The sequence below is a fragment of the Myxine glutinosa genome, chromosome 10 (genome assembly GCF_964187855.1).
Source record: "Myxine glutinosa chromosome 10, kmMyxGlut1.1, whole genome shotgun sequence".
In the NCBI taxonomy this organism is placed as follows: domain Eukaryota; kingdom Metazoa; phylum Chordata; class Myxini; order Myxiniformes; family Myxinidae; genus Myxine; species Myxine glutinosa.
The window spans coordinates 118518139-118584995 of record NC_136270.1 but is presented as its reverse complement, the minus strand read 5'-3'; the positions used below and the strand labels follow the sequence as shown (position 1 = coordinate 118584995).

General features: G+C 45.8%; 2 protein-coding genes across 2 annotated transcripts; both read left to right on the top strand.

The window, feature by feature from the left end:
- Positions 1–16347: 16347 nt before the first annotated feature.
- GTF2A2 (general transcription factor IIA subunit 2) lies at positions 16348–19813 on the top strand. Its single transcript, XM_068126223.2, has 3 exons — positions 16348–16685; positions 18877–18981; positions 19059–19813. The coding sequence occupies exons 1-3, from the start codon at positions 16614–16616 to the stop codon at positions 19191–19193; spliced, it is 312 nt and encodes a 103-aa protein (XP_067982324.1). The 5' UTR covers positions 16348–16613; the 3' UTR covers positions 19194–19813.
- Positions 19814–33842: 14029 nt separating this feature from the next.
- On the top strand, positions 33843–63740 carry SNRPA1 (small nuclear ribonucleoprotein polypeptide A'). The gene is made up of 9 exons (XM_068126224.2): positions 33843–34052; positions 41380–41527; positions 42216–42294; positions 49780–49826; positions 49998–50100; positions 60092–60171; positions 60525–60597; positions 60698–60797; positions 63192–63740. The coding sequence occupies exons 1-9, from the start codon at positions 33971–33973 to the stop codon at positions 63272–63274; spliced, it is 795 nt and encodes a 264-aa protein (XP_067982325.1). The 5' UTR covers positions 33843–33970; the 3' UTR covers positions 63275–63740.
- Positions 63741–66857: the final 3117 nt, after the last annotated feature.

Sequence of the window (66857 nt, the reverse complement as noted above, 5' to 3'; positions counted from 1 at the left end):
GAGAAATAGTGTTCAACAGTCGAGGGTGCCGATTGACTCGATCGGTCCAAACGTCCTGCTACCTCCTTTATTTTCAATCATATGGTTAAATAAAATACGTCCCTCTATACCAGGGGAAAGGTGACCCTATGGACTGTGGCTCGTATCGAGCGATAAAGTTATTGGAGCATGGAATGAAGGTATTGGAAAGGGTGTTGGAGAAGAGGATAAGGAAGAAAGTGAAGATCGACGAAATGCAGTTTGGATTTATGCCAGGAAGAGGAACGACAGACGCGCTTTTTATTGTAAGGCAGTTGCAGGAGAAGTACATGGAGAAGAGGAAGAACTTGTTTCTTGAGTTTGTTGATCTGGAGAAAGCATTTGATAGGGTTCCACGTGAAGTCGTGACATGGGCATTGAGGAAGTTAGGAGTGGAGGAATGGTTGATCAGTGTAGTGATGGCAATGTACAAAAGAGCACGCACAGCTGTAAGGACGAAGGACGGGAACCATGGTGAGTTTGAGGTGAAGGTGGGAGTGCATCAGGGGTCGGTACCAAGGCCGCTACTATTTGTAGCTGTGATGGAGGTGCTAGCTCAGAACGTAAAGGAGGGTTTACCGTGGGAGTTGTTGTATGCAGATGATCTGGTGTTGATTGCGGAAAGTATGGATGGACTGAAGGAGAAGATGAACAAGTGGAAGGAATGTATGGAGACAAAAGGTCTGAAGGTGAATATCGGAAAGACGGAGGTGATGGCAAGTGGTAAAGCATGTGGTGAGGTGGAAAGAACTGGGAAGTGGCCGTGTGCTGTGTGCAGGAAGGGTGTCGGAGTGAACTCCATTCAATGTACAAAGTGCGCTGAGTGGGTTCATCGAAAATGTAGTGGTTTGAGAGGGTCATTAACCAGTGTGGCAGCTACATTCAAGTGTAAGATGTGCACAGAGGGAGCTGCAGATGGAGGAAATGTTGAGTTGGATCTTGGAGACGGCGTGAAGCTGGAAGGTGTGAAAACATTTTGCTACCAAGGAGACATGCTGAATCGAGAAGGTGGATCAGACTCGGCAACGGTTGCGAGAGTGAGATGTGCATGGAAGAAGTTTCGGGAACTGAGTGGCGTGCTGATGAGGAGGGGAGTGTCGTTGAAGCTGAAGGGAAAGGTGTATGCTGTGTGTGTGAGAAGTGTTATGATTTATGGGAGTGAGACATGGGTAATGAACGTAGAGCAGCAACAAAGGCTGGAAAGGGTGGAAATGCGTATGGTTCGGTGGATGTGTGGAGTATCGTTGAGAGAGAGGAGGACAAATGATGAATTGCGAAAGATGATGGGAATAGAGCCTGTGATGGATGCTGTGAAGAGGAACAGGTTGAGATGGTTTGGTCATGTGTTGAGGAAGGATGAAAGTGACTGGTTGAGAAGAGTGATGGAAATGAATGTAGAAGGAAGTAGAGGACGGGGAAGACCGAGAAAGACTTAGCTAAATATGGTGGAAGAAGAAATGCGGGCAAGGGGGTTAACAAGGGGAGATGTAGAAAATAGGGCAAAATGGAGAAGATTGTCATGGGGCCCGCAAGGCTATCCCCCGCTGTAGCAGGGAAAATGACCTTAAAATGGCCTGTTGGTGTTGTTGTATATGGCTAAATAAAAGTGACCATTTGTTTTAAAAAAGTTTTTGCTTTTTCATTAAAGAAAGTTCCTTAAAAAGTTATAAAAGAAAGCGTGGGGGCTCCGAGGTTGTTTGCTTCGGGGCCTGTGCCGGCTCTCGGCGCCCCTGTATATACTACGAGAGAGCCATTTGTCTGTCTGTCTGTCACAATTTTTCGTAGATTTTCGCAGAGTGATACGTTCAGAGATTCATCCATGAGTACCGGGGAGTGTTTTAGGCAAAAAAAAAAAAAAATTTGAAAAAACAATCACTTTTTTTTATTTTATTTTAAAAAAATCCCTTTATAGTGCCTGAGCCTTTGTATCTGTATGAAAGGTAATATGAAATTATCCCCGGTTTGTGTGTGTGTGTGTGTGTGTGTGTGATATCATATTAAGTATAAATTTTCCTTATTGGGTGTAGATAGGGTAGTATTTTAGGCACCCACAAAGAATAGAAGAAAGAACAAAAATAGATTTCTACAAAATGCCAACAGGATTAGAACATCGCCAGGTACTCCTGCTCGTAAAGCAATAAACATGTGCCCCATAACAAATGATGAGAGATGGCTCACCAGAAAGTGATTCAGATCATCAGAAAGCGATTCAGAAATCATCATCAGAAATCAGAAAGAAAATCATCAGAAAGTGATTTTTGAAGAAACAAGTGTAGGTTGGAAGATGCATCATGTTCAGACTACGCTGCTTGCTAACCGTCACATTAAACCAAATACAGTACATGGTCAAAAGTATGTGGACACCCGAACACCACACCCGTATGTGCTCGTCGAAAATCTCAATTCCAAAAATATGGGCATTAATATGGAGCTGGTCCCCCCTTTGCTGCTATAACAGCCTCCACTTTTCTGCGAAGGCTTTCCACTACTGCTGCGGGGATTTGCTTCCATTCAGCCACAAGAGCATTCGTGAGGTCGGGCACTGATGTTGGGCGATTAGGCCTGGCTCACAGCCGGGGTTCACATTCATCCAAAAGGTGTTCGATGGGGTTGAGGTCAGTGCTTTGTGCAGGCCAGTCAAGTTCTTCCACCCCGATCTCGACAAACCATTTCTGTATGGACTTCACTTTGTGTGCGGGGGCATTGTCATGCAGAAACCGGAAAGGAGGAAAGGGCCTTCCCAAAACTGTTGCCACAAAGTTGGAAGCACACAATCGTCTAGAATGTCATTGTATGCTGTAGCGTTAAGATTTCCCTTCACTGGAACTAAGGGGCCTAGCCCGAACCATGAAAACAGCCCCAGACCATTATTCCTCCTCCACCAAACTTTACAATTGGCACTATGGATTCGGGCAGGTAGTGTTCTCATGGCATCCGCCAAACCCAGATTCATCCGTCGGACGGCCAGATGGTGAAGCGTGATTCATCACTCCAGAGAACGCGTTTCCACTGCTCCAGAGTCCAATGGTGGTGAGCTTTACACCACTCCAGCAGACGCTTGGCATTGCGCATGGTGATCTTAGGCTTGTGTTTGGCTGCTCGGCCATGGAAACCCATTTTCTGAAGCTCCCGACGAACAGTTGTACTGACGTTGCTTCCAAAGGCAGTTTTGAATTCGGTAGTGAGTGTTGCAACCGAGGACATGCTTCAGCACTCGGCGGTCCCTTTCTGTGAGCTTGTGTGGCCTACCACTTGGCGGCTGAGCTGTTGTTGCTCCTAGACATTTCCACTTCATAATAACAGCACTTACAGTTGACCGGGGCAGTTCTAGCAGGGCAGAAATATGACGAACTGACTTGTTGGAAAGGTGGCATCCGATAACGGTGCCACGTTGAAAGTCACTGAGCTCATTAGTACGGCCCATTCTATTGCCAATGTTTGTCTATAGAGATTGAATGGCTGTGCTGAATCTACTAATTAGAAGGGGTGTCCGCATACTTTTGGCCATGTAGTGTAAATTATATTGATGAGACTGTCTCAACATTCTGGTCACCAAGTGACCTTCAACAGCTATTTATGCGACTGTGGGTCTAGGTGAGCTGGCAAGGTGGCCTAGAGGTACGCACTCTCGCCTCTAAGCTATCCCTCCTGGGTTTCAATCTCGGCCCAGCTATAAACTGTCATCCTGGTGTTTCGCAGGCAGGCTGATTCATCAATGTGTGTCTCTCGGATGGATGTTAAACTGGGTGTCCCGTCTAGTGGCATTAGTTGGTGGCCGTTAAAGATCTCGGGTGTCCTTTGTGAAAAGAAGGCAAACTATCACCGACATCAAGGGCAAAAAATTCCAAAATTCCTACCCGACCCATGCGTTCACTTTGTCCCAAGAGAACGAAGTGCAAAAGCATCAACCTCTAAGGGGTCGCTACGTCCCTTTGTTGGACATGTGGATTCTTAGTAGTAGTGGGTCTGAGTGTGAATGCATCCATACACTGAGGAAGGAGTGGGTGGTTGGGATTAAAGGGATAGAATGTGGAACCCCATGTCTGCTGCAGGCCACAAGTCCATCGTGGCGAATGTCTGCCAGCATTAGTTGGTGGATGTTAACGATCCTTCACGAAGAGTAGGTGAGCTATCGCCGCCTCCTTGGCCAAGTTCCAATATTATTCCTGCTCTAACCCACAAGGAGGAATGCATCAGCAGCGAAGCTGTGCCCCCAGCAAATCATACTGTCCGCAGCTGTCAGCAATTACAGATGGTCATCAATGTATAATTTGCTTGCAAACAGACAGGTACCAGCAGCAGTGATTGAGATGATCAAATGCTGGTTGGTATATCACGATTGAGGCTCGTTTGGGAATGTTCATTGAACTCGATAGTTTGTACCTGATGGATCCAATTAGTTTAAGAGCGATTCTTTTTTGGTATACAGAGTCGAGGCTCGTGGAAGAGGCAGAAGACTGAACAGATCAGGATGCGCAACAGAACAAAGGGAACAGGTACACAAACAGCAGGTTGAAAGACAAAATAGAGGGAGACTTGGGTAAATAATGAGTGTGGCGAGGAAAGACTGGTATGGGAGGATGCATGGAGTGGACAAGATGAATTTCGAAGCAAGCTCTCAGGAAGGAAAATCTGGAAATTGGGAAGATGGAAAGGATCATGGTTTTGGATGGGGGTGGGGGGGGGGGGGCGGCAGGGGTGTTCTGAGAAGGTGTTGAACAGGTGTTTTAAACACCTGGAGGGAATAATGCCATTGAATAAAATGTGGAAGTTGGTTCCACAGGCAGGAAAAAAGAGGAATGAATAAGTGGAGGTGAGTAATGGTCCTGGATTTAGGTAGTTTCACCAGAAGGGGGTTGATGGTGGATTGTGTGTGCCCTGCAGAGTACAGAAAGAGCAGAGGGTGCAAGACCAGAAAGGAGGGGGCTAGTAGACAGAGAGACCACCGACCTGTCTGCGATGGTGAAGTGATAGGCACATAGACTCAGCTTCATCATGGGAGATTCCAATAATCTTGAAGGCCTTGGTTTTCATTCCATGGTGTCAAGCTGAGCAGGGTGGAGCCCAGAGTGGAGATCAGCATTCCATCAAGCTGTGGATGAAGGCGTTGTAGGTGGATGGGAGTTCAGGTGTGCCAACAAAGGACTTTGGACGATGAATGATGCCCAATCGTCGACTCTCTTTGGAGGTCAATTTAGATATGGGGTTTGCCCAAGAAAGATCATGGCTGATAGTGAGATCCAAAAGTTTGAGTGACCGAACTTCCTCAATAGGATTGTTAAGAAAGTAAATGGGAGGTTTGCCATGCAGTCCCCTTTCGGAGAGAGTGAGAGTGCGATATTTGTTAGGATCAGAGACGATACAGCAGCATTTTTCTTTACAGACATGCTTGGGATGTAGGATTATGACAACTTGGTGAACGAGTTGGTTATGCGAGGAGAACAATCCGATTACATTTTGGTTCAGGTCCGGATACAGATCTGCCCTGCCAGTGCCAGTGGATACAGAATGTAAACTGTTCAGCCTGTTGGAGATATGTGCTCTACCAGGTGCCCCTCTAGTATTCCACTCTATTGTCAAAATAAATAAAACAAGTACAGATACATTCAAAGTACACCGCCACATGCCAAATAAATAAATAACACACTCTCCAGCCTTCAGTGCCCGGCGATGCCCCGTGCAACTTTTTTTTGTGTACAAGATCGAGGCTCGTGTAAGAGCTAACATTAATCACAAACAAAAACAAACGGACACACAAAACATACAATAAAGGGAGTGGGAAGCACACTAGTACAACAGCAGAGAACAGGGACATCGTGAGATCTGTGGGAGGGAGGGGGCTTGGGGGAAGAGGCATGGGAAGGGGGTTGAATTAACGGGGGTAGAAAAGATCAAGGTTTTGGATGGGGGAAGATAAGAGATGGTGGTGAACAGTTGTTTTAAAGACCTGGAGGGAAGAGTGGGATTGAAGAGAGTGAGGGAATTTGTTCCAGAGGCGGGAGAAAAGAGGAAAGAAGGAGTGAAGGTGAGCAGAGAGTCTTGATTTTGGCAATTTCACCAGAAGAGGGTTGCAGGCAGATCTTGTGCGACCTGTAGGAATATTTGGGGGACAGCGCACAGATAGAGCTGGGGTAGCTCGGTCGGATAGGAGTCGGTAGAAGACAGAAAGACCACCAACCTGCCTGCGGTGAGTGAGTGAAAGGCCCTCGGAGTTAGCTTTATCGCGGGAGATTCCAATGATTCTGAAAGCTTTGGTTTCAACAGCGTGAAGCCGAGCTTGGCGTGAGGCAGGAGCACCAGCCCAGAGGGTAGAACAGTATTACATTGAGCTGCGGATGAAAACCTTGTGTGTGGTGAGAAGCTCAGGTGTGCCAAGAAAGGACTTCACATGACGGAGGATGTCCAGTTGGCGACTGGTTTTGGAGGCCAGCTTGGAAATGTAGTTTTCCCAGGAAAGATCATGGCAGATAGTGAGACCCAAACTCTTGAGTGACAGAACTTCTTGGAGAGGGTTGTCCAGTCGGTCTTTTCTGAGAGACATAGTGAGAGTGTGAGGTTTGTCAGGATTGAAAGACATGTTCCACTTGTTTGACCAGTCCATGATTTTGTCCAGGTCTGCAGAGAGTAAGGAGGTTGCAGACTGCCGATCTGAGGGATGAGGAATGGAGCGGCAGAGAGTGGAGTCGTCAGCAAAGAAATAGAGAGGATTTTCAAGAGAGTCAGAGAGAATCATTGATGAAGACCAGAAAAAGCACAGGGCCCAGAACACTGCCTTGGGGAACTCCAGCCTGAACAGGAAGAGGAGATGAGAGAAACCCATTCAGGGCTACACGTTGACTATGACCAAAGAGGAAGTCCACAAGCCATGCGTGGAAATTTCCATGGATACCAAAGGAGGAGAGTTTGGTGAGCAGAGTGGGGTGCCAGACCGTATCGAAGGCACGTGATATGTCGAGGGAGACAGCTCTGATTTCCTGTTTGGCATTGAGGACCTCCATCCATTGTTGAGACAGCAGAAGCAACATGTCCAGAGTAGAATGACCTGGTCTGAATCCAAATTGATGATCAGAGATCAAGCCATTGGAGAAGAGGAAGGATTTGATATCCGAAGCAATGATGGATTCCATGACTTTGCTGATAATTTGGAGAAGGCTGATTGGTCTGTAGTTGCAAGGATCTGTTTTTGCACCTTTTTGTGAAAAGCGGTAAAGTTAGCTGATTTCCAAGCTGATGGCAAATGACCTTGAGCAAAAGAGAGGGTGAAGAGAACAGAGAGAGGGTGTGAAAGAGCGGCAGAGCAGGATTTTAGGACCTGTGGGCTGATGCCGTCTGGTGCAGTTGCAGAATCAGTCGAGGATTGACAGAAACCTCTCCACCTTGTCAGGAGAGAAGGACACATAGTCCAGGAGTAGCTGGGTATGACTGGGTACTGTGGGTACAGAGAGGGATGGGTTTGGGACACAAGATTTTGAGGCAAACACAGAGTTGAGGCATTCAGCTTTTTCACGTGCGGTGTTCGTTGTGTAGCCATTTGAGGTAAGGGGGGGGGGGGGGGGGGGGTGTGGAAGGGGACCAAACACCAGAAACAGATTTGATCAGATGCCACCAGGATTTGGAAGAGGGAGACAGGTTTGAGGGTTCAGGCTTGAGAGTGGAGAGATATTGTTTCCTGGCTCTCCTGAGGGTAGACACACACTTGCTACGAGCTTTGTGAAAGGAAATGAGATTTCCTTCCGTTGGATTTGCCTTCCAGGAGGCGAAGGCAAGTTGTTTCATGGCAACTGCCTCACCACAAGATTCCGTGTACCATGGGTGGGAGGAAGGGTATGACAACTGAAGACGAGATGGGATAAATCTGTGCATGAGAGACAGAGAGCAATTTACTTTGGAAGAATTCCCAGGATGAGTTGATGTCAGAGGCGGTATAGATGGGAGACCAGTCCAGATGATTGATGGCTGCTTGAAGACCGTGCCAGTTGGCCTGAGTGAAATGCCAGACTCGTCGACGCTGAGGTGGCTCTCTGCGAATGGCTAGAGAGATGTCCACTTTAACAAGAGAGAGAGAGAGAGAGTGGGAATGAGACACACATGTCATGAGAGAGAGAGAGAGAGAGAGAAAGAAAGAAAGAAAAAGAATGAGAATTGGACACGGAATTGGGAGGGAACGGTGTACAATAATTGATTGATTAATTGTGTCATTAAAATAAATAAATCATAATCGTAAAGTAATTAATTTATTAATCAATTGGCTAATAGCACACTTAAACAACTAGTAACTTTTTGAAAATTAATGAAATAATTGAAAAAATTAAATAATTATTTTTGATAAAGAATTTTGAGAAAGGAAATAAATAAGTGATTAATAATGAAAATAAAGAAATAATATCCATAAAATAATTAATCTATTAATTAATTGGCTAATAGCATCCCTGAACTACCACCGTTTCATCCGAATCTAACTTTTTGAAAATTAATTAATTAATCGATAAATCAAATAAAAAATACCGTTTACAGCCAAAAGCACTTGGTCACTGCCATGTCCAAATATCAGCTTCTTAGCTCAAGAGGTGCCTGAGATATTATTGCCTAGATGAGAAAGGAAATAAATAAGTCCTTAATTAATCTATATATATAAAACACAGTTTGTGTGTGTGTGTGTGTGTCTGTGTGTGTGTGTGTGTGTGTGTGTGTGTGTGTGTGTGTGTGTGTGTGTGTGTGTGTGTGTGTGTGTGTGTGTGTGTGTGTGTGTGTGTGTGTGTGTGTGTAATGTTACCGATAGACTCCTAAATGGAGAGGCTTACGTGCTTGATATTTGGCATAGACATGGCCATTGAGCCTGGGACGAACATGGCCGAACTCAAAATATTTGACGATCCATATTTTTTATTCATATTTACCTCAGCGCATTTCAGCGCACGGAATCGACGGAATCAGAGCAGGTGGGCGCTGATTCGCTCAGAGCGATCACGTGATGACGCTATGACGCTATGACGCTATGACGCTATGAAAAAAAAAATCGCTATGACGCTATGAAACGCTATGAACGCTATGACGCTATGAACGCTATGACGCTATGAACGATATGAACGCTATGACGCTATGAACGCTATGACGCTATGACGCTATGAAAAAAAAAATCGCTATGACGCTATGAAACGCTATGAACGTTATGACGCTATGAACGATATGAACGCTATGACGCTATGAACGCTATGACGCTATGACGCAATGAAAAAAAAAATCGCTATGACGCTATGAAACGCTATGAACGCTATGACGCTATGAAACGCTATGAACGTTATGACGCTATGAACGATATGAACGCTATGACGCTATGAACGCTATGACGCTATGACGCAATGAAAAAAAAAATCGCTATGACGCTATGAAACGCTATGAACGCTATGACGCTATGAACGCTATGACGCTATGAAAAAAAAAATCGCTCGCTTTACCAAGGGGCTCGCTCTCCCCCCGTTCCCCTCCCCTCCCCTTCCCCCTCCCCCTCCCCTCCCCCGCCCGGCAATGCCGGGTACTTCTGCTAGTCGATAATAATTAAGTGATCAATCAATTAATTGATCAATAAAAAAATACCGTTTTTGCCAAAGGACGTGCTCACTGTTGTGCCGAAATTTCAGCTTCCTACCTTAATGGATGTCTGAGATATTTCCCGGACAAACAAACGGAGTGAAAACTGAGTTCTCCCCTTCGGCGCGCGTCATCGCTGAACCCCTTCAGCGGCCGGCGATGACGTCATGCAGCGCCTCGAGATGGAATAAGAAAGCAGCGGTGTACAAAAATAAGGACTTACATATGGAATGTCTTTCCACATCCACAGAATTGTCTGTTTGTGCTGTTTGTCGCCGCACAAACTGGTATTTTATGCAAACACGACATTCGTGCCTCGCGTGCGCTCTGCACGTTTTATGGGAGCTTCAAGATGGCGTCCGGTGACGTCACTGCACGCGCCCGAATGCCCGATCCTCTATCCAACCGGTACAATAGAGAGCAGTGGCTCCACCCACCGTATATCTTTACTACCCATTGGTCGGTGAAAAGAATTGTCCGATTTTGTCATCCCACGTTAACATGTCGTTTACATGATTCTCACGTTAATCACAGACTAATTTACGTTACGTCAAAAACCTAATTTCAACAGCACATTAAAGTTTATTAAATCCACTTAACCCTCTGGAGTCTACTATGAAACCATTACATAACCTTTCCAGTCTACTGCCCATTTAGGTCATTAGCATTTTTAATGCCTATTTCACAAATGGTCAATTTTCAGGAGGAAAACTACCAGTTAGACCCCTAAGACTACATACCATCACGTAGGGTATTAAATGTCCTTGCACTTTACGAAGGTCACCAAGGTCATTCAAAGTCAAGGTCAAGGTCACAAGCTCATAAAATGGCTGATTTGACATTTTCATGCTTTTTCAGTTTACTTTCACACATCATTACAAAAATATGGTGGGCAGCAAGGATGTTTTTTCACATAAAGGACCTCAGCAGGGACAAAAAATTCAATGTGATAAAGTTTCATAAGTTTCCATGGAGTTGCTGGGGCACAGCGGCACATTTAGTGAGGGACGAGACCAATTTTCTTTGGGTTATTTCTAAGCTAATGCATTAGCAATAGTGTAATACATCTTTGCCATCACTATTCAGGATGAAGATTGCCAGTTACACCCCAAAGACCAAATACCATCATGTAGAGAATGAAATGCCCTTGCAGAATATAGAGGTCATCAAGGTCGAGGTCACAGGGTCATAAATTGGCAGATTTGACATTTTCAGGCACTTACCCATCACAAACAGGTTGTGAAAGACTGCAAGAGAAATTTGACAAGAAAAACTTTATTTTTATTTTTAGAGCAAGGAATCCAACACAGGAATGTTTCAGGTGACAGCACATTTACAGCTCATTCATGTCATTGGTCCGAAGGTTCACTGTTCAAAAAGGCTCACTTTCCACTTTCCATTTTCCATTTGTGGTCCAATGAACCTACAGACCAGTGAACCTTTTCTTCACATTCGAGCCAATAAACCCGTTTTGAAAACATTTTTCTCAAAAGGATTTCCGGACCAATGAACAGGGTTCTCACTGACCCCTGAAAAGTGTATTTTGAAGCATGAAATTTGGACAGTGACCCTCATTGATGGGACAACTCAGGAGGTACAAACATTTCATCAAAATAAAAATACATTATTACATTCAGTACCAGTAATTTTTTCCAAGTATTTCTGAGGGAGAGAATGTAGTTCACGTAGGCTACAAACAAGACAGCCATTGTCATTCAACGAGGGTTTATCTCAAAAAAAATAAGGCAAAAATACCAGAGTCAAATCAGGCTGGATTACAGATCACAACAATTCCATAATTCCACAATTCCAGTTATACAAACTTCAAATGAAAGGCATTGAACTTGAAGTAACTGGTTGAACTTGAGGCAACCAAGGGCAGGAAATGTGAAAACCCTCACCATAGAATTCTGAGACCAGGAACAACACTGATAAAATGTGCCCTCACCTCAACCATGCTATCTATGATTTGGGATGCATTCTTTACAAATGCCAATGTCAAATCTTGTGCACTCTTGTACAGACCGACGGCGCCTATTGCCTGCCCTTTTGCAAATGTTACAGTCCCGTTCTCCTTGGCGACGTTTGCCTGTTCTTGTGATAACATCGGGCAGAAGACGTATCACATGACCATGAACAGTGCACTCCTGGGCATTCGGAGGGTGACGCACAGGCTACTCTGGATCAACAACATTTGCCCTGGCTGGTTCGGTATTGTTCCGCAATAGGCTCGATCCAACTTTCATCATGAAATCATCCCTTGTTCGAGCTTGGTCACCCTTGATGTGGCAATAAATGATATAAGAGTTGAGGATGGCCCTTTGAAATAAATTTAAAAACACCTTCCTACAGTCACGTGAAAAAGTAAGTACACCCCATGTAAAGTTTTGACTTTTTCAACATATTTCAACATACAGCTATTTGATCTTCATTTCAACAATATTGATAGATAAAGGTGATATAATATAACAAATATCATGAAACATTTACATTTTGTAGTCCATTGTATAATTTAAATAAACATAAATGCAAATTTCGCATGTGGAAAAAGTAAGTACACCCCGACATTTATTACCACTTCAAATACCTAAAATTTGAATCAGGTGCACCAGCTCAGGTGCAAATGATTAGAACATCGTTAGAGAGGATCTTGGAAGAACCTGTCTTATTTAAACCTCAGACATTTAGTTTGGTTTGCTCTTTGTTGTTGAAGTGTCCGGCGTCACCATACCTAGATCAAAAGAGCTCTCTGAGGCCTTCAGAAAGAAGGTTATAGATGCCTACGAGTCTGGGAAGGGATTTTAAAAGATCTCCAAACAATTTGAAATCAATCATTCGACTGTCCGGAAGATCATCTACAAGTGGAGAAGATTCCAAACAACTGCCAACTTGTTCAGGCCAGGCCTCCCCAGCAAGTTCAGCCCAAGAGCAGACCGCAAGATGCTGAAAGAAGTCTCTAAGAACCCCAGAATGTCATCACGGGACCTACAGGTAGCTCTCGCCACTGTTGATGTCAAAGTGCACGAGTCTACCATTAGAAAGAGGCTGCACAAATTTGATCTACATGGGAGGTGTGCCAGGAGGAAACCTTTGCTGTCCAGAAAGAACATCAGGGCAAGACTAAAGTTTGCCAATGAACACCGAGGCAAAGACCAGCACTTCTGGAACAATGTGCTCTGGACAGATGAGTGAAAGGTCGAGCTATTTGGCCACAGTACCAGAAGACATGTTTGGCGAAAACCAAAGACAGCATTTGACCACAAGAACCTGATACCAACTGTAAAGCATGGTGGTGGAAATATTATGGTTTGGGGCAGCTTTGCTGCATCAGGGTCTGGGCAGCTCACCATCATAGAATCCATTATGAATTCTTCATTGTACCAGAGTAAATCCACCAAGGAATGGCTGAAAAGAAAGAAATGGAGGGTTCTGGAATGGCCAAGTCAACGCCCGGATCTAAATCCCATCGAGATGTTGTGGGGGGATTTGATACGAGCTGTGCATGCAAGAAACCCCTCAAACATCGCACAGCTGAAAGAATTCTGCATGGAGGAGTGGGCAAAAATTTCTCCCAGTCGATGTCAGAGACTGTTAGACAGTTATAAGAAACGCCTACTTGAGGTTGTTTATGCCAAAGGGGGCAATATCACCTAATAGAGCCAAGGGTGTGCTTACTTTTTCCACATGTGAAATTTGCATTTATGTTTATTTAAATTATACAATGGACTACAAAATGTAAATGTTTCATGATATTTGTTATATTATATCACCTTTATCTATCAATATTGTTGAAATGAAGATCAAATAGCTGTATGTTGAAATATGTTGAAAAAGTCAAAACTTTACATGGGGTGTACTTACTTTTTTACGTGACTGTATGTGGCCAACTGTGTAACGGCCTGTGGCCTGGAACCACTTGACCTTTTTCTCATAGTATGTGGATTTTTTAGTCTCATCCTGCTGAACTGTGTCCAAGTACTATTCGTGCCACTGTTCGAAATACCGATTTGACTCTACGACAATTTTTGTATTCAGCTCCTCAGTGAAAACAAAGCAAAAAATCCTCCTCACTCATGTCCGCACGGGGAAGGTGGCATGGCCCAGATTGCTCATGGAATGGCAATTCTTGCACTGAACGAGAAAACAGTATTGCAAGAGCAGTGATCCGCCACATGAACCACCTTTAGAAGAACCACCTGTAGAGGCCATTTTTCCCCGCAGAGCAGGGGGACGGTCTTTTTCAGGCACCGTGGTCCCCTTTTTGAAGCGATGTTTTATGGCCGGATGCCCTTCCTGCCGCTAACCCTGTTAGTCGCCTCTTGCGACACACAGGGAATTACCAGTGAACTGGTACTCAATTTGCCGACCTCAGAAGGATGACAGGCTGAGTCAACCCCCCTGACATTAATTCAGCGATCGACCGGGATTGCGAACCCAGGATCCTAGGATCCCAAGCCGGCACCCTAACCGCTAAGCCAACACCAGGCTAGTGATCCGCCACATGGTTCTACAAAAAAGTGTGATGGGGCGAGGTGAAGTTGCCACCGATTCAACAGGCTGTCATCGAACATGTGAAAGCTGCTAATAATTCAACAGCAGAAGCCCTGTCTCTCAGCCTGACGTAAAATAATCACAACCAATATTAGCAGGGCTAATGGTAAAATATACCGAGTGTTCGCACCATCGTGATATCCTTGAGCCAACAACACTCGTGATGCAGAATTTTCATTCAGACACAAATACGAGGTGTGTTTTACATTCATCACACACCCCTGTATTTTTACTAAAGATGAAACACCGAAAAAATATGCGTCGACTTTGTTTCATGTCAAAGGTCAAGTGGAATGGAAGAAAATACTACACGGCAGATTTCACTCCATATTACATCATAGACTCAATGGGTGTGGGATAAATTTCTGGCATTTCTGATCTTGGCTACAAATGGAAGCTGCCTTGGAAAACCTTCGCAGTCAATTAGATATTCGCATAAATCACATGTCGTAAGACAATAACGATGCCATTTATACCATGAATGGTCAACCGATGCACGATGGCCAGGTGGGGACTGCAGCAAACGGCGGCCGGAGTTGGTGCAGGCCAAAATATTTAGTCGAGAAATGAGGAATGTAGCACCAGCCAAAATCTATGACAGGCCTACCCCAGCAAGTTTGGACAGGGCCAAAAATATCCAGTGCAGAAGCACACGGGTCACAGCTGTACATATATACTATGATACAGGTATACACATGACATAGGCATAGCTAGCCTACACAATACCATGACTACTGTCCATGGTTACTTGCATTTGCAATGCCATTGCCATTGTTATTGTACAGACTGCACTTCGATTCAGTGATGAAGGTTTGGCCGGTAAATACACCTGTATCGGTAAACCATGGGCATGATGGGCATGGCCTAACACCTGAAAATGACAAAGTCGAAGCCATGAAGGATACGCAACTGTACCGTACCTTGATCATCTGGCTCTGGGAAAGCTGTGGTGGTCCGTAGACAAAACGGGCTCGGGAAGGCATCGCGGTCACCATGACCATGTTGATGTTCATCTTCATCTTCGTCATCCCCCTCAGAATCAATAAAATTGTCATCACTTGACAGGTATAATTGTTCATTATCCTGTCTGCTTCCATCGGAATCATTCTGTTCATCCTGTTCATTGCCGTCCGCTGTATCAGCCACAAAATCAGTAAAACGAAATGGAATTCGGCGCTCCCTTTGCGGACGAGCCGCCATTTGATCCACCACGCGGTAACCCGGGTTGCCCCGTGATTTTTACTCATTTTACATAATTAATTAATCTATTTTAGGGGGAGTGTAACCCGGGTTCGTGTGATAGGAAAATCCTTTGTGACACAAAGGATTTTCAATCCCACTCCTCCCTCCAGGTCTTTAAAACAGCTGTTCACCACCATCTCTTATCTTCCCCCATCGAAAATCTTGATCTTTCTACCCCCGCTAATTCACCCCAGATCCACCTTGTTTGAAATTCCAACTTCTTTCCTGGAAGTCCTGGCAGTGTCCATATGTTTTATACCTCTCCCACCCCCACCCCCCCCTTCCCTCGCCCCAAGCCCTCTACCTCCCACAGATCTCCCGATGTCCCTGCTCTCAAATGTTGTGCTTGTGTGCTTCCCCCTCTCTCCCCATCTTGTCTACCTCTCCCTTCATTGCATGTTTTATGTGTATGTGCATGTTTTCATGTTCAATGTGCAAGCTCTTACACGAGCTTCGATCTTGTATTACAAAAAAAAGAAAAAAAAAAGGAAAAAAAAAGAAAAAAAAGAAAAAGAAGCTGTTATACGAGCTTCGATCTTGTATACAAAAAAGAAAAAAGACAAAATTCCAAATCGTCATCACGTAAAGCGTGATGACGAATATTATTGTACGGTTAAAATAGCGCCAATAAACACAAAAGTTGCTGTCACCGTCTTTTAATCCGTTTAATTACGAATAATGTTAATATTTACTCTAAAATTGAGTTTTATATGCTTCGTTAATATGGATTGATAATTATTTACTCTATGCATTCATAAATAAATAAAATACGTCTGACGAGGAAGAAGAAAACTAAGTTGAAGAAGAAGAAAACGAAGCTGATGAAGAAGAAGAGGAAGAAGCGGAGGAAGAAGATCGAGCCCCTCGGGAACGCGGCAGGGGGAATCTTTTTTTGAACCGTGAAATATTTCTCATTGTTCACAACTATTTCTTCCATCATTTTTGTGGAAATATGTCTGCCAGAAAATGTTAGTGGTAAATGACCGATAACTAGTGGAGGAAACGTCATAACTATGACGGAGTGCAATTAAAAGGTTAGTGACCGAATGAGATCGCGAAAAGGAATTTCAAATCGCCATTTCTCTGCGTCATGAACATGAAATAAGATGATGGAATAATAAACAGGAATAAAAGTGTAATAACCGCGAGCCGATTAAAGCGGGCACTTGTAGCTTGCGATGACGTAGCGTGTGAAGAGGTATATTGCGGGAGGAATGGCGTACCAGTTGTACAGGAACACGACGCTAGGAAACAGTCTGCAGGAGAGTCTCGATGAGCTCATACAGGTGAGGGGAGCTGTACCTGCCTCGCTGATACTCTATGGGTTGTACTTGTAGATAAGACAGAGATCGACCTGAGGTCGGTGAGCGAGAGGGGCTCGCTACACTAGGCTAGATTTGGTCGGTGAGCGAAAGGGGCTCGCTACACTAGGCTAGATTTGGTCGGGGTGCAGGCCGCACTGGGCTTGCTACTCTAGGCTACTCTAGGCTAGGCTTGGTCGGGGTGCAGGCCGCACTGGGCTCGCTACACTACATTAGGCTAGGCTTGGTCGGGGTGCAGGCCGCACTGGGCTTGCTACTCTAGGCTAGGCTAGGCTTGGTCGGGGTGCAGGCCGCACTGGGCTTGCTACTCTAGGCTAGGCTAGGTTTGGTCGGGGTGCAGGCCGCACTGGGCTCGCTACACTACATTAGGCTAGGCTTGGTCGGGGTGCAGGCCGCACTGGGCTTGCTTCACTACATTAGGCTAGGCTTTGTCGGGGTGCAGGCCGCACTGGGCTTGCTACACTACATTAGGCTAGGCTTGGTCGGGGTGCAGGCCGCACTGGGCTTGCTAGGCTAGGCTAGGCTAGGCTAGGCTTGGTCGGGGTGCAGGCCGCACTGGGCTTGCTACACTACATTAGGCTAGGCTTGGTCGGGGTGCAGGCCGCACTGGGCTTGCTAGGCTAGGCTAGGCTAGGCTAGGCTTGGTCGGGGTGCAGGCCGCACTGGGCTTGCTTTCACTACATTAGGCTAGGCTTGGTCGGGGTGCAGGCCGCACTGGGCTCGCTACACTACAATAGGCTAGGCTTGGTCGGGGTGCAGGCCGCACTGGGCTCGCTACACTACATTAGGCTAGGCTTGGTCGGGGTGCAGGCCGCACTGGGCTTGGTCGGGGTGCAGGCCGCACTGGGCTCGCTACACTACATTAGGCTAGGCTTGGTCGGGGTGCAGGCCGCACTGGGCTTGCTACTCTAGGCTTGGCTTGGTCGGGGTGCAGGCCGCACTGGGCTTGCTACAGTACATTAGGCTAGGCTTGGTCGGGGTGCAGGTCGCACTGGGCTTGCTACTCTAGGCTAGGCTTGGTCGGGGTGTAGGCCGCACTGGGCTTGCTACTCTAGGCTAGGCTAGGCTTGGTCGGGGTGCAGGCCGCACTGGGCTTGCTACGCTAGGCTAGGCTTGGTCGGGAGTGCAGGCCGCACTGGGCTCGCTACTCTAGGCTTGGCCGGGGGTGCAGGCCGCACTGGGCTTGCTACTCTAGGCTAGGCTTGGTCGGGGGTGCAGGCCGCACTGGGCTCGCTACTCTAGGCTTGGCCGGGGGTGCAGGCCGCACTTGTACGTCTCTGCTGCTAGATTTGTGCAGTTGACGTTATAAAACGATGAACAATTATTTATTTTATCCGTTACGTCATGTACCTCGTATGGTACCGTTCATTGGAGCGTTGCCCCCTCAGGTAGCATCGGATCCTTGTAGGTCATGACATTGTGCTTGTGTTCTTTGCATACGTCGCTCCATCCATAACATAACCAAGCTGTGTGTTTGGCCCTGTGCAGTGTGGTAAAGGAAAGGTATTTCGATGGTGACATGGGTACCGCCTGGTACGTAGCCTGCGCGTGTTCATTCGCTTCTTCTTTATTGCCATATTTTTTGGCAGAAGTCTTTCACGAACTGGCTGGCCAGGCATGATACTGGAGTAAGATGGAGAGGGGTTGGCGGAGGGAGGAGGTAGAGGAAGGGGGTTTATGTATATGCTGGTGGGTGAATGTGGCGTTCATCACGTTTCTGAGTTAAGTGTGATGCTGATCAGGAAGAAGAAGAAGCCGTACTACCAACTTGTACACTTCCGGAATTGTTTTATTATTTGTATTCAAATGTCTGGTGATTGTTTTGTATTTATTTATGCGAATGTGTACTTGTATATAACTGTCATTAATTTAAAAAGGCTTAGACACTATCGAGTGGTTTTAAAAAATTTTTTATTAATTAAACTCCAAAAAAGATCTTTTTTTCAAATCATTTTGTTTTTTTGCCTAAAACACGCCCAGGCACTCACTGATGAACCTCTGAGAGTTTGACGCAGATCCGTTCAGCCATCTCTGAGAAAAATGGCGACACAGACACACACACACAGACATCTCTCTTATATAGTAGATGTGTGTTGAGAATACGTGGTACATACCTTTTTTTTCGTTGTACATTTCAATGTGTGTCTTCCCACAGACTCAACAAATAACCCCTCAGCTGGCCCTGCAGGTTTTACTGCAGTTTGACAAAGCGATAAATACAGCGCTCGCACAACGGGTCCGCAACCGCATCAGCTTCAGGGTGAGTATGCACGACAGCGATTGGCGTGGTCCATCGCGATGCCCGGCTGGTGGTGAGATGCTTTGTCCACTTTGCAGGGCTCTCTGAATACCTACCGGTTCTGTGACAACGTGTGGACCTTTGTGCTGAACGACGTGGAGTTTCGGGAGGTGATGGATCTTGTGAAGGTGGACAAGGTGAAGATCGTGGCTTGTGATGGGAAGAGTACTTAGTCTCGACTCTTCACGGTTATTTCCTTCGACATGTTGATCGCTCACTCGTTCGCTCCCACCCATTTGCGATACCTTAACCTCCTGCTCGTCTCTCGTGATCCCGCCACATTGCTCGCTCCGATCTAGCTAGAAATCGGTTTGTGCTGGGATCCCAACTCCTTCGTTTCTTTCTCTTTGTCCATTTTGTGGTAACGATGAGTTGCAGTCGATGTGTATCATTATATTTGGGCATCTGAGCTTGTTGGGTTTGTTGAATTGATTCTGGAGCGATTGAGTATTACAGGAAGTCCTGCAAAATGATGTGCACCGTCTTTTAAAATAACTTTTCTTCCTTTTCCTGCCCTTTTATATATTGTTTGTTCTTGGCCAAATATGTAGCCTAATAAGTATTTCTTCCTCAATCGACATCCAGTCATCACCCTCTATCGCTCTTCGCTCGGATTACTTCCCCAGATTTTGGTGAACGTTCAAGGTCCTTCTTTTATGAACTGTTTCACCTACCTTGCATCCATGCTTGTCTTTGAATTCTGTATTGTCTAACTTGTTTGTCAAAAGCTTCCCCACCCCTCCCCCCTCCCCTTCTCTGCCTCCCCCCTCCCCCCTCTCACCCCCTCCCCCATCTCCCCCCCTCCCCCCTCCCCTTCTCTGCCTCCCTCCCCCCTCCCCCCTCCCCCCTCCCCCCCACCCTCCCCCCTCCCCCCCCCCACCCTCCCCCCTCCCCCCCACCCTCCCCCCTCCCCCCCCACCCTCCCCCCTCCCCCCTCCCCCCCACCCTCCCCCCTCCCCCCCCACCCCCACCCCCCCTCCCCCCCCACCCTCCCCCCTCCCCCCCTCCACCCCTCCCCCCCACCCTCCCCCCTCCCCCCCTCCCCCCCTCCCCCCCTCCTCCCCCCTTCCCCTTCTCCACCCCAAGCTAGTAGCTCTGTTGAGTCTAGATATGCCACTTCCGTATCTGACCATGATGATGCTAAATGTGTATAAACTGTGCATCTAAGAGTTTTCTAAAGTGTGCGATCACGTTCTGTAATGATGTAATTTGATCCACCTGTTACTGCCCCTACCTCCTCGTCCTTTCCCTATCACCCAATTTTATATTTATTTTCCTTTGTTATGCATGAGCGAGGGGAATTTGGACTTGAAATAAATGTTTCTATCACCATTTGACTTGTGTGGTGCTTGTTTTGATCTTTGTCGTAGCTTGATATGTAGCTTTGGCTTTATTTATTTTTTATAGCTTTAACATTTTGGTTGAGTAAGTGCATGTGGTAATATTGAAATAAATGTTGACCAAATCCAGTGGTTCCCAACATTTTTCGGGTGTGCAGACTGCGGACCTCTTCTGAACCTCATTTTGTGGACCACCATGTACGACTACCAAAGTGATACATGGCTGCTTTGGGCAGAGGTTATGGTTCAGGTTCCCCAACACAAACACGGTAGGAATGTGAACCTCAGATGGTCACTTCTGCTGTGTGTCATATGGTGATGCCATGTGGTGGGGTGGGGAGGGGGCCCAAGTTGGCGCCACGCCCCATTGATGGCAACATCAGACTTTCTCCATGTTCAGAACATGCCCTTGTAATATCCAAACTGTACTCCATTATGCTTTACTTGAACCATGCTTGGTACATACTAAACAAACATTCACCATGTGGTTGGCATGTTTCATGCCAGTGGCTTTCTTTGGATATATAAACAATGCACTTTGCTAAATGACCCATTAGAATTTTGTTGGGATCCTTACTCTAAAGAAAACAACCGAACAACTAGAAAGGGACTTGAAGAGCACCGTCACATATTGAAAAAAAATACATTGCCTTGGTTACCTGATATTATGGCCCATATACCTGCATCATCCATGCACCCTATTATGTCAAATGGTTTATTCACACGTATTATGATGTCATACATTTAATTATTCACTTATCGGGTCATAGATCAGATAGACTAAGTTTCAGACAAGTCAAGAGATGACGATGGTTCACGAGCGAGCGGTATTAAATGACAAAGGACGGATTATAACTGAAACAGGCCCGGACAGGCCAGGCCCGGAAATGTCAAAACGAAGGTTACTGACTTTGAAATGAGATAGAAAATAATGTATGATCAGTTATGAGGTTAGTTAGCCACACAATACCGAAACTTTGGTGAAAAATGAAAAGAAAATGAAAAATGAAAAATCGAGTTCCGTGGGGCTAGACACATTATATTGGCCTAACCAAATATCGAAACCCCTGTCAGATTCCACCAAACCCCTCGGAGAAGATGTAGCTTGAACTCGATTACCCCCTAAAAAGACATCTTTTTGGGGCGTGGCTCCGCCCACAATGGGCGTAATACGCCCACTCTTGGCAAGACACAACTAGATCATGATATCAACCTCCCACCCAAGTTTCATCAAGATCGCATGATATCATCGGGTAGTTATGCTGCGGACAGACAGACACACAGACCGACGCACACACATGACGAATATAGTGGTCACTTGATAACTCGTGAACCAATTATTCTGATTTAAGAATTTCAATTCGACCAATTCTGGCTGGAATTCCACTTGACTGGTGATGTCATCATGACCACCCTGTATACCCCATGGGGTGTTGATGACATTTGCCAAGTTTCAATTTTTTTCGTTGGGTGGTTTTGGAGAAAATAATGCGCGTTGCAATAGTCTCTCATCCCTTTCCGGGCGAGATCAAATATTGAGGCAATTTATAGTATGTGGTAGATATTGGTCTTTTCACAAATGTGATGTCATGGAGGCCCATAAATTATTTTATGGCATCAAAATTGAAGGAAAATAGCCATAAGCAATGCACAATCCTCTTATGCTTGAAAACCTGTGTAAAAACTGGAGAAAACCCCACGGACACCTTACCCCACGTAGTCTTGGATAAAAAGGACATGGGAAACTTCTTTTCAACTCTCTTTGTGTTTCTGAGCACAATCTAGATTAGCTTTGTTGGGGAACATTGAATAGCAGGCATGATGGCGACTATACGAAGTCAATTGGTCAAATGGAACAGTCCACAACTAAACTTTCTGCCAACACTTCTCGGAGAAACTGACGATTTTAGAACGATCTTTGAGAAAATTATGTACTAAAGAAACAGATCTTTTGGGCAAAGTTAGCTCTGTGGTTGCATCATTAGGCGCTGCCATTTTGTCTGAATCTTTGCTATTACTCCACCCTAGCACGTGGAAAATTTGATTGGCCGATTATGGTGTAAATTTTTGCCCAAATACTGCTAAACTGAAGGTTTTTGGAAACGCAAACAGGTGATTTGTGTTCGACAACATTCAAATATATTGTCGTGCGAATCCCTCGGTTAATACCGTAGGATCGCGGATGACCGAACGGGCTTTACTTGAGGCGACGATCAATTACGGATTCGACTATAAAAGCACGGAAGGAAGAGGGAGAAGCGGCAAGCGCTTACCTGTAGCGATGCGACGGCAGCTCCGATCCTGGAGGAAATGAACTCAAAACGAACACGAGATTTTGAATGAAAGAGAAAATAATAGAAGGGTTTATTAAAAATAAATTTTGGGACAGGGAAACGCGGTGCTAAAACTTAATGCTAGGTTGGGACGTCCCCACTCACAGATTTCAAATACAAGACAAAGGAGGAATCAATAAAATAAAACTGTTGTGTATTTGTGTGAGATGTGGTGCGTCTTATCTGTGTCTGTAGTCCGCAATCGTCAGGGAATCGTCCAGGCTCTGGTGTTCGGGACCCAAGCGTGCAGTCTGGGCACGGCTCCGGTTGGCGCGAAGCAGGCTTCTGCCTCGTTCACGCCCTGCTGGACCCCGAGCGACCCGCTCAGAGGCACGCCTCACTCGCCCCTCGACGGTTGCACACGAGGTCCCGTCCGCTCGCAGCACCATGCCTCGCTCCAAGCACCAAGCACCGCTCCAAGCACCACGACAAGAACACAGGGAAGATGACGAAACACCAGGGAAGAACGCCGGGAGGAAGCATGAACGAATCTGGGAAGACCGCAGGGACGAACGCAGGGAAGATGACCAGGGAAGCACCAGAATCGAACACACTCAAGCACAAGCACCCGCACAGAACCAGCACGAACTCAGAATGCCTGCCAACCACCCGTTTTTGTCTCCCGTGATCTGACGTGGTCTGACGTCAATTCTGGCGCGTTCCAATCAGTCCCTCCCTTCTTTGTGATCTTTCCCGCCTTTTCACGTCACTGGCGCTTGTTCTCCAACTAGCGACCTGTTTCTGAATGGTCGTTTTGCGCCTTCCACCCTGATTGGCCGAATCTTTGCGCCTTTCGCACTGATTGGCCGAGGTGTCAATGGTCGGTGGCCAATCAATGCACCGCTCCCTTCCACCAACCAATCACACGTTCCCTGGGCGTGGCTATAGCCTGCCTTGCACGATGTTTGACGCCAATGCCGGCGTTGTACGTGGCTTCTTCCTGCTTGTCTTTCCTGTAACTCTTTTTGTAAGGGAGGGGATTTAATTAATGTGTGCACTAAGGGACCGATCTAAGTGTCTATATGAGTGCGTTGCCATAATGGACACTGGGTTGGCGACAGAGGGGACGACAAACGAGGGAATTTTACCCATAATCCCTGCATTAATTAGCATGCTCGCCCCCTTGTGGTGGGGACACAGAAACAACTTATACCGACATCCGGGCTACACACAGAACTTATTACAGGTAGATTCCCTATCATGACAGTCGAGCACCTACCTATGCAGATCTACCTGGCTCTAGATATTCCTCTACCCACCCCCCCCCCCCCCCCCCCCACAACATAACAATATGTATATATCATTCAATGGAAATAACACAAGTTTTTAAGGCTGTCAAAAGAAAAAAACTGAAATGGAAGTTTACCACCGATGATGCACCCTCTTTTACAGCACCTTATCTAACATGTTAAATTAGTTCATGCCTGTTGTTTATGTCCTTTATAACATCTCCAAAAACAGTAACTTTCCTGTTTGAAATTATTTTCAATTTTGTTTGATTGACAAGACAGGCTGAAGAGTGCGCATGTGTGCACAGGATGAGACTCCGTATAATTTTGCAAATTGCTACTAAAGAGCAGGTTCATGCTCAGATTATTTATCTGCAGTGTTAAAAATATATATAATTGAATTGAAATTGTGTAGTTCCTCGATCATTGACTGACGTTTGTCAGACAGACAAAGTGAACTAGTTGCTTAACCCCGCTTTGTGGTAACATGCATGGGGTACGGTAACAATGTTATTCATACAGCGCGTTGTGTTATTGAAAGGTTACGTATGGGATAGTTCTCTCACTTTTATGACGTAGATGGTGTATTTACAACAACAACAACAACATGCATTTTAAGGCCATTTTCCCTGCAAGAGCGGGGGTTAGCCTTGCGGTCCCCATGACAATCTTCTCCATTTTGCCCTATTTTCTGCATCTCCCCTTGTTAACCCCCTTGCCCGCATTTCTTCTTCCACCATCTTTAGCCAAGTCTTTCTCGGTCTTCCCCGTCCTCTACTTCCTTCTACATTCATTTCCATCACTCTTCTCAACCAGTCACTTTCATCCTTCCTCAACACATGACCAAACCATCTCAACCTGTTCCTCTTCACACCATCAATCACAGGCTCTATTCCCATCATCTTTCGCAATTCATCATTTGTCTTCCTCTCTCTCAACGATACTCCGCACATCCACCGAAGCATTCACATTTCCACCCTTTCCAGCCTTCGTTGCTGCTCGACGTTCATTACCCATGTCTCGCTCCCATAAATCACAACACTTCTCACACATGCAGCATACACCTTTCCCTTCAGCTTCAACGACACTCCCCTCCTCATCAGCACGCCACTCAGTTCCCGAAACTTCTTCCATGCACATCTCACTCTAGCAACCGTTGCCGTGTCTGATCCACCTTCTCCATTCAGCATGTCTCCGAGGTAGCAAAATGTTTTCACACCTTCCAGCTTCACGCCGTCTCCAAGATCCAACTCAACATTTCCTCCATCTGCAGCTCCCTCTGTGCACACCTTACATTTGAATGTAGCTGCAATCTCCATGACAATTACAGCTCGTGAACTGCAATAGCTCCTCAGGAGCCGTGGGGTCCAGTGTTGGAACTGGCTCATACCCATGCACACCTATTGTCCATCCATAGTCACTGGGGCTCTGTGGACTGGAACATGTTTACTGACGTCCTCCTCCATCCGCCGGTTGACATCAGACAGGTGACTGAGGGTGAGCACCCAGCATTTGTGGCCAGAAAAACTGTTTCTCATTCTTCCTCTGCTCAGTCCACCTTGTGACTTGGCTGCCTTCATTAATGTCTGCTCAATGCAAATGTCATACCATGTGCCGGACCACTCATGACTTGAGTAACGGACAACGTGGTTCCCGTGGGCAGTGAGACGTTCTAAGGTGTCTTTGTAAGCAGGCAAAGTTTCTAGTTCCTTCATGAGTTGACAGTACAGCCGTGCGCCCTTGGCATACTGATGATGGCCTGCAGCGGCAAAGATGTGAAGCATCTTGGTAACAATGCAGGACAGATGCCCATTGTGGTCTGCAAGTCGCTCGGTTCTGATAAAGACCTTGATCACATCTACCATGTGGTGGTACTCCACCCAGAGTGCAGGTGTTCTTCCTCCTTTTGCGAGTCGTTTGAAGGTTTCTTCAAACCGTTGCTCAAACACTGGCACTACTGGGTCTGAGTGTCTGGCTCCCATCTTCCCATCAGCCACCTTCTCCATGAAGGTCTTCATGTCACCACGCTCCTCCTCAGTGAAGGCAAGTTTCATGATGTGTTGATAGATGGCTGCATCGATGAGGAGGTGAACACGGATTGCCTTGTCAAAACATCCTCCATCCATGATGTGGTTGGCTGTCGTACTTCCAGGATAGATCAACTGGATCACATCTAGTAGTCCAGAATCTTCCATGATGTTACCCATTGATCCAAGATAAGACTTCAGCAGGTGAAAACCACCCAACCTTGGAATGACGGGTAGATTTGCCTGCTTTATTATATTCACAGCCTTCAGCCAAATCGGAAGATCAAAGGTCACTATAGCGACCCCAGCGCGCCGTATGCACTCTTTCAGAGTGGTGAAGATGGTGTTGAGGTCATTAGGGTCTCCTTCAATAACTGGGAGGAACTCGATCTATGTGCTCTGCTTTGCATCATTAGCATGGATTCTCTTCATCCAGCCATTCCAGTTGGAGTGTGGGAACTCAGGATCGTTGGCTTTGATCACCCACCCCGCTGCCCAGAGTGTGTCACCTGGAGTGAGGAGTGGCTGATCATGAGCCAGGGAGGAGGAAAGCTCAGCGAGGGGGAGAAACATGATTGCGTTCGTTCCTATCTGTTTCCTGTTCGTAAATGGAATAATCTTTACTTCAGTTCCTCTCAGGATCTTAGCTTTGTCGAGTGCCTTCAACTTCACCCGGGGGAAAGCTGCTGTTGTCTGTGGATCTGGCAAAGGTGGTGCCGGAGAGGTGACTTCGATCCAACCCATTGAGTGAAAGGGAGTGTTTCCGTGAATAGAGACAATGTTTAAATCTATATTGTCTCCAACAAACTGAGTGACTGCATTGTTTGTTTCCCTAACCTCCATAAAGACCACCTGATCATTACTTGACAATTCACTTTCACTGGCTGGCACTTTGGCTGTCATCACTGATTGATCCTCAAGCGCAGCATCAACCGCAACCTCATCATTGATCTGTTCATCGGTTTCCTCCACAATGGTGTCAAGAGTGCCAGAAGTATCTGGAACATCATCTCCACTCCTACTATTAAGGAAGCAGTATTTGTAGTTTTGTGTCTCCGTGTAAGACTCAGTGTATCCCAGCCAGTGGAACTTGTTGAGCATCCATTTTGACCCAAATCTATGATCAAGTTGTATGGCAAGCCCCATTTGGTGTGGCAATACTCCAGACCGAGGTCGACAGGCCTTAATAAAATTCTGCCCCCAAACTGCAACTATTTCGTCTGTCTTGAAAATCGGTCTTGAAGGCTTGCAGGAACAAGTGTCAGCTGACTATCGATGTCAGTCATACTGTGTGTGGTGGGGTATGACTTTGGACCTAAATCAATCAAGGCAATATCATTGGATATGAACTTGAGTGCCGTCTTTATGATCTGAGTCTTCTCATCTCCATGGTCAAGATTAGCATGATGCCCTCGCAGAATATTGTCGGTGCCATCTTTGAGACAGAGTACATCTGCCCTTCTTTACTGTGTTGTGAAATACAAGGTGTCTTCGTATTTCTCTAGAAGTTTTATCTTTAGCCAATGCTTTGAATAAGAAAGGCTCTTCTCTGGTGACTGATCAAACTCCTGCAGCTTTTCATGGACTTGGTCCATGTTCATTACCCCATGCTCTAATTCTGAGTCTAACCATTCGCAGAATTCAATAAAAACTGCCTCTCGCTCCTCATCAATACTCCTCTGTCCTCTCTTCCTTTTTCCTTCCTCATCAGTCTTGGACAAACTGTCACCTCTCGCAAACATAAGTTTGCATCGCAAATGGTACAGTGTTTCTTCTGCTACCAAGTCGTTGATCCCTTCCAGGCGTCCAGTGACTTCAGTGCCCCAGTCATCCCCGCGACTCCGTGCTGTCTTCAGCAAGCTTGCCTTCAGTGTATCTGCAGTCAAATTATCTGGCACTCTGTATTTCTTTCTAGCTTGTGCTGGATTATTTTTGTAGAGCTGGGCTGGTTGGTTGCAAAGAATGCATACATCCTTATACAGGAGGTCAACTGACTGTGATCTTCTAGAACTGCAGCCAGTTGATGAACTGACCTCACAAGTAGTGCGTCTTCTCTTCAACTTTGATGACTCTTTCTCTGCCTTTGATGCTTGAGCTGACTTCTTGGTGGTTGCAACAAAGTTGTTGTACAGATCATTTTTACACTTCTGGTGGTACCTCAGTTTTCCTTCCTTTTGAGCCTCCTTCATACGTTCCACAACAGTAACATTTTCGACAGTTTCTGCTTGTTTCAATAAAGTTGAGTATCCCTTTGGAGTTGCCTGTATGAGCCTTTCAGCTGGTGTATCCGAGCGTGCACAGATGAAGCAATTGAGCACAGGTGGAGTAACGTCTTCATCCATATTGCTAGACTCCATGTCCTGCAAAGTAGAAAATGAGATATATTTAGAAATTATTTTTCCACAAAGGAGTGTCTGTGGTGAAATATAAATGTTAACAATCAACTCAGAATCATGAAAAACCCTTATTTGACCCCTCATAAGTTACTTAAGGGCCGATTAAAAAAATAAAAATTCTCGAAAATAATTTTTCGGTACCCGAATTCAACAGCTTTTTTTCTGGGTTTCCCACGGGAGTTGAACTTCAACATTTTAACACGTGTTATTACACACCTTTACAAACATATTGGTGAAGAAATTTTTTGGTAACAATTTAGTTAACAGATTTTCATATGTTTCCCTTACTACAGTGCAGTGAGAGGTTTTGAATTGTAAGCAGTATGCATGTTTTTGCTTCTTGCATTTAACCCAGGTTATTTTTTTTCGACAGCGATTGAGGGATCTGTCAGTTGCCTATATACCGCCCAAATAAATCTGTGTCAGAAGAACATCTTGCATGCTTGAAACAAGATCGCCCGTCTGGCGGGTACTCTGCGAGTCTTACGATAATGGAGCAAATGTGGATGTCTCCAAAACTCCAAAATTAACATCATGGAAATAGCGCCATCTTTAGTGGTAGCCGGTATTACAAATCATTTTCCTTTATCTTATAATATGGAGTATAATTATGTTGTGATCAAAACAATATTTAAATACAACAAACAACAACAGGCATTTTAAGGCAATTTTCCCTGCAAGAGCAGGGGGTAGCCTTGCGGTCCCCATGACAATCTTCTCCATTTTGCCATATTTTCTGCATCTCCCCTTGTTAACCACCTTGCCCGCATTTCTTCTTCGACCATCTATAGCCAAGTCTTTCTCGGTCTTCCCCGTCCTCTACTTCCTTCTACATTCATTTCCATCACTCTTCTCAACCAGTCACTTTCATCCTTCCTCAACCCATGACCAAACCATCTCAAACTGTTTCTCTTCACAGCATCCATCACAGGCTCTATTCCCATCATCTTTCGCAATTCATCATTTGTCTTCCTCTCTCTCAACGATACTCCGTACATCCACCGAACCATTCGCATTTCCACCCTTTCCAGCCTTCGTTGCTGCTCTACGTTCATGACCCATGTCTCGCTCCCATAAATCATAACACTTCTCACACATTCAGCATACACCTTTCCCTTCAGCCTCAACGACACTCCCCTCCTCGTCAGCAAGCCACTCAGTTCCCGAAACGTATTCCATGCACATCTCACTCCAGCAACCAATACCGAGTCTGATCCACCTTCTCCATTCAGCATGTCTCCGAGGTAGCAAAATGTTTTCACACCTTCCAGCTTCACGCCGTCTCCAAGATCCAACTCAACATTTCCTCCATCTGCAGCTCCCTCTGTGCACACCTTACACTTGAATGTACCTGCCACACTGGTTAATGACCCTCTCAAAAAAATATTTCAATAATGACAAAAATTATAAAGTGCACTTCCACAGCACATTGTCCACTGAGGATGGGTTGAGAAGGGTAACCTAAACAACGAACTACATTGAAACAGTGTTACGACCTGGCGCCTGGGTAAAGGGATCGGGGTATGGTCTATTGCTCTGGAGGTCCTAGTTGACGTGCTCGGGAGGTCAATACATTCCCCGTGTGCGGGTCGTGCTGTATAAGCAGTCAAATGTGACCGAGCAGAGTTATCATTGGAATGCCGATGCAAATTTACACCCTCACTCACTGACACACAGTATGCAAATGTATGCCAATCCAGTAATGCAATGCAAATTCAAAACAGTGGCATGAATGAAAATCCTTTACTCAGGATAAATAAAATCACAGGGTACACAACCAATAGGATAAACCATAGGAAATCCCAGTGATGTGGTGATAAATAAGTACTTATATAAAGAGAGGTGCTAAGATAATGCAGACAGGTCAATAAAATGCCCGACCAGATATCCCTACATAATCCCAAAACGGTGCTGGGAAGCAAAATAACAAAGGAATATTTGCCAGGGTATAAAGAAAAATAATAGGTAAAAGAAAAGAGAGTGGGTGGGGGGGGGGGGGGGGGGGGAGGAGGGAGAATTTAGACCTGTTTGAGATGTGATGTTCCAGTGGTGGATTCGGACAAAATTTGGTGAACAGGTTGGAGGACATATCAATTCCATTTTGGTGAAGATACGAATCTGGATCTGGATCACAGAATTTTTCAAGTGATTCTTCACCATTAAGTCATTGGGCTAAAAACCGATATATATACACAAAGAATTAAGTTAAGCGCCCCCCCCGTTTTTTTACAACCTCGCACATTACAAGTTTGTTGTCGTCAAAACAGTGTAATATACCCATGATATTGCTATATTTTCTGGAGAAGTGATATTATGGTCACATAAAAACATAACAATCATGCCGTTTTCAATATTTTATTCTGCATAATTTAAGGTGAAATTTTTTGGGAATTTTAGGCATATTTTCACCTCAATTTAAGTATGGAGCTATAGGTCCATCACGGACAGTGTGGATGACGTTTATGTTTTCTAACGTACAGTCATTGTTCTGAGAAGACCTCTAGCGATCTTTGCGTCAATAACGTCAATAACGTCAATAACGTCAATAACGTCAATAACGTGTAATGTCAATAACGTGTAAGTGACGTCAATAACGTCAATAACGTCAATAACTAATGTCATACCAATCATTATTTGATCTCACATACCTTAGAATATATGCCAATGTATACATATACACAAAGAATATATATTAGGGGGTGCTTACCTTAATTCGTTGTGTAGGGGTGCTTACCTTAATTCTTTGTGTATAGTACGATGTCTCAAAAAGTTATGGATGGATTCTGACGAAACTTGGTGGACAGGTTGGGTGTCGGACAAGGACGAATCAAATCCATTTTGGTGAAGATGCGAATCCAGATACGACAATTTAAAAAGTTTTTAAGTGATTCGTCACCATTGAGTGATCGGGCCAAAACGATTTATAGCATATTTCAAAAAGTTATGGATGGATTATGACAAAACTTGGTGGATGAGTTTGGTAGTTGATGACAACAAGCCGATGAGATTTTGGTTCAGCTCCGGATCCAGATATGGTCAAACTGTTCACCTGGCGGATGTATGCTCTCTACCAGTACCATTCTAGTTCCTTACTGGTTCCACAGGAGTGGACTATGGGTTTTCTCTCCCTCTGTCCGTCAGTCTGTCCCACCTGTGGTTTTTCAGACTTTTTCCCATACCCTCTGATATATTCAACTGAAACTTGGTACATGCGTTTATTATGATAAGGTACAGAACAAGTTTGAGTTTCAGGGCATTTCATTGTTTACCTCCGCTACCAAAGGTGGATGGAGGTTATGTTTTCACCCCTGTCTGTTTGGCTGTCCGTTTGTCCGTTTGTTTGTTTGTGAACAAAATATCTCAAAAAGTTGTGGGCAGATTCGGACGAAATTTGGCAGAGATGTAGCGTATGTGACGAGGACGAAATGATTAGATTTTGGTGAAGATCCGGATTTGGATCCGGCTAGTAGAATTTTTAAAGTGATTCTTCACCATTGTGAGATAGGGCCAAAATCGATACATAGCAGGATGTCTCAAAAAGTTGTGGACGGATTTGGACGAAACTTGGTGGACCGGTTGGGTGTCTGACATGGACGATTCGATTCGATTTTGGTGAAGATCTGAATGTGTATTCGGATATGAGAATTATTTAATTTTAAAGTGATTCTTCACCAATGAGTGATATGGCCAACCAGGCGGAGGTTTGCTCTCGACTGAGTGCTGTTCTAGTTTAATATAACTAGGGCATGCCCGTACTATATATATATCTAAAATTATATCCCCCCCCCCCTCTATTTACATGAAATGGTTTGGTCCAAAGCGAACGGCCTGCGAGTACGGTGACAATCCCCCCCCCCCCTCTATTTACATGAAATGGTTTGGTCCAAAGCGAACGGCTTGCGAGTACGGTGACAATCCACCCCCTCTATTTACATGAAATGGTTTGGTCCAAAGCGAACGCCAAAGCCAAAAGCCAAAGCCAAAGCCAAAGAGAACCCCCCCCCCTCTATTTACATGAATGGTTTGGTCCATTCGCAACGACCACAGAACCCCCCCCTCTATTTACATGCAATGGTTTGGTCCAAAGCGAACGGCTTGCAGTGTTTGGTAAAGAAATCGCCATAGCTCGGTAACTACTTCTCCGATTAATATGAAACCTTGAAAAGGCACATCCTCGGGTCCCCAGCAACAGCAATATACCTGGCAAGTTTAAAGTATATCGGACCGATTGTCCTAGTATATCGGAAATATACTATACATTGTATATCGGAAAGTATGTCTGTACACGATTATTACGACCGGTAGTTGTCGAGAAACAGCGGTCACAGACAAACATACACACATACAAACACACATACATACACACATACACACAGAGATTAATGGAATTATAGATAGACTAGGGCATGCCCGTACTATATATAAGCTAGGACGTGCCCGTACGTGGGTGCCCGTTCCTTGCCAAAAAAAAAAAAAAAAAAAATTTGTGTAGGGGTGTGTGTGTGTAAACATCCTAGGGCGTGCCCGTACGTGGGTGCAAAAAAACATGCGTGCAAACAACAACAACAAAAAAAAACTTTGAAACCACGTGGCAGTAACGACCACAGAACCCCCCCCCCCCTCTATTTACATGAATGGTTTGGTCCATTCGCAACGACCACAGAACCCCCCCCTCTATTTACATGAAATGGTTTGGTCCAAAGCGAACGGCTTGCGGTGTTTGGTAAAGAAATCGCCATAGCTCGGTAACTACTTGTCCGATTAATTTCAAACCTTGAAAAGGCACATCCTCGGGTCCCCAGCAATATACCTGGCAAGTTTCAAGTATATCGGACCGGTAGTTGTCGAGAAACAGCGGTCACAGACAAACATACACACATACACACATACAAACACACATACACACAGAGATTAATGGAATTATAGATAGAAGATTATTACGATTAAGGTATGACGTCATAACCACGCCCAATGATTCAAATTGGCTGGGAAAATAGTAAAACACAGTTGCACCTCGGAATACCGTCACAGCATACTGATTGGTGGATATTCAGCATGAGTTACCTGCTCTCGGTATATGAATTTTCAATTTCATACAAATTGGTGCTTCACAGGTATGATGTTGTTTCGTGGACACTGCATTGGAAGAAGCAATACCTCAAAGGGATTGCAAAGTTCAGGTTTCACAAACAGCTGAATTATGAAGGTGATAATATATCGAGCTTAACAAACGAGTCGTTAAAGGACCATCTATTTATTACGTACTCTGCCAAGTTCCAAAGACAGCCACCTCCAAAAAGCCGATGCACTTTCCAACCAACACACATAAAAAGGGTATCGGCGCTAAGCGGTGTGTTCGATGGCTGCGCGGCTTTGAGAAATAAAAAATAGAAAACCCAAACAATATCAATTATACGATTAGCAAATAGAAAATGTTAGCTCTTGTACTATGAATTTAGAATAAGATGTTGAAAAATAAATAACTAAATAAACTGTTTCCGGTTCAGAAGTCCTGTGCGAGCGTGTGCTGCGAGGCCGCGCGGGTCTTTTCTTTCCACTTTTCGTTCTATTTGCCGTTTGGATCTTATTTTACTTTCCAGGTTTAGTGAGTCGGTTAACACTGACATGGTGAAGTTAACGCCAGATTTGATCGAGCAAGCCGTGCAGCACACGAACGCCATTCGCGACCGCGAGTTGGACCTTCGCGGTGAGTGAGCCTGAGGCCTCTCTTGAGCCTGATTCGTTCGCCGCGTTAGTCCTTCATTGCCACCACGTTGTAATTCAAATGTTCGTTATTCGTTCGTTTTCCTCTCATGAGCAGGATGATGTCTGAATTATTTTAAAAAGGATTTAAAGGTGACACGAATGTCAATTGCGCGTCTTTCCGCAGCTTGTCCTGTTTTGTGTTCCCATCTTACTCTTAGTCTTAGTGGAGACAGCGTCATTCTGAGATCCAGGCGGGGGCTGTATGGGGTGGGGGAGTGTAGGGGGTACGTGTGGTGGGGGGCGGGTGGCCGGTGTCAGTCTGTCGATATCACTATCAGACCCCATTAGCATTACTGTAGTCTTAGTGGATACAAGGAACTAAGTGCCACACCAGTTACTGCTATGTTCGTCCTGACCACCAGGAAATGCCTGCCATACATCAACATGTCTGTCTGTACACAAAGCAGTTCTAGTGTAGCCAGGGACACTTTGAATATTATAAAAAGGCTCTTCTGGCTAAACAGTTGCATGGGTCTGCCTTGTATATTAGGCATGAGCTTAGAAGATGTACAGATTCCTACATCTTTTTTAAGTGTGAATGATGAAGAATCACTAAAAAAAATACTTGGATCCGAATCTTTACCAAAATTGAATCGTTTCGTTCTTGTCGCACACCTAATCTGTCCACCACATTTTGAGAGAGATAGACAGAGAGTGTGTGTGAGTGACAGAGCGAGAGTGTGTGTGAGTGACAGAGCGAGAGTGTGTGTGAGTGACAGAGCGAGAGTGTGTGTGAGTGACAGAGCGAGAGTGTGTGTGAGTGACAGACAGAGAGTGTGTGTGAGTGACAGACAGAGAGTGTGTGTGAGTGACAGACAGAGAGTGTGTGTGAGTGACAGACAGAGTGTGTGTGAGTGACAGACAGCGAGTGTGTGTGAGTGACAGACAGCGAGTGTGTGTGAGTGACAGACAGCGAGTGTGTGTGAGTGACAGACAGAGAGTGTGTGTGAGTGACAGACAGAGAGTGTGTGTGAGTGACAGACAGAGAGTGTGTGTGAGTGACAGACAGAGAGTGTGTGTGAGTGACAGACAGAGAGTGTGTGTGAGTGACAGACAGAGAGTGTGTATGAGTGACAGAGAGTGTGTGTGAGTGACAGACAGAGAGTGTGTGTGAGTGACAGACAGAGAGTGTGTGTGAGTGACAGACAGAGAGTGTGTGTGAGTGACAGACAGAGAGTGTGTGTGAGTGACAGACAGAGAGTGTGTGTGAGTGACAGACAGAGAGTGTGTGTGAGTGACAGACAGAGAGTGTGTGTGAGTAACAGAGTGTGAGTGACAGAGACAGAGAGGCATAGACAGACAGAGACATAGACACAGAGAGACATAGACACAGAGAGACATAGACACAGAGAGACATAGACACAGAGAGACATAGACACAGAGAGACATAGACACAGAGAGACATAGACACAGAGAGACATAGACACAGAGAGACATAGACACAGAGAGACATAGACACAGAGAGACATAGACACAGAGAGACATAGACACAGAGAGACATAGACACAGAGAGACATAGACACAGAGAGACATACACACAGAGAGACATAGACACAGAGAGACATAGAGACATAGAGGCATAGACAGCCAGAGAGGCATAGACAGCCAGAGAGGCATAGACAGCCAGAGAGGCATAGACAGCCAGAGAGGCATAGACAGCCAGAGAGGCATAGACAGCCAGAGAGGCATAGACAGCCAGAGAGGCATAGACAGCCAGAGAGGCATAGACAGCCAGAGAGGCATAGACAGCCAGAGAGGCATAGACAGCCAGAGAGGCATAGACAGCCAGAGAGGCATAGACAGCCAGAGAGGCATAGACAGCCAGAGAGGCATAGACAGCCAGAGAGGCATAGACAGCCAGAGAGGCATAGACAGCCAGAGAGGCATAGACAGCCAGAGAGGCATAGACAGCCAGAGAGGCATAGACAGCCAGAGAGGCATAGACAGCCAGAGAGACATAGACACAGAGAGACATAGACACAGAGAGACATAGACACAGAGAGACATAGACACAGAGAGACATAGACACAGAGAGACATAGACACAGAGAGACATAGACACAGAGAGACATAGACACAGAGAGACATAGACACAGAGAGACATAGACACAGAGAGACATAGACACAGAGAGACATAGACACAGAGAGACATACACACAGAGAGACATACACACAGAGAGACATACACACAGAGAGACATACACACAGAGAGACATACACACAGAGAGACATACACACAGAGAGACATACACACAGAGAGACATACACACAGAGAGACATACACACAGAGAGACATACACACAGAGAGACATAGACAGCCAGAGAGACATAGACAGCCAGAGAGGCATAGACAGCCAGAGAGGCATATACAGCCAGAGAGGCATATACAGACAGAGGCATATACAGACAGAGGCATAGACAGACAGAGAGGCATAGACAGACAGAGAGGCATAGACAGACAGAGAGGCATAGACAGACAGAGAGGCATAGACAGACAGAGAGGCATAGACAGACAGAGAGGCATAGACAGACAGAGAGGCATAGACAGACAGAGAGGCATAGACAGACAGAGAGGCATAGACAGACAGACAGAGAGGCATAGACAGACAGAGAGGCATAGACAGACAGAGAGGCATAGACAGACAGAGAGGCATAGACAGACAGAGAGGCATAGACAGACAGAGAGGCATAGACAGACAGAGAGGCATAGACAGACAGAGAGGCATAGACAGACAGAGAGGCATAGACAGACAGAGAGGCATAGACAGACAGAGAGGCATAGACAGACAGAGAGGCATAGACAGACAGAGAGGCATAGACAGACAGAGAGGCATAGACAGACAGAGAGGCATAGACAGACAGAGAGGCATAGACAGACAGAGAGGCATAGACAGACAGAGAGGCATAGACAGACAGAGAGGCATAGACAGACAGAGAGGCATAGACAGACAGAGAGGCATAGACAGACAGAGAGGCATAGACAGACAGAGAGGCATAGACAGACAGAGAGGCATAGACAGACAGAGAGGCATAGACAGACAGAGAGGCATAGACAGACAGAGAGGCATAGACAGACAGAGAGGCATAGACAGACAGAGAGGCATAGACAGACAGAGAGGCATAGACAGACAGAGAGGCATAGACAGACAGAGAGGCATAGACAGACAGAGAGGCATAGACAGACAGAGAGGCATAGACAGACAGAGAGGCATAGACACACAGAGAGGCATAGACACACAGAGAGGCATAGACACACAGAGAGGCATAGACACACAGAGAGGCATAGACACACAGAGAGACATAGACACACAGAGAGACATAGACACACAGAGAGACATAGACACACAGAGAGACATAGACACACAGAGAGACATAGACACACAGAGAGACATAGACACACAGAGAGACATAGACACACAGAGAGACATAGACACACAGAGAGACATAGACACACAGAGAGACATAGACACACAGAGAGACATAGACACACAGAGAGACATAGACACACAGAGAGACATAGACACACAGAGAGACATAGACACACAGAGAGACATAGACACACAGAGAGACATAGACACACAGAGAGACATAGACACACAGAGAAAAGGAGACTGAAAGGAGACGGATACACAACTTGAGGATGAGTGAGAGATGGTTGAAGATGAAGGTGTCACTGACCAGCTGGCAGTGTGAGATGTTGATGGAGTAGCATTGGTAATTAAGATATAGCAATACGTTATGTACTAGGTGGTAACAAGGAGGTTCAGTTCTTGGAGTTCTATAGCATCACGGCGTACCAGCTCGGTCGGAAAAACATTATGTTCTGTAGGCAAAAGTCTCGTCTGGAGGGAGTACGTGTCTATTTCAGTATGGTCTATATTCGTAGATTATCTTGGCTCTGTGGTTCATCTTATACTATAAAAGAGGGCGTTGGTCTGTGTGTGTGTCCCCACTTTCTCGGAGATGGCTGAACGGATCTTCATCAAACTTTCAGAGGTGCATCAGTGAGTGCCGGGAGTGTTTTAGGCAAGAAAAGAAAGTTCATTTTTAATGGATTTTTAAAAAATCGCTCTGTCGTGCCGAAGTCTTTTTTTTATATTAATGACAGTTATATACGAGTACACATTCGCATAAATAAATACAAAGCAATCACCAGACATTTGAACACAAATAAATCAAACAATTCCGGAAGTGTACAAAGTTGGTGGTAAGGATTCTTCTTCTTCCTGATAGGCATCACACTTAACTCAGAAACGTGATGAACGGCACATTCACCCCATTCACCCACCAGCATATATTCAACACAAAGGTGAAATGATGATTTGACATTTGTGATGGATTCTGATTTGTACGTAATTGCTTTTTCATTATATTTGCCCTCATTTAAAATATGTTAATGTTTCTTTTTCGCTTGAGCAACACCAGGTAATCCAGCTATAAACACTTGTATACTTTACGAGGTGAACAAATACAACTTTGGCTGTGGGGGGCCGTGGCTATGTGGCCGTGGCCTCATGGGCTATGTGGCCCATGGCTATGTGGCTATGTGGCCGTGGCCTCATGGGCTATGTGGTCCATGGCTATGAGGCTATGTGGCCGTGGCCTCATGCAGGGGTGTGGGGGACGAGGAGAGGGGCGGGAATTCTCTATGTAAATGTGGACCGTGTAGCACCACCTTGTGATGGCGGCAGAGGGTATTACAATTTACCTTTTTTTACCTGGGCACCACTGAGGTTGGAGCACTCTTTGCACCGGTAAATATTTTCTCATTCTCATCCCCCTCCCCCAAAACGGAGGGGCCTGTCAAAGCCACCTCCCCCCCCTCCACAAAAAAAGGATATGTGGTACATCTTTCCCCTCACTCTCCCCTTCTCTCGCATCCATCCCCCTTCCACTCCCCCCACTCCCCTCCTCACCCTCCCTCTGCCCCCATTCCCTTCGCCTCAACCCTCCCTCTCCTGCCTCCTCCCTCCCTCTCCTGCCTCCTCCCTCCCAGCTAGAACGTAGAATGGATCAGGACGTAACAGAACAGCACAAAGAAAAGGGGAGGAGGTAAACATCCCAACAGCAGCGTTGAGGGACAAACTTGGAGAAATTATGAACGTGGGGAAGAATAAGAGCAAGGGGAAGACACATGGGGTTGAGATCACGGATGCAGAAGCAAACTCTCAATTGCAGAAGTTGAAGGAAGAATTGCAAACCCAGAACGAGCTAGGATTCGCAAGGGTTTATATGATTGTGGATGGGTTGACCTGAGATGGTGGTGAACAGATGTTTAAAAGCCCTCGAGGGAAGAATTGGATTGAATAGACCTCGGACATTTGTTCCATAAGTAGGGGAAAAAAGAGGAACGAATGAGTGGAGGTGAGCATTACGGCTGGCTTTTGGGAGTTTCACCTGTTGGTGTTACTGCCATACCGCGTGCACTCTGCAGAATCCTGGGGGGAAAAGGGAGGGGGGATGCAGAGCATGAAAATAGCAAAGGGTGCAAGATGGTGAGGAGGTATAAGACAGAGAGGCCGTTCACCCCATCAGTGATGTGAAGGTGATAGGCCCGGAGACTCAGCTTCATCATGGGAGATTCCAATGATGTTGAAGGGTTTGGTTTCCACGGCATCAAGGTGAGCAAGGTGCGAGACAGGGATGTCAGCCCAGAGGGGAGAGCAGTACTCAATCCTCAGCTTGATGTCCGTCCCTAGACTTTAAGACAGGAATAGTGAGGTCATGAGACAGGGCAATTTTGGCGATTACCTGTGACAGGTAATACAGAGGTGGCACATTTGCCTATGAACTGTCTTGTCTGGGTTGGATTCCCAGGCTGATGATAAGCTGTTGAGTTGATGATTCACAATGTCTCACTGCCAGTCGAAGTTTAGGGACGGACATCGAGCTGGGGATACGTCTGCTAACATTAGTTGTTGGACGTTGGCGATACACCGTGGTGTCTTTCGTGAAGAGTATTCACATTATCGCCGGCATCCTGAACAAATGACCAAACTCCAGAAATTATTGCCACCTTCAGCCAAACGTCCCAGCTCTCTCCCCATCTTGTGTCTCCCTCCCTTTATTGTTTTTTATGTGTCCGTTTGTTTTTTGTGTTTAATGTGCCAGCTCTTACACTGGTGTTAGCTTGGCGGTTAGGGTGCCGGCTTGGGATCCTAGGATCCTGGGTTCGAATCCCGGTCGATCGCTGAATTAACGCCAGGGGGGTTGACACAGCCTGTCATCCTTCCGAGGTCGGCAAATTGAGTACCAGCTTGCTGGGATGAATGATCCCGGTGTGTACCCCGTTTTAGAATAGGTACACCGTATCCCTGCGCATCGTAAGAGCGTGACCAAGGGTTGGCGTCAGGAAGGGCATCCGGCCATAAAAACATTGCCTCAAACAGGGAACCATGATTGTCATGGGGCCCGCAAGACTAACCCCTGCTCTAGCGGGGAAAATGGCCTTAAAACGATCATTCATTCATTCATTCATTCTTACACTAGCCTCGATCTTGTATTCAAAAAATATATATATATATTTTTAAACTTTAGTCCTAGCCAACTGGTTCGTGAGAGGCTTTGTTTAAAAAAATTATCCCCGGTTGGATCCATAAAACGTGGGAATAATTAATAATAATAATAATAATAATACATTTATTTTGTATAGCGCTTTTCAAGAAACCCAAAGACGCTTTGACATAGTACGTAAAACAAAGACAAAAAAGACAAAAATACATAATTAAATAACCAAACAAAGGAAGGAGAAGGAGAAGAGACGTTCAGGGGTTGAATGCGGTGTTGAACAGGTGGGTCTTGAGTGATGATTTGAATGTGGTGAGTGAGGAGGAGTCTCTGGAACTCACTACCTCAAACCATCAGAGTGTGGGAGCGGCGATGGAGAAGGCCCTGTCGTGTAATTAAGGTAATTAAAGCCGCTAAACGTGTATCACATGGTCAGGCAGGTTATGAGGCCTGGTTGACGATCGCTGTCGAGTTTTTGATCTTACTTTTGGTAGACAGACAGAGAGAGGAGGTAACACATGTGTTGTGTTGTCGACTGCAGAGGATTTAATGCCATTTTAATGTTTACAAACTGTTGCTATTTGATGGCCAGCGTCACCCAAGAAACATGTCCCATGTTAGGCCGTAAATTAAGTAAATTCCCCCAACAATTACATTCTTAGTCTCGCTTGGACCACATTGATATGCACATGCGGAATTGTGAATACCCTTTAATTGTAGTTCCAATGCTATTATACTGATTAATTGTTGTACCTGATGCAGGATACAAGGTGTCTGTGATCGAGAACCTTGGAGCCACGCTCGATCAGTTCGACACCATTGACTTCTCGGACAATGAGATTCGTAAGATCGACGGGTTTCCTCTCCTCAAGCGCCTCAAGAACCTCTTGTTCAACAATAACCGTGTCTGGTGAGATACAAATCCGTTTGCTGTACAAGTCACTGTACTGTCCCAGACTTGTCTTTAGGCGTCTCGTAGCACATGATGATTGCATTCATATTTTATGTTTTTGGAGAGAAGCTCGAATGTGCCTGGAGTCTTTTGTAACCAAACCTGGTGGAGTTGTAGTTTGAATGTCCACTCCGTGTCTGGAAGGTCAGTGGTTTAAACCCCTGCGGAGTCGTACCAAGGATTTAAACAATGGTATGTGCTGCCTCCTTGCTTGATGTTCAGCATTTAAAAAGCATGGACAATTCCCATCGGGTGGCATCTTTTGGAGGAAGTTGAGGGGGGGCGAGGGGGGAGAATGGAAATCCCTCCTTAGGAAATGCTCCGCTGAGTGTGGTGAAAAAGGTGGCACCATTGGTGTGATGTCACTGGTACCCAAATTGCCCACAGGAAGTGACAGCACATCTCCCATGCTCAGTGGCAGTGTTTGTCTAGTCTGACTGTGTGTGTGCATGTGCGCGTGCATAAGCTCTACTACGATCCTTGGATCCTAAAAGCCGTTTTTAATGAGATTTTAAAAATTCCTTTAAGCTCGAGATTGTTTGATTAATTTCTCAAGGCTGTTTAGTTGTGGGAGGCACCTTGACCATGTGAGTGTTTCATGCTGAATGCTGATGCCCTTTGGTGGTTTTTATTTGTGTGTACGCAGCCGGTTTGCAGAAAGCTTGGAGCAGTGCTTGCCAAATCTCCAGGAGCTTGTTCTCACCAACAACAATTTGCAAGAATTGGTACGAAAATCTCTGCCATTACCTTACTGAAAACACCTCCGTCTGTCGTAATGTCATCTCTCAAACCAAGTCGTCTCTCTTCCTCATTCTATGGCATGGTTTATTTTTTATGGTTTCATTTTGTAAGTAGCTGGATTATTGTGTAGCCTCAATCTAGCACTCTGTGGTTAATCTCAGCAGATCAAACCTGTCCAGGCTAAATTTCCCCGCAGAAAGCGAGCATGTCCTGGTGTGTGGTGTGTGGGGTGCCGTTGACATTTGCCAGAAGAAAAGATTACCCTCGTCGAGCCCCCTTTTAATCTGAAGAAGGGTTAATGGTTCAAAACTTCCGCCGCACCTCACTTCCTATGGTGGATGGCAGGCTCGCATTGTCTTTCAAGTTGATGAAATCTTTGTGTAACTTCTCCACTGACTGACACAGACCGGCACATGCCTGCACGACGACTAGTATTCCATTGTAGATATCCAGGTGCGCTTGCGATATTCTTCTTGGTACGACGCCAGTGTTGTATCATTTTTACCCAGTCGACAGAGGTTATGTTTTCACCCCTGTTTGTCTGTGAGCGCAATATCTTATTATTTTTGTGTCTTTCCAAGTGTCTTTTTATTTTTCAAGTGATTCTTCACCATTGACAGATGGGCTCAAAAACCATAGACAGCACGATTTTTCAAAGAGTTGTGACAAAACTTGGTGGATGAGTTGGGTAAGTGACGAGAACAAACCGATTCGTTTTTGGTTCAGGTCCGAATCCAGATCAAGCCCTTCAATGGGATCAACAACGTAAACCGTTCACCCTGGTGGATGTTTGTGCTGTATCGAGTGTCGTTCTAGTTTTTGACATGATTGTTCATTCAACATTCTTACTGTAGTAATTCTTGACTGTTCAAATCGGGCTTATGGTTCGTTATGCAACTCATGGCTCATGTCCTGCTTTGGTTATTGTACACCGCTCCTTTCCTATGCCATCTCCAGGCACTGGAAAACGTCATTGCTGGGCACCGAAGGGGGCTCGGCAGTGACGCACGCTGAAAGGGAGTACTCAGATTTCACTCTGGTTGTTTTCTTGTTTTCTTGTTTGTTTGTTTGTCCGGGCAATATCTCAGCCATCCTTTCAGCTGGGAAGCTGAAATTTCGGCACAATAGTGAGCAAGTAGTTTGTCAAAAACGGTATTTTTTGTTTTTTGATTAATCAAATCCTCTGGCTACGGCTTCCTCTCCGCTCCCACCTTTTGTTCATATGTGTTCTGTACCGTCCTCCAAACAGTGATGACTCTATTTACATTTCTCTGTTGGACAACATGGACCAACTTCTATCAACTCATCCAAACTCTCTCTTCCTCATATGTGGCGACTTCAACTGTCATCATGCCAGCTGGCTGGGTGTGAGTTCCTCTCACACCAGCCATGGCACCTCAGAAAAGGACTTCTGCGACTCACCGGGACTGACACAATCTGTCAATTTCCCGACCCGGATCTCAGTCAATGGAGTATCTTCTCTTCTGGACTTGGTTATGACTAACTTCCCTGCAAATGTCTGCTGCTCTTCTTCTGCTCCAATCGGTTCTTCTGATCATGTGCTTGTTAAAGTGGACATCTCTCTGGCCATTCTCAGAGAGCCTCCTCAGCGTCGACGAGTCTGGCATTTCACTCAGGCCGACTGGCACGGTCTGCAAGCAGCCATCAATCAACTGGACTAGTATCCCATCTCTTATGCCTCTGACATCAATTCTTACTGGGAATTCTTCCAAAGCAAACTGCTCTCTCTCATGCACAGATTTATCCCATCTCGTCTTCAGTTGTCTTACCCTTCCTCCCGTCCATGGTACACTGAATCTTGTGGTGAGGCAGTTGCCCTGAAACAACTTGCCTTTGCATCTTGGAAGGCAAATCCAACTGAAGGCAATCTCAGTTCCTTCCACCAAGCTCGAAACAAGTGTGTTTCTACCCTCAGGAGTGCCAGGAAGCACTATCTCTCCACACTCAAGATTGAACTCTCAAACCTGTCTCCTTCCTCCAAATCCTGGTGGCGTCTGGTCAAATCCGTTTCTGGTGTTTGTTCCCCCTCCATCCCCTCCCTTACCTCAAATGGCTACACAGTTGACACCGCACGTGACAAAGCCGATTGCCTCAACTCTGTGTTTGCCTCAAAATCTTGTGTCCCAAACCCATCTCTCTCTGTTCCCACCTTTCCCAGTCGAACCCAACTGCTCCTGGACTCTGTGTCCTTCTCTCCTGACAAGGTGGAGAAGTTTTTATCAAACCTCGACTCTGATTCTGCAACTGGACCAGATGGCATCAGCCCTCAGGTCCTAAAATCCTGCTCTGCCGCTCTATCTCACCCTCACTGTTCTTTTCACCCTCTCTTTTGCTCAAGGTCATCTGCCAGCATCTTGGAAATCAGCAAACATTACCGCTTTACACAAAAAGGTGCAAAAACAGATCCTTGCAACTACAGACCAATCAGCCTGCTCCCAATTATCAGCAAAGTCATGGAATCCAGCATTGCTTCAGATATCAAATCCTTCCTCTTCTCCAATGGCTTGATCTCTGATCATCAATTTGGATTCAGACCAGGTCATTCTACTCTGGACATGTTGCTTCTGCTGTCTCAACAATGGATGGAGGTCCTCAATGCCAAACAGGAAATCAGAGCTGTCTCACTTGACATATCACGTGCCTTCGATACGGTCTGGCACCCAGCTCTGCTCACCAAACTCACCTCCTATGGTATTCAGGGAAATCTCCACTCATGGCTTGTGGATTTCCTCTCTGGTCGTAGGCAACGTTTGGCCCTGAATGGATTTCTCTCATCGCCCCTTCCTGTTCTGGCTGGAGTTCCCCAAGGTAGTGTTCTGGGCCCTCTGCTATTTCTGGTCTTCATCAATGATCTCTCCGACTCTCTGGAAAATTCTCTCTTTCTCTTTGCTGATGACTCCACTATCTGCCGCTCCATTCCTCAACCCTCAGATTGGCAGTCTGCAGCCTCCTCACTCTCTGCAGACCTGGACAAAATCACAGACTGGTCAAACAAGTGGAACATGTCTTTCAATCCTGACAAATCTCACACTCTTACAATGTCTCTCCGAAAGGACCGACTGGACAACCCTCCCATCTACTTTCTCAACAATCCTCTCCAAGAAGTTCTGTCGCTCAAGCTTTTGGGTCTCACTATCTGCCATGATCTTTCTTGGGAAAACCACATTTCCAAGCTGGCCTCCAAAGCCAGTCGCCGACTGGGCATCCTCCGTCGTGCGAAGTCCTTCCTTGGCACACCTGAGCTCCTCACCACATACAAGGCTTTCATCCGCAGCTCAATGGAATACTGTTCCCCCCTCTGGGCTAGTGCTCCTGCCTCACACCTTGCTCGGCTTCACGCTGTTGAGGCCAAAGCTTTCAGAATAATTGGAATCTCCTGCGATGTACTCAACTCCGAGGGCCTTTCACTCACTCACCGCAGGCAGGTTGGTGGTCTTTCTGTCTTCTACCGACTCCTCTCCGGCCTTGCTCCCCCAGCTCTCTCTGTGCTCTGTCCCCCCAATATTCCTTCAGGTCGCACAAGATCTGCCTGCAACCCTCTTATGGTTAAACTGCCAAAGTCTAGGCTCTCTGCTCACCTTCACTCTTTCATTCCCCTTTTCTCCCGCCTCTGGAACAAACTTCCCCACTCCTTTCAATCCCACTCCTCCCTCCAGGTCTTTAAAACAGCTGTTCACCACCATCTCTTATCTTCCCCCATCGAAAACCTTGATCTTTTCTACCCCCGGTAATTCACCCCAGAGTCCTTGCAGTGTTCATATGTTTTATTCCTCTCCCACCTCCCCCCAAGTCCTCCCGATGTCCCTGCTCTCAAATGTTGTGTTTGTGTCCTTCCCCCTCTCTCCCCATCTTGTCTGCCGCTCCCCTTGTTTTTTGTGTTTTGTGTGTCGGTTTGTCTTTTTGTGTGATTAATGTTAGCTCTTTCACGAGCCTCGATCTCGTATACAAAAATAGAAAAAAAGAAAATCGATTAATTCATGAGTTATTTAATTATTAGCAATTAATTAAGGACTTATTTGTTTCCTTTCTCTTCTGGTCATGATCTCAGGCACCTTTTGAGTTAGGAAGATGATATTTGGACATGCCAATGATAGTGATTTGGCTGTAAAGGCTATTTTTGATTTATTGATTAATCAATGGATTGATTAGTTATTTATTGATTAATATATATATATATTTTTTCCATTAACCCTTTGAGTACGGGGTTTTTTTTGATAAAAAATACCCCCGGTACGGGATTAATTTGGCATTTTGGTACGGGAATGTAACCACATACTGACGATCTATTTATAGGTATAGTCGATGATGTGTAGTAACGTCATCCGTACACAAAACGTTTTTGCGGGTTGCGGCACTAGACGTCATCCGTACTCAAAGGGTTAATGACTTGTTTAATTTTTAAAATGTTATAGCTTCGGATGATGCACTGGTGGTTTAGGTATGCTATTGGCCAATTGATTAAGACAATATGTTACGATCACTATGTATTGATTTTAATTATGCAATTAATCAATCAATTATTGTACACCTCTCCCTCCCAATACAGTCTCAATGAGCTGCATGGTGCCAAAGGAGCCCTGGCAATGCCGCACTGGAGGATGTTTATTTATGGGGGCGGCCATGGGGACTTTGAACTTTGGTGTACTTTGAACGTATCTGTACTTGTTTTTTGGTTGTTTTTTCATTGCCTGTACCACATATGTCCACAACTCTGAGAAAACAACTCACACAAGTACAGGGGGCCTTGTAAACCGTGACACACCTTTTTCTGATAATCATTCTACAAACAATTTGACAAGTGCCTGTTTGCTTGAGTTCCATACATTCCTAAATCGCTGGACAAAACGAGTTGAAAACTGCTGATTGTAGTAGCGGTCTACCCGGGAAAGTTTGAGGTGATAAATTTTTTTGTGGCTCAAGGGGTCAGGGAGACTGTGTCCGTCCGTGAGGATGGGTTCTTCTTTGCAAGTAAAGGATGGATTTAACTTGCATGCAAACAGATTGATCTGAGCCATCGGCCAATGTTGTCCAAACTGCCCATTTGGCTCTTTCCAATGTGCTTTGCTGCCAGTGAAATTATGAGGTTTTCTTGAACTCGATGCATAAGACGATGTGCTTACTGCTGCTGATAATGCAGTTGTAAGCTATATTGGAGAAATATTGGTTGGACTTGCATTCTCTCTTCAAGCAATAATGGTGCAAAGGAGACAAAGAATCATTAGACCAAGACACCGTCGAATAAACTTCCAACCCGTCATTTTGATGGGCTTTTTAATAATGACTATAAAACTTGGTATGTCTCTACGGTAAATCTCCACACAACTCGGTACGACCCTGCACAACTCGGAACGACCCTGCACAACTCGGAACGACCCTGCACAACTCGGTACGACCCTGCACAACTCGGTACGAGCCTGCACAACTCGGTACGACCCTGCACAACTCGGTACGACCCTGCACAACTCGGCACGACCCTGCACAACTCGGCACGCCCCTGCACAACTCGGTACGACCCTGCACAACTCGGTACGACCCTGCACAACTCGGTACGACCCTGCACAACTCGGTACGACCCTGCACAACTCGGTACGACCCTGCACAACTCGGTACGACCCTGCACAACTCGGTACGAGCCTGCACAACTCGGTACGAGCCTGCACAACTCGGTACGATCCTGCACAACTCGGTACGACCCTGCACAACTCGGTACGACCCTGCACAACTCGGTACGACCCTGCACAACTCGGTACGACCCTGCACAACTCGGTACGACCCTGCACAACTCGGTACGACCCTGCACAACTCGGTACGACCCTGCACAACTCGGCACGACCCTGCACAACTCGGTACGAGCCTCGGAAGAGTGTAACTCATTATACTCGGAGTTATACTCAGATGAGTATAACGCCACAACACAGAGTGTAACTCGACAACACAGAGTGTAACTCGACAACACAGAGTGTAACTCGACAACACAGTGTGTGGCTCGACAACACAGGGCGTGGCTCGACGGCACAGGGCGCGGCTCGACGGCGCAGGGCGCGGCTCGACGGCGCAGGGCGCGGCTCGACGGCGCAGGGCGCGGCTCGACGGCGCAGGGCGCGGCCCCACGGCGCAGGCGCGGCTCCACGGCGCAGGCGCGGCTCCACGGCGCGGCTCGACGGCGCTGGGCGCAGCTCCCGGGCACGGCTCGGCGCAGGGCGCGGCTCGAAGGCGCGGCTCGATGGCGCAGGGCGCGGCCCGACGGCACAGGGTGCGGCCCGACGGCACAGGGCGCGGCTGCGTGGCTCCACGGCGCGGCTGCACGGCACAGGGCGCGGCTCGACGGCACAGGGCTCGACGGCACAGGGCGCGGCTCGACGGCACAGGGCGCGGCTCGACGGCACAGGGCGCGGCTCCTCGGCACAGGGCGCGGCTCGACGGCGCAGGGCGCGCCTCCACGGCACAGGGCGCGCCTCCACGGCGCAGGGCGCACCTCCACGGCACAGGGCGCGGCTCCACGGCGCGGCTCGACGGCACAGGGCGCGGCTCGACGGCACAGGGCGCGGCTCGACGGCACAGGGCGCGGTTCGACGGCACAGGGCGCGGCTCGACGGCACAGGGCGCGGCTCGAAGGCACAGGGCGCGGCTCGAAGGCACAGGGCGCGGCTCGAAGGCACAGGGCGCGGCTCCACGGCACAGGGCGCGGCTCCACGGCACAGGGGGCGGCTCCACGACACAGGGGGCGGCTCCACGACACAGGGCGCAGCTCCACGACACAGGGCGCAGCTCCACGACACAGGGCGCAACTCCACGACACAGAGTGTAACTCCATTTTTGAGGATAAAACAAACTGGAAGAACATTTTCCATAAGAGTAATCATGTCTCTTCTATTGGAATTGTAGATGGTGGCTTGTGAACCGAGCCTCAAGGGTGGTGTACAGCAGTGTTTAAACAAAACAAAACAATATTGCATGGAGGTAAAATTCGCTGCACATGATGTGCAATGTGCGCAGAGTAAAACGAGTGTTCATTTATGTCGGCAGGATGTCTGATAAATATAGAAGATAAACACACACCTGACACGAGGCCGAGGCTTCAGACTTCGGCATGCTCATGAGGCTGCATCATCGAGTAAACTGTTCCAACCCGTCATTGACGGGCTTTTTGCTATTAACTCTATAAAACTTGGTGTAACTTGGCGACAATACATAACTATTGAATCTTGGTCTAATGATTCATTATCTTCTGCAACGTTATTGCTTGAAGAGAGAGTGAGTGCAGTTGTACCTTTGTTTGAGACCAAGTACAAGAAGAACTATCTACTTACCTTTTTCTCTTCTATTCACACCGAGTCTTCCTCTCCTCATTCCCCCTCCCCACCTCTCTCCCCAATGCTATGTAGATAAACACATTACCGTTTCTTCTCTGTTCGACTTTTCAAACTTGTTATAAACTGTGCCCTTAGGGTGATCTTGAACCCATGGCATCTTTGAAGTCTCTGCGGTACCTTAGGTGAGTGTCTTCGATGGTCTTACCTTCTGCTTGAGGATGAAAAGGAAGTGGGATAATGGATCTGAGCCATGACATGTGGTTTAAAGTTCCATGCAATGTACGAGCCCATCTGGTGTGTGTTAACTGAAGTGTACTTGGCATTTGCTTTGTGACGTGTGCCTGTGCTGGCAGCCTCATGAGAAACCCGGTAGCAAACAAGAAGCACTATCGGCTATACGTGATCAACAAGCTGCCGCAGGTCCGTGTACTGGATTTTCAGAGGGTCAAGATGAAGGTGAGATTCCTGGGCATGTTCCTTCAATTTCCTTGACCAACTGATTACAAAGTTAAAACATATACTGCCACTGACAAAAGTTGATTTTGGGTACCCCTTGTGCTACTTCATTGAAGATTTTGGAGCAAGGAACTTGCAATATTTCACGGGGAATTGCAAGTGGTACACCATCCATTTGGTACTGCTTCATTTCATTGATCATGTTCTTTTTGTTTAGTACTTTTGCTGATTTTGTGGATCATAGTTTGATTGTCAAGCTGATGGTGTGCAAGAAAGGGATTCATGCTGATTTATCCACGTTTCTTCTCGGCATGCTCACTCAAGGAGAGATGAGGCCGCCACCGAACAAAGCATTTAATTTGAAGAAGAAGTAGACAATGTCAGTGATTTGAAATGGAGCACTGCGATGTATACACAAAAAACGAAATGGTTATATAATCCACATTAAAAGGAAACATTATTAACTAGAGCAATGCGACTCGCCAATATGCCTCTGTATAATCCCACAACGGGTAGATTACCTCGTTCACTGTCCTAAAAATAAGCAAGTTTGATTGAAATACCTTCAGCTGTTTTCAAGTATCACATTTTCATTAGCCATGACAGGTTTCACATCGATCAGTGAAGCGGTTTCAGAGAAGGGATTTTTTTTAAAAAGCGGCTCTCAAGCGAATATGGCTGCCACACCACGTGACATGACCTTAAAAATGTACACTCTGCATATGTATGGGTAGGGGATAACGTTTGTGAAGTTTCGTGTTGATCGGACAAGGTTCGTTTTTTAGCCAAGATGGCTGCCAAACCACGTGTCGTACGACGTCATCATTTTCAAACTATATGCAACAGTGGTTTTAGATGATATTTTTAAAATTTCGCATCGATAGGGTAAGCGGTTTACAACAACAACAACAACAACGGGCATTTGAAGGCCATTTTCCCTGCGAGAGCGGGGGTTAGCCTTGCGGGCCCCATGACAATCTTCTCCATTTTGCCCTATTTTCTACATCTCCCCTTGTTAACCCCCTTGCCCGCATTTCTTCTTCCACCACCTTCAGCCAAGTCTTTCTCGGTCTTCCCCGTCCTTTACTTCCTTCTACATTCATTTCCATCACTCTTCTCAACCAGTCACTTTCATCCTTCCTCAACACGTGACCAAACCATCTCAACCTGTTTCTCTTCACAGCATCCATCACAGGCTCTATTCCCATCATGTTTCGCAATTCAGCATTTGTCTTCCTCTCTCTCAACGATACTCCACACATCCACCGAACCATTCGCATTTCCACCCTTTCCAGCCTTCGTTGCTGCTCTACGTTCATTACCCATGTCTCGCTCCCATAAATCATAACGCTTCTCACACATGCAGCATACACCTTTCCCTTCAGCTTCAACGACACTCCCCTCCTCGTCAGCAAGCCACTCAGTCCCTGAAACTGTTTTCACACCTTCCAGCTTCAAGCCGTCTCCAAGATCCAACTCAACATTTCCTCCATCTGCAGCTCCCTCTGTGCACACCTTACATTTGAATGTAGCTGCCACACTGGTTAATGACCCTCTCAGACCACTACATTTTTGATGAACCCACTCAGCGCACATTGTACATTGAATGGAGTTCACTCCGACACCCTTCCTGCACACAGCAAAAGGCCACTTCTCAGTTCTTTCCACCTCACCACATGCTTCACCACATGCCATCACCTTCGTCTTTCCGATATTCACCTTCAGACCTTTTTTTGTCTCCATACATTCCTTCCACTTGTTCATCTTCTCCTTCAGTCCATCCATACTCTCCGCAATCAATACCAGATCTGCATACAACAACTCCCACGGTAAACCCTCCTTTACGTTCTGAGCCAGCACCTCCATCACAGCTACAAATAGTAGTGGACTAAGTACCGACCCCTGATGCACTCCCACCTTCACCTCAAACTCACCACTGTTCCCGTCCTTCGTCCTTACAGCTGTGCACGCTCTTTTGTACATTGCCATCACTACTCTGATCAACCATTCCTCTACTCCTAACTTCCTCAATGCCCATGTCACTACGTTGCGTGGAACCCTATCGAATGCTTTCTCCAGATCAACAAACCCAAGAAACAACTTCTTCCTCTTCTCCATGTACTTCTCCTGCAACTGCCTTACAATAAAAAGCGCATCTGTCGTTCCTCTTCCTGGCATAAATCCAAACTGCATTTCGTCAATCTTCACTTTCTTCCTTATCCTCCTCTCCAACACCCTTTCCAATACCTTCATTCCATGCTCCAATAACTTTATCGCTCGGTACGAGCCACAGTCCAGAGGGTCACCTTTCCCCTTATATAGAGGGACGAGGGTACTCGGTTCCCAATCCACTGGAATGCGGCCTTCTTTCACCACCAGATTTCAGATCTCTGTCATTCTCTTCACTCCCCAACTTCCTGCTGCCTTCAACATATCTCCCACAACTCTTGTTGGCCCTCCCACTTTTCTACTCTTCATTGCTTTTATCGCTTCCTCAACTTCCTCCTCAGTTATCTTCTCTGCCGGTCCTAAAACTGGGTTACTCTCTATGTTGCCGTCCTATTCATTCTCTGCATTGAACAGCATTTCCATATATCTCTTCCATCTTCCTTTAATTCCATCTGTGTCCACAACGATTTGTCCTACTTCATCCTTCAAGCAACTCACCCCCATCACATCGCAACTCTCTTTCGCTATCTGCTTTGCAATCCTGAATTCCGCTCTCTGACCCTCTTCCGAATCCAAGCGGTGGTCCTTTTGTCCATCCACAATCCACATACCTCACCAACGGCTCCCAACAGACTATCTTTCTTTGACATCCAAGCACTTTCAAGCTCAAGCACATCATCCTCTACCATACTCAGCCTCTCTTTTAATGCCTCCCTCACTGTCACCTCTTTCAACCTCCACACCTTCATTCTCGGTTGGTACTTCACCCGCCGAGCTCTCCTCGCATCTTTCACGCTTATGTCGCAGACAACCAAGTGGTGCTGTGAAACAGCTTCCTCCCCCGGGATCACCTTTGTGATCCCGGAGGTGCCCACTTTCTCGCCTACGCACCATCAGGTAGTCAACGGTTGTCGTCGACCCACCTGACGTGTATAACAAGCTTATTATCCGCTTTCTGGAACTGAGTGTTACAAATCAACACCAGCTCCATCAGCAAACTCTAAAATCCTTTCACCTTCTCCATTCCTCACACCATATCCGTAACCCCCATGAACTCCCTCCAAACCATCCATACTCCTTCCAACATGTCTATTTAGGTCTCCTCCTACCACAACAACTTCCTCATCTTTCACGTTTTCCATCAGCTTCTCTATTGCACACCAGAACTTGTCCTTCTCTTCATCGCCCCGACTGTCCTGCGGAGCATATCCCGAGATGACGTTCACCAAGAGTTTTCCAATCATCATTTTCACCATCAACCTTTCACTCACTCGAGTCACACTCACCACACTGTCTACAAACTCCTCAGAAAACAGGACACCAACACTATGCACGCCTTCCAGGCACCCTTGCCACACAAACTTGTATTTCTGTCCCTGCCTACCCTTAACCATTCTCACACCACTTCCCTTCCATCTCGTCTTCTGCACACAACATATGTCCACTCTTCTGACCAATACTTCCACCATTTCTCCTGATCTCCCTGTCATTGTCCCTACATTCCATGTCCCAACCCTCAGAAACCCATCTCTACATGGGGCATCGGATGTTTTGTCATAAATGGAGTGATTTCCACCCTTGCTTCGATCGGGTTCCCCACCTTGATTTTTGTCGAGAGGGGGTAAGGACCCCCACGGGGTACTTCCGGCTGTACCTTGCCCATATGTAATTGTCATGGTTCCCTTTTTGAGGCAATGTTTTATGGCCGGATGCCCTTCCTGACGCCAACCATTTTAGGTTCAGCGGTTTCAGAGATGTAATTGTTTAATATTTTCCTTCATTCCAATATGGCTGCCACACCATGTGACCAATGATGTTTTCATGATCATATTTTAATCGCCATGCCTAGTCAATGACGCATGTAAAGTTTCGAGTCGATAGATTTGTGGTTTGGAAGAAGATGCTTTTTTAAGGTTTTTAGGTTAAATCCAATATGGCTGACAAACCATGTGGTCTATTATGTCATAAATTTAATATTTCAATACAAATGGGTCATACATCATGTGCATGCAATTTCTGATTTTTAGGTATGGAATTCAATTAAAACATTTTTGGCTGGTATACCACTTCACCAATGATCTTATCATTATCATGCTTTTGTTCCCTATTGGGGAGTACTTGACAATGTGCGAAGTTTCACATTTTTTTCATTCAGCGATTTCCGAGAAATATTTTTTTCATTGTTTGCATCTTAATCCAATATGGCTGCCATACCACGTAACCTATGATGTCACAATTATCAGAAAAACTGCATGGGAGTCACTCTTACCCTGAAAGTTTAGTCTCAATTGGACATGTTGTTGCTGAGAAAAACGAGGTTTAACCCATATGTATGGACGGACGTACAACCCGAAACATAATGCCTCCGGCCACCTTCGGGGGCGGAGGTATGAAAACTGATTTGTATAACTATAAACGGGTTGGTATAACTACCAATGATCACGGTGAAACATCTTCATTACTTGCGGCAATGACATGACTGTGTCTGTCACGTGTCCTACCTCCTCTTCCACCGCTTCGCACCATAGTCACCAAACGTCGTAGGAATCATTTACAATGTCGAGGAATTCCGATCGGTCCAGTCCAAAAAATATCAAATGTATAGTTTTGGCCCGATCTCTCAGTGGTACAGAAACAAAAATTCCAGGAATCGGATTTAGATCTTCACCAAAATCTAATCAATTGGTCCTTGGTCCATGAGCTATCCGCCCAGCCAGTTTGGTACAAATCCGTGCACCTTTTGAGATGTTCTGCAAACAAACAAACAAACAACCAAACGGACAGACAGATATGGGTGCTAACATAACTTCCTTCCACCTTTGGTGGGTGGAGGTAAAAGTATAAGTTTATTATAGATTTGAATATATAAAATGGGTGAGGGTCAGATAGATCACTGATATCTGCAGGTAGTGTTATCAGTACAACAGAAGTCATTTGTTCTTGAGTGATATAAAAAATAGCAGTTTAACCTCGGCCAATTTTGTTATATTGGGTGTATTAGCAAACTGCTGGTGCCGTCCCACCAATGCACCTATGGTAGAGCAATGGATGGCATCAACAGGAGATTGAGGTATATGCTAACCATGGAGTGAAGCAAGGAGGAGCCGACGTTTTGGTCGTTAAGCTTTCGCCAGAACCGCCAATGATTGTCAACGGAGATTCGGCGCTACTTCCCATGACGGTTAGCATACCTCGATTCTATCCATTGGTGACTTCATCACTTGTGCGCCGACATTTTTTTATTCCAAATTTGATACTGGAACATCCGAATACCGATTGAGCACCTATATGCAAGTACAGGTGTGTCGCTTAATGTTGAAGTAAATCGTCAGATCTGCATCACGTATGTAATCGGACCGAAGTTGTTTGGCAGTGCGATGAGAATGCCCACTGCAGCTTCGTTACTGGTGTTTTTGCATGGAGTTTAACGTTGTCCTTTTTACGGGACCAAATCATTATTTTATTTATTTATTTCAGATGAGCATTGCTTGTGAAGAAGTATCAACACCAGAGGCATCTTTGATGCCATTACTTATGGTCAAGTGGGTCAAAGGCACAGTTTATTTAAGGTGTTTGTTTAATTGGGTTTTCTTCTTTTTTTTTCCTCTTCTTTTTACAAGTGACTGTGCTAGTACTTTGCATACAGCAAATTAGATGACTTTTGAACTTTGCACTTCATTTTCAAACGGAACAATTCCTGTAGAGGAGTATGTTCAGGGTGTGCCATGGAAATCATGGTAGAAATGGTGGACAATTGGAGAAAAAAAAAAAACCCCTCCCCCTTTAGAGGCCATTTTCCCCCGCAAGCGGGGGTTGGCCTTTTTCGGGGACCGTGGTTGTTGTTGTTTTTTGGTCCCCTTTTTGAAGCAATGTTTTACGGCCGGATGCCCTTCCTGCCGCCAACCCTTTTTGTCGCCTTTTTACCACAAACAGGGAATTACCAGTGAACTGGTACTTAAATTTGCCGACCTCGAAAGGATGACAGGCTGAGTCAACCCCCCTGGCGTTAATTCAGCGATCGACCGGGTTTCGAACCCAGGATCCTAGGATCCTAAGCTGGCACCCTAGCCACTAGCCCAACACCAGGCTCCAGGTGGACAATTGAAAGGGCCAGATAAATCCAACACCTTGCACTTGATATGATCTGATGTGTGTCATTGGTTGTTATCTCCAAATGTGGGTTTCAGAAGGTGTTTGTGTGTGCGCACACGCGTGTGAACGCTCTTATCCTACACAAACCTACTCTTCCATCTTCTTTCATATGCAGCACTTGACTGTGGGTAGCATTTTTGGCTGAGGGTGTGGCTGTACTTTGTGTGGCTGTGGCTGTGGTGTGCATTAAATCAGACTTTTTCCACCTTTATTTACACATCGTGACCCACAACTTCCAAGTGAAAAATAAATTCTACAAATTTTAGGAAATTCATTGATAATACAAACTAGAATATCTTGGTTGGATTTGTGTCCACCCCCGTTATCATAGCGATTGTAAATTAGCTCAGGTGTGACCAATCACCTTTAAAATAACAGAGTTAATTGGCCTCCACATGTTAAATTGTAGTGATTCTGATTCTTTCAGAATAAAATCAGCTGTTCTTGTTGGTTTCCTCTGCTGGGTAGTGCATTTCACAGCAAAGACTCGACCATGAGCACCGAGGAGCCTTGAATTTCATAGGCCTTGAATATTTCTTGGAACACAGTCAAGACAATCATTCGGAAGTGGAAGGCATATGGTACCACTAAGACTTTGCCGAGATCAATCTGGATGACCAATCGAGGAGGATATTGATCAGAGAGACCACCAAGAGGCCAATGGCAACTTTGAAAGAGCTACTGGCCTTTATGGCAAAGACTGGGCTCTGTGTGCATGTGACAACAATATCCCAAGCACTCCAAGTCGAGCCTGTCCGGTAGGGTGGCAAAAAGGAAGCCATTACTCAAAAAGTCCACCTTGAGTCTCGTTTGAGGTATGCAAAAAAAACTCTGGAGATTCTGACGAAACAGAAATTGTGGTCTGACCGAACCAAGATGGAACATTTTGGCCTAAATGCAAACCGTTACGTTTGGCGCAAAGCTAACACAGCACATCACCCAAATAACACCATTCCTACTGTGATGCATGGTGGTGGTAGCATCATGTTAGGGGGATGTTTCTCATCAGCAGGGACTGGGGCACTTGCCAGGATAGAAGGGAAAATGGATGGAGCAAAATACAGAAAAATTCTAGAGGAAAACCTACTGCCCTCTGCAAAAAGCTGAAATTGGGATGGAAGTTCACCTTTCAGCATGACAACGACCCCAAGCACACAGCCAAAGCTACAATGGAGTGGCTAAGGAATAAAAAGATAAATATCCATGAGTGGCCAAGTCAGAGCCCTGACGTAAATCCAATTGAAAATCTGTGGCATGACTTGAAGATTGCTGTTCATCAATGCTCCCCATGCAACTTGACTGATATTGCCCAATCAAGGTGCGCAAAGTTGGTAGAGACCTATCTCAAGAGACACACAGCTGTAATTGCTGTCAAAGGTGCTTCCACGAAATATTGTCGCGCAACTCCGATTAACACCAGAGTTGTGGAGGCCGATGACGAAGGCTTTAACTTCCGAGGCGAAAACTCAATAGCGGATTCCAAATCAAACACTTAAACGTGCGGAATGACGGGACACAGCGAGAGCCCTGCAGCCTTATCTATTAAAATCAAACAGGAAACTGCGTTCAGGTATATACAGAAAATAATACAACGATTTATTAAATGAAAAGCAAGGACAGGAAAATACGTGCCGGTAATGAACTATTCTAAATCGGGAGCCCGCACTCCAGACCTCAACTATAAAACGGGGGATTATGAATTACGAAAGAAACACGTCTTTTGGTGCAAAATGTACGCGGAGCTCGGGCTTATCTGTCTCTGTCGTCGTCTTCTTGTAACACGGCCCCGCTCGGCCGCCACCAGGCCTTCTCTGACCGTCTCCGAGCACCACAGCAACGCAAAGGCCCGAGCCAACGCCCACTCCGTTCGCACACGAGGCCCCAAAGCAGGACAGCAAGCTCCCCTCGCGCTCTGAACTCGTCTTCAGGATCTCCGATCTGAACTGCCTGAACTTGGTTATGGCGCTCGGCAACTGCTCGTACGAACTGTACTCGTATAAACTCTCACTCCGGACTCCACTCAACTCAACTCCTCCGTCTCAACTCTCTACTCAGGTCGGGGCTCTGCTCTCATCTCAACTCTCATCTCATCTCTCCTAGAACTCTGAAAAAATGGCGTCCTACCCTCGGTAATATCTCCGGCCGATGACGTCACATTGGCGCACTGCTCAGCCAATCAGAGCCTCCCACGACTCGCCGGCTCGTCAAAGGTCACGCCCACTGCGCCACTGCCACTCCCGTCCCCGACCCCGTGATCCTTGTGTTATAGCACGTGCTATGCGAGGCGGATCGGCCTCTCGGAGGTGTAAATGGTGGCGTCCAATTGTGGTGGTGTTCCAGCCCGATTTCTTCCTAAGTCATGTCAGGGGGAAGGGCGTCATTTAGTGTTGTACTAAAGGGCCTAACTAATGTTTATGTGGTTTGCAGTGCCATAATGGACAAAGGTGTGGTTACCAGGTGAGACATACAAGGGCTATACTCATTATTCCCTAACTAACTGTCACCCGAATCTCCTGGTAGATTCACAATCGTACTTCTTATCCCAACAAACGCTTAAACATGAAGAACTTATTACAGGTAGATTCCCTATCGCGACAGTCGAATACCTACCTATACAGATCTACCTGGCTATATATATTGCTTTACCCCCAGACATAACAGTATTAACTCAAGGGGGTGGATACTTATTTTTTGCATACTTGGTCTAGGCTTGTATGAGAGCTAACACATAGTGGGAGACAAGAGTGGGGGAGAAAGGGAAGTACAACAGTAGGGAACAGGGACATCTGTGGAAGAGAGAGGGCTGGGGCAGGGTAAACAGGATATACAAGATGGACACTACAAGGACTTTCAGGAAAGAAAACAGAAAATTTGAAGGAGGTGTGTTTGGGGTGGATTCCTGGGGGTAGAAAAGATCAAGGTTTTGGATGGGGTAAGATATGAGATGGTGGTGAACAGCTGTTTTGAAGCCCTGGAGGGACGAGTGGGATTGAAGAAAATGTGGGAGTTTGTTCCAGAGGTGGGAGAAAAGAGGAATGAAAAAGTGAAAGTGAGCAGTGAGTCTTGATTTTGGCAGTTTCACTAGAAGAGGGTTACTGGTAGACTTTGTGCGTCCTGCAGGAATACATGTGGGACAGAGCACAGCCAAAGCAGGGAAGGGGGTGCAAGACCTGAGGAGTCTGTGGAAGACAGGAATACCACCAACCTGCCTGTGGTGAGAGAGTGAAAGGCCCTCAGATTCATATTCATCGTGGGAGATACCAATGATCCTAAAAGGTTTATCTTATCCAACCAATATATTCTAGTTTTGTATTTTTAATTAACTTTCTGAAATTTGTAGAATTTGTTTTTTTACTTGGAAGTTGTGGGTTACGATGTGTAAATAAAGGTGGAAAAAGTGTGATTTGATGCAATTTAATTCCAGGCTATAAGGCAACAAAAGGTGAAAATTTTGAAAGGGGCTTTAGACTTTCTATCGGCACTGTATATGTACGAGCTCTGCCAAGAGCTTCAAGCACTGAAAAGCAAACAAGCTAAATGGGTGTTTTATTGTGATCCGCATGTAGATTTGCTTGTAGGCATTTTCCTATCTCCTGTATGTGTTGGAGAACGTTAATACCTGTTGCACGGATGCATTGGCAAAACGACCTGCGCTGCTCTGGCTTTGCAGGAACGGCAAGAGGCAGAGCGATTGTTTAAGGGGAAACGAGGCTCGCTGTATGCCAAGGATATTGGCAAGAAGTCCAAGACGTAAGAGCAAGAAATTGCGCAATGGGCATCCAACTGCCGACATACCAGTCCCCCTGGGGTGGGACGGTCGTATTTCATCCCAATTGAGGTTTGGCCGAGAGCGATTGAAAATCCGGCTGTAATGATGCATTAGAAGACATGCCCCAAAGTGGTAACTTGCATCTGCCAGCTTTTTGTTTGATAACCTGATAAGAATACAGATACTACACATTGATTAATCCCGATTTTTACTTGAGCAACTAGTTGAATAGAAGCTCAGGAAGGTTATTCCCATTTCCATGGTGTATGCATTTGCTCAGTTTTCTCTCTCATTTTGTGGTTTTTGACTCGCCTTGCGATGTGTCTTGCGGCAGGTTCACACCTGGGGCAGGTCTCCCAGGAGAGAAGAAGGCTGGACCAACTCCAGCTGATGTGGAGGCCATAAAGGTATGGTGGTGATTATGCTTTGATACTATGATGTGTCACATATGATCATCCCGAGAGCCATCCTTGCATGTTGTATCTTTGTGAATGCTTTGTTGACTAGACGGCGATTGCCAATGCCAGCACGCTGGAAGAGGTTGCACGTCTCAAGGCAATGCTTCAGGCTGGTCAGATTCCAGGCCGTGAGAAACAGCCGACGCCAGGTACCAAGTCAAACCTCTGTGCAGATATCGCTGGCTTTTTTTTCCCCTTGCCTTTTTTTGTTTTTACTTTGTGTTGTTTTTACTTTGTGAGAGCCGTGCCTTGTCATACGTGAATAAATAATTAGGTTATTTCTCTAAAATAACCTCTTAGAGTGGGTACCCTGTCTGGCCGTCCATTTGTACGTACGTCTATTAACACTAAAACCTCTTCTCACAAACTACCCGACCAATTATGGACCAAATTTGGTATGATGCATCAGGACAGCAAGGTCTCATGGGGTTGTGCGTCCCCTATAAAGGGTGTTGAAGGGGTTTTCCCCCCAAATATTGGCATTTATTCAAAAATCATCTTCTCATAAATCGCCAGACAGATTCAGACCAAACTTGCCACGAGGCATCGGGACCATGCTGTAATCTTAAGTTGTGCACCTCGTGGCCGTATCTCCCCCTGAAAGGGGGCCACGGGCCCCCTCCCCAAATCCTTCATTTTCACGAAAACATCTCCACAAATACCTGAGTGATACAGGCCAAATTTGGTAAAATGCATCAGGACAGTAAGGTTTTATGGCATTGTGCTTCCCATCTGGATCCGCTCATTTAGAAAGGGTTAAAAGATTGGTTTTTCCCCAAGGGGGCGGGCGTTTCGCTTCAAATTTATGTAATTATTTAGAAATCCTCTCAGAAACCATGGGGAAATAACTGTCCATTCCCCCATGGCGCTACTTTTTTTTTGATCTTCCCCTTCCTTATTTATCTTACACGTTTGGTTAAATGTTTGTCTTTAATTTGTTTAAAGTGCTTGCAGGCTAATGCAAGAGCTTGTATGTAATAAATCACACGCAGGGCAAAATATTAATAGACAGTGTACTTTTCCTTGAACTACAGACATTCGTAGTCCAGGGGCAAACACATATTACAGGAGATTTGAACCTGGGTTCCCTGCCTTATGAGCCAGGGTGGTATGGTAACATTATTAGGCCAACCGAAATTTAGAGCAAAGAGTGAAATTCAGGGTTCAACTGATAAGCAAGCCAAAATCCTGGCATGCGCAGCTGTAAGAAGCAAAATTGTAAAAGGCCGTGAAGGTGTCCATCACCACTTTTCGAACAGAATCAAAGGGCAGTACAGGATGGTATCAGAAAAAACTGATTTCCCTAGGTCAAGGTAGAGCTGGTGAGGTACAGTTTGCATGAGGGGCAGGTTGAGTAAGACTTGATAAGCTATTTTATTGAGAAGGCAGCAGCCTCAGAACCTGTATTCCATTGCAAGTCTGCCCTTGCTGCAACTTTGGTTTACCTTCTCAATGTCACCTTCACCAAAGTCTACACGAGACAATTTGCCAGAATCAAATGTTACATCCCTCTTTGCCACCCACCTAAGGAACTCACAACTATTCCTGGATACTGTGTCTTTCCCACTTGAGAATGTGGAGGTTTCTGGCAAATCTCGGCTCCGATTCTGTGATAGGCCCAGACGGCATCAGTGCATTTGTCCTTTAAAGCTTGCTATACTGCTCTAGCCCATCTGTTTTCTGCTCTGGTCATGTGATCATCCTCCCTGGATAAGTTTCCTTCTGCCAGGAAGGTGGCCAACATCACTGCAACACAAAAATGCTGCAAAAACAGATCCTCTTAATTGCAGGCCTATAAGCTTGCTTCCAATTACAAGCTAGGTCATGGAGTCTATTGTTGTAGTTATCTGGTCCGTTCCAGTTACCTGGTTCGAATCTGGTGGGTCATCTCGATACCACCATAATGGGCAGTTGATTTGAAGACCCTTTCCTGATCACGTGTTCAAATGCTATGATGCCGTACGCATTGGGGCACCAAATCGACTAAGTGTTAAGATAATTTTGTACCACGCTTCGTCCTAATTATGCCGAGTGAGCCGGAGGTGAGTGGCACCGTCTTTGCAATCTTTGCTGAATGCCTGGAGTCCCCTTGGCAAGTTTAGTTGATTGAGATTGCATAATGATAAGTAACAACCGAATATATCGAATAATTTGACACAAGTGGCCACGGGCCACCCAGGACCAGGTTTTGGTGGCCAAACGGAGTTTTTGGTGGCATTTGGCACCCAACCCTGTTTACCGACTGATGGTGGAAAGGGAACGGGCAGACAGAAGCACACAAACACATCACAAACACTTCGAGTGGTATCCAACTAGAGATCGGGCTGTGCCTGTAGGAACATTTAGGCAAGTCTTAATGACTGGAGTAGGCCTTAACTGGGTTCCCACATGCTTTGGATGAAAGGAATGTGACAGCTGAAGTTAACTATGCACCCTGATGCTGAGATGTAATCCATCTCACCTGAGTTGAGGTTTCATTAAGGGAGTGTGGGCTTTAACTCTTTTTTCCATCCTATGTTGATGACCCACTTTGTTTCCTGTAGTTCCTGCTGCAGCAGAAAACAGCAACAGCAACCACTTGCAACCTGAAGCGAAAGCTTTGCACGATGATATGGAGACCGATTGATCAGCACTGGGATCTGCACAGAACAGATCTCCCTTCAGGAGAAAGAGATCATATTCAGTCGTGATGAGGCTGTGATGGTAACGGCTCTTTTATTTTGTAATTTTGTCATGATAACGATAACGGCTCCTGTGGTGCTTTGTTTACTCGAGCGATGTTGCTGATCATCGGAGTCTACTTTGTCGCGTACATTCTTTGGCAAGTTTCCCTTTCGGAAAAAGTTAAGCAATCGCTTTGTTGGGCCATTTTGGTTCCTTACCCCTCACTGGTTACACCGATAGTCAAGAATCCTTTTCATGTTTAGTTTCTTTTTGCAAAATGGCATACTTTGTAAAGTTCATTCTTTTGACGTTGAGACCTTCTTTTTTTTTCTTTTTTTTTACCCACTCCAGGTATTTTTTTCTTATTTTTTGCTGTATATATTATATTCAAAATTGTGTCAGTGCTGAAATAAAACCTTTGGAAGTTCTTTGAGTGAATTTGGAATGTGTTGATGGTTTTGAAACCGATTTGTACAGGTTAACTTGTAGATCAGATAGATGATGGGGGTGGGAGGATGGTTGGAGGTTATTTTATGATACATGGTCTCGGCTTGTGGAAGAGCTAGGACCTGAGGTAACTACTGAAGAGCTAACCTGTGAAAAGGTGATGACTAAATGAAGTTGTTGCATCTTGAGCAGTACTTGGTCGTCTTTTCTACAGGGGGTGGTCCATATGTCATGTGCTTCAAGTCATTTGATCGAATGTATATAATACAACGATCCAGATTGGTCAAAATATTCGGTGTCCATTTTGGAGTTAAAAGTTTGCATTTTTTTTTTTCAAAGATCTTAACTACTGAACTGATTGATTTGAAACTTAAGATACATCATCGATGGACTTGTGAGCTTCAGGTTTGTGAAGAACTATCTGCTAATCTTGCGAGCATGTGTCAATCAGAATGGCCATTTTTTGACATCGGGAAGTTGGTTGAAAAAAAAACAGTATAAATACAGGTTATGGGCTAAGCTGATTATAGGTTGCGAGCAGAAGCCCGTGGTGAAAATACGATATTGTCGCGTTAGCCCCGGCGGTTAACATCGCTGGGTGACGATTAGCCGTAACGGTCCTTAATTCCGAGGTGCATGGCTGAAACTGGCGGTTGTCTGGCGTGCGCGGTGAAGGAACCAAAGCGCTTACCTCAGACGCAAGCCACAAGGGTTTATTCTCGGACCCATGAACAAATACACCCACAACAAATCAAATAAATGCCACAATAATTAATTTAATGAAATAAAGCAAGACAATAAAATGAAAGTTTAGGTAAAATTAAATCGTAATTTGAGGTGTCTCCTGTCGGACACAAATACACAACAATGGAATGATAAAATAAAATAATTATTTTGTTGAGTCAGCTGGTACTCGGCTTGCTCAACGAGATTGTTGAATGAAGTTGGCAGTACAAAGTGGCCCGAGCCGTTCCTACGGGAAACGCCCAACAATGGCGCCGAGTCGCTCTCCACAGCCCACGTACGTGAGGTAACTCGTGCGGGCGGTCCTCCTTCGGTCCCCACTCCGTCCGAAGCGCCAAGAGCCCCACAAACCGCCATGAACACCTCCTCACGATGGCATAGGTCCACATGAGCTCCGCAAAGTTCTCATGCTCACATACGAGCCAGTAATCGCCAAGCCAGAGACAAAAAGCGACTGCCCGACACGAAAGCCCCGGCAGAGGGAGTCTTCTTCTTCCTGCTCTCGAACCTTCTAGCTCTGAGGTTCAATCGCCGAGCTCTGTCGAATCGCCCCTTGCTCTTGCTTGACCAATGACAAACTTCGGGGCGTAGCCTTTTTCTTTACTCCGTTGGTAGGCGGGGTTTAATTGTCGATCGAGAATGTTCGGCTTCTGTCGGCATGGTGTCTGTTACGTTTGGTTAATGGACGGTTGTTGTTGTAACGAGTATGAGTTTTTATGGCTAGCCTTGTTATAATTGTAAAAACAAATGGAGGCAATCACAAACTGGGGGAAAACTTAACTTGAAATCTCCCGCGATGAAGCTAACATCGGTTGTCTGGCGTGCGCGGTGCGCGGCGCGAAGGGCCTTTCACTTACCGCAGGCAGGTTGGTGGTCTTTCTGTCTTCTACCGACTCCTCTCCGGCCTTGTTCCCCCAGCTCTCTGGGCTCTGTCCCCCTAATATTCCTACAGGTCGCACAAGATCTGCCTGCAACCCACTTATGGTTAAACTGCCAAAATCAAGACTCTGCTCACCTTCACTCCTTCGTTCCCCTTTTCTCCTGCCTCTGGAACAAACTCCCTTGCTCTCTTCAATCCCACTCCTCCCTCCAGGTCTTTAAAACAGCTGTTCACCAGCATCTCTTATCTTCCCCCATCCAAAACCTTGATCTTTCTACTTGATCTTGCTTTCACGAGCCTCGATCCTGATGCAAAAAAAAACAAAAAAACTTGATCTAGATCTATATAACACTGCTCCACCCCTCCCCCCCGTGTGAAGACACCTAAACAACCTTAAGCTCCAGGTTTCCCTACTTAATATATCGAGATGTTTCCTACACGTCGACGGTCCATGCTCCACCTATACAATCCTACCTGTACTATGGCATTTCATACTCTCGCCCCACAAACGTAACAATATATATATATAAAAAGGAATCCTTTCATTCTTGCTCTGGTTGAAAGAGTTCTACACGGGGAAGTTAAATAAGGAATGTCTTGAGTTGTATGCACCTGGTGCTTAAGCAAAGAGAGTAAAATGAGTTTAATAACATTGATTTTTTCAAATGATTAGATTGGGTAAACTTACCACGGATCATATGAAGATAATTTTAGGCTTATGAACAAAGTACAGGCTGTCCACAAAGTCTTGTTTCGGTTTTAAAATTTTATTGCAACCAAACCAAGTGATACAATGATGCAGTTTTTTAGCATTTTGTCACAATTCATGAAGTTTTTTTTGTTATTCAGTACTTCTCAACACCTTTAGTGGCACGTGTAGCACATTCAAGCGATAATCCACATGTTAGCCAACGTAACCCTCATCACACTGCTTTTGGGGTCCCGTGGGTGTTTTAAGGTTGGTGGGAGGTTTCATAAATTTCTCAGTACAATTATGATTTTACGTTTCCACCCATAAGAAACTGCTCTCTCTCTGCATGTAAACACATTCACGGGTTCGGCATTAGTAGTTTCAACATTTACTGCACGTGGAAAAACATTCGCTGGTAATCGTGCTTTTGAGTTTCCACCCGAACAGTGCCGCTTTTTCTCCATCCGAAGGTGGGTGGGAGGTTTCATAAATTTCTCAATACAATTAAGATTTTGAGTTTACACCCGTACAAAACTGCTCTCTCTCTCTCTCTCTCTCTCTCTTTTTCTCTTTCTCTTTTTCTCTTTCTCTTTCTCTCTCTTTCTCTTTCTCTTTCTCTTTCTCTCGCTCTCTCCCCCCCACATTTAAATCATTCATGGGTTTGGCATTAGGAGTTTCACTGTTTACCGCATGTGGAAACATTTGCTGGTTTGGTAATATCTCAATACATTTTTGCGTTTCTGTCCATATGACAATTTTTTTTGTACACAAGATCGAGGCTCG

Excerpts from the sequence above, each read along its gene's own strand:
- GTF2A2 (XM_068126223.2), top strand. The coding sequence starts at position 16,614 with ATGGCGTACCAGTTGTACAGGAACACGACGCTAGGAAACAGTCTGCAG. Across the intron at positions 16,686-18,876 it reads GTCTCGATGAGCTCATACAG|ACTCAACAAATAACCCCTCA; the intron begins GTGAGGGGAGCT and ends GTCTTCCCACAG. Across the intron at positions 18,982-19,058 it reads GCAACCGCATCAGCTTCAGG|GGCTCTCTGAATACCTACCG; the intron begins GTGAGTATGCAC and ends TCCACTTTGCAG.
- SNRPA1 (XM_068126224.2), top strand. The coding sequence starts at position 33,971 with ATGGTGAAGTTAACGCCAGATTTGATCGAGCAAGCCGTGCAGCACACG. Across the intron at positions 49,827-49,997 it reads AAGTCTCTGCGGTACCTTAG|CCTCATGAGAAACCCGGTAG; the intron begins GTGAGTGTCTTC and ends CTGTGCTGGCAG. Across the intron at positions 60,172-60,524 it reads ATTGGCAAGAAGTCCAAGAC|GTTCACACCTGGGGCAGGTC; the intron begins GTAAGAGCAAGA and ends GTCTTGCGGCAG.